The sequence below is a fragment of the Leptodactylus fuscus genome, chromosome 2 (assembly GCF_031893055.1).
Source record: "Leptodactylus fuscus isolate aLepFus1 chromosome 2, aLepFus1.hap2, whole genome shotgun sequence".
Classification (NCBI taxonomy): domain Eukaryota; kingdom Metazoa; phylum Chordata; class Amphibia; order Anura; family Leptodactylidae; genus Leptodactylus; species Leptodactylus fuscus.
In genome coordinates, this window is record NC_134266.1 from 264,386,570 (window position 1) to 264,458,658 (window position 72,089).

Here is a 72,089-nt window from a genome sequence, read left to right on the forward strand (position 1 = left end):
ATACACACAGTGATGTCACAGTACAGGGATAATACACACAGTGATGTCACAGTACAGGGATAATACACACAGTGATGTCACAGTACAGGATAATACACAGTGATGTCACAGTACAGGATAATACACACAGTGATGTCACAGTACAGGGATAATACACACAGTGATGTCACAGTACAGAAATAATACACACAGTGATGTCACAGTACAGAGATAATACACACAGTGATGTCACAGTACAGGGATAATACACACAGTGATGTCACAGTACAGGATAATACACACAGTGATGTCACAGTACAGAAATAATACACACAGTGATGTCACAGTACAGAGATAATACACAGTGATGTCACAGTACAGGGATAATACACACAGTGATGTCACAGTACAGGGATAATATACACAGTGATGTCACAGTACAGGATAATACACACAGTGATGTCACAGTACAGAGATAATAATAATAATAATAATAATAATAATAATAATAATAATAATAATAATACATTTTATTTATATAGCGCCAACATATTCCGCAGCGCTGTACAATTTATACACACAGTGATGTCACAGTACAGGGATAATACACACAGTGATGTCACAGTACAGAGATAATACACACAGTGATGTCACAGTACAGAAATAATACACACAGTGATGTCACAGTACAGAGATAATACACAGTGATGTCACAGTACAGGGATAATACACACAGTGATGTCACAGTACAGGGATAATACACACAGTGATGTCACAGTACAGGATAATACACACAGTGATGTCACAGTACAGAGATAATACACACAGTGATGTCACAGTACAGAAATAATACACACAGTGATGTCACAGTACAGAGATAATACACACAGTGATGTCACAGTACAGGGATAATACACACAGTGATGTCACAGTACAGAGATAATACACACAGTGATGTCACAGTACAGAAATAATACACACAGTGATGTCACAGTACAGGGATAATACACACAGTGATGTCACAGTACAGGATAATACACACAGTGATGTCACAGTACAGGGATAATACACACAGTGATGTCACAGTACAGGGATAATACACACAGTGATGTCACAGTACAGGGATAATACACACAGTGATGTCACAGTACAGGGATAATACACACAATGATGTCACAGTACAGGGATAATACACACAGTGATGTCACAGTACAGAGATAATACACACAGTGATGTCACAGTACAGAGATAATACGCAGTGATGTCACAGTACAGAGATAATACACACAGTGATGTCACAGTACAGAGATAATGCACACAGTGATGTCACAGTACAGGGATAATACACACAGTGATGTCACAGTACAGGGATAATACACATAGTGATGTCACAGTACAGAGATAATACACACAGTGATGTCACAGTACAGAGATAATACACACAGTGATGTCACAGTACAGAGATAATAATAATAATAATAATAATAATAATAATAATAATAATAATAATAATACATTTTATTTATATAGCGCCAACATATTCCGCAGCGCTGTACAATTTATACACACAGTGATGTTACAGTACAGGGATAATACACACAGTGATGTCACAGTACAGGATAATACACACAGTGATGTCACAGTACAGAAATAATACACACAGTGATGTCACAGTACAGGATAATACACACAGTGATGTCACAGTACAGAGATAATACACACAGCGATGTCACAGTACAGGATAATACACACAGTGATGTCACAGTACAGAGATAATACACAGTGATGTCACAGTACAGGGATAATACACACAGTGATGTCACAGTACAGGATAATACACACAGTGATGTCACAGTACAGAGATAATACACACAGTGATGTCACAGTACAGGATAATACACACAGTGATGTCACAGTACAGAGATAATACACAGTGATGTCACAGTACAGGGATAATACACACAGTGATGTCACAGTACAGGATAATACACACAGTGATGTCACAGTACAGAGATAATTCACACAGTGATGTCACAGTACAGGGATAATACACACAGTGATGTCACAGTACAGGGATAATACACACAGTGATGTCACAGTACAGGATAATACACACAGTGATGTCACAGTACAGAGAGAATACACACAGCGATGTCGCAGTACAGGGATAATACACACAGTGATGTCGCAGTACAGGGATAATACACACAGTGATGTCACAGTACAGGGATAATACACACAGTGATGTCACAGTACAGAGATAATACACATAGCGATGTCACAGTACAGAGATAATACACATAGCGATGTCACAGTACAGAGATAATACACACAGTGATGTCACAGTACAGGGATAATACACACAGTGATGTCACAGTACAGAGATAATACACACAGTGATGTCACAGTACAGAGATAATACACATAGCGATGTCACAGTACAGAGATAATACACACAGTGATGTCACAGTACAGGGATAATACACACAGTGATGTCACAGTACAGAGATAATACACACAGTGATGTCACAGTACAGAGATAATACACACAGTGATGTCACAGTACAGAGATAATACACACAGTGATGTCACAGTACAGAGATAATACACACAGTGATGTCACAGTACAGAGATAATACACACAGTGATGTCACAGTACAGAGATAATACACACAGTGATGTCACAGTACAGAGATAAAACACACAGTGATGTCACAGTACAGAGATAATACACACAGTGATGTCACAGTACAGGGATAATACACACAGTGATGTCACAGTACAGAGATAATACACACAGTGATGTCACAGTACAGGGATAATACACACAGTGATGTCACAGTACAGAGATAATATACACAGTGATGTCACAGTACAGGGATAATACACACAGTGATGTCACAGTACAGAGATAATACACACAGTGATGTCACAGTACAGGGATAATACACACAATGATGTCACAGTACAGGGATAATACACACAGTGATGTCACAGTACAGGGATAATACACACAGTGATGTCACAGTACAGGGATAATACACACAGTGATGTCACAGTACAGAGATAATATACACAGTGATGTCACAGTACAGGGATAATACACACAGTGATGTCACAATACAGGATAATACACACAGTGATGTCACAGTACAGAGAGAATACACACAGCGATGTCGCAGTACAGGGATAATACACACAGTGATGTCGCAGTACAGGGATAATACACACAGTGATGTCACAGTACAGGGATAATACACACAGTGATGTCACAGTACAGAGATAATACACATAGCGATGTCACAGTACAGAGATAATACACATAGCGATGTCACAGTACAGAGATAATACACACAGTGATGTCACAGTACAGAGATAATACACACAGTGATGTCACAGTACAGAGATAATAATAATAATAATAATAATAATAATAATAATAATAATAATAATAATAATAATAATAATACATTTTATTTATATAGCGCCAACATATTCCGCAGCGCTGTACAATTTATACACACAGTGATGTTACAGTACAGGGATAATACACACAGTGATGTCACAGTACAGGATAATACACACAGTGATGTCACAGTACAGAAATAATACACACAGTGATGTCACAGTACAGGATAATACACACAGTGATGTCACAGTACAGAGATAATACACACAGCGATGTCACAGTACAGGATAATACACACAGTGATGTCACAGTACAGAGATAATACACAGTGATGTCACAGTACAGGGATAATACACACAGTGATGTCACAGTACAGGATAATACACACAGTGATGTCACAGTACAGAGATAATACACACAGTGATGTCACAGTACAGGATAATACACACAGTGATGTCACAGTACAGAGATAATACACAGTGATGTCACAGTACAGGGATAATACACACAGTGATGTCACAGTACAGGATAATACACACAGTGATGTCACAGTACAGAGATAATTCACACAGTGATGTCACAGTACAGGGATAATACACACAGTGATGTCACAGTACAGGGATAATACACACAGTGATGTCACAGTACAGGATAATACACACAGTGATGTCACAGTACAGAGAGAATACACACAGCGATGTCGCAGTACAGGGATAATACACACAGTGATGTCGCAGTACAGGGATAATACACACAGTGATGTCACAGTACAGGGATAATACACACAGTGATGTCACAGTACAGAGATAATACACATAGCGATGTCACAGTACAGAGATAATACACATAGCGATGTCACAGTACAGAGATAATACACACAGTGATGTCACAGTACAGGGATAATACACACAGTGATGTCACAGTACAGAGATAATACACACAGTGATGTCACAGTACAGAGATAATACACATAGCGATGTCACAGTACAGAGATAATACACACAGTGATGTCACAGTACAGGGATAATACACACAGTGATGTCACAGTACAGAGATAATACACACAGTGATGTCACAGTACAGAGATAATACACACAGTGATGTCACAGTACAGAGATAATACACACAGTGATGTCACAGTACAGAGATAATACACACAGTGATGTCACAGTACAGAGATAATACACACAGTGATGTCACAGTACAGGGATAATACACACAGTGATGTCACAGTACAGGGATAATACACACACTGATGTCACAGTACAGAGATAATACACACAGTGATGTCACAGTACAGGGATAATACACATAGTGATGTCACAGTACAGGGATAATACACACAGTGATGTCACAGTACAGAGATAATACACACAGTGATGTCACAGTACAGGGATAATACACACAGTGATGTCACAGTACAGAGATAATACACATAGTGATGTCACAGTACAGAGATAATACACATAGTGATGTCACAGTACAGAGATAATACACACAGTGATGTCACAGTACAGGATAATACACACAGTGATGTCACAGTACAGAGATAATACACACAGTGATGTCACAGTACAGAGATAATACACACAGTGATGTCACAGTACAGAGATAAAACACACAGTGATGTCACAGTACAGAGATAATACACACAGTGATGTCACAGTACAGGGATAATACACACAGTGATGTCACAGTACAGAGATAATACACACAGTGATGTCACAGTACAGGGATAATACACACAGTGATGTCACAGTACAGAGATAATATACACAGTGATGTCACAGTACAGGGATAATACACACAGTGATGTCACAGTACAGAGATAATACACACAGTGATGTCACAGTACAGGGATAATACACACAATGATGTCACAGTACAGGGATAATACACACAGTGATGTCACAGTACAGGGATAATACACACAGTGATGTCACAGTACAGGGATAATACACACAGTGATGTCACAGTACAGAGATAATATACACAGTGATGTCATAGTACAGGGATAATACACACAGTGATGTCACAATACAGGATAATACACACAGTGATGTCACAGTACAGAGAGAATACACACAGCGATGTCGCAGTACAGGGATAATACACACAGTGATGTCGCAGTACAGGGATAATACACACAGTGATGTCACAGTACAGGGATAATACACACAGTGATGTCACAGTACAGAGATAATACACATAGCGATGTCACAGTACAGAGATAATACACATAGCGATGTCACAGTACAGAGATAATACACACAGTGATGTCACAGTACAGGGATAATACACACAGTGATGTCACAGTACAGAGATAATACACACAGTGATGTCACAGTACAGAGATAATACACACAGTGATGTCACAGTGTTGAGATAATACACACAGTGATGTCACAGTACAGAGATAATACACACAGTGATGTCACAGTACAGAGATAATACACACAGTGATGTCACAGTACAGAGATAATACACACAGTGATGTCACAGTACAGGGATAATACACACAGTGATGTCACAGTACAGGGATAATACACACACTGATGTCACAGTACAGAGATAATACACACAGTGATGTCACAGTACAGGGATAATACACATAGTGATGTCACAGTACAGGGATAATACACACAGTGATGTCACAGTACAGAGATAATACACACAGTGATGTCACAGTACAGGGATAATACACACAGTGATGTCACAGTACAGAGATAATACACACAGTGATGTCACAGTACAGAGATAATACACACAGTGATGTCACAGTACAGAGATAATACACATAGTGATGTCACAGTACAGAGATAATACACATAGTGATGTCACAGTACAGAGATAATACACACAGTGATGTCACAGTACAGGATAATACACACAGTGATGTCACAGTACAGAGATAATACACACAGTGATGTCACAGTACAGAGATAATACACACAGTGATGTCACAGTACAGAGATAAAACACACAGTGATGTCACAGTACAGAGATAATACACACAGTGATGTCACAGTACAGGGATAATACACACAGTGATGTCACAGTACAGAGATAATACACACAGTGATGTCACAGTACAGGGATAATACACACAGTGATGTCACAGTACAGAGATAATATACACAGTGATGTCACAGTACAGGGATAATACACACAGTGATGTCACAGTACAGAGATAATACACACAGTGATGTCACAGTACAGGGATAATACACACAGTGATGTCACAGTACAGGGATAATACACACAGTGATGTCACAGTACAGGATAATACACACAGTGATGTCACAGTACAGGATAATACACACAGTGATGTCACAGTACAGAGATAATATACACATAGTGATGTCACAGTACAGAGATAATACACATAGTGATGTCACAGTACAGAGATAATACACACAGTGATGTCACAGTACAGAGATAATACACACAGTGATGTCACAGTACAGAGATAATACATATAGTGATGTCACAGTACAGAGATAATACACATAGTGATGTCACAGTACAGAGATAATACACACAGTGATGTCACAGTACAGAGATAATACACACAGTGATGTCACAGTACAGGGATAATACACACAGTGATGTCACAGTACAGAGATAATATACACAGTGATGTCACAGTACAGGGATAATACACACAGTGATGTCACAGTACAGGGATAATACACACAGTGATGTCACAGTACAGAGATAATACACACAGTGATGTCACAGTACAGGGATAATACACACAGTGATGTCACAGTACAGAGATAATATACACAGTGATGTCACAGTACAGGGATAATACACACAGTGATGTCACAATACAGGATAATACACACAGTGATGTCACAGTACAGGGATAATTCACACAGTGATGTCACAGTACAGGATAATACACAGTGATGTCACAGTACAGAGATAATACACACAGTGATGTCACAGTACAGAGATAATACACACAGTGATGTCACAGTACAGGGATAATACACACAGTGATGTCACAGTACAGGGATAATACACACAGTGATGTCACAGTACAGAGATAATATACACAGTGATGTCACAGTACAGGGATAATACACACAGTGATGTCACAATACAGGATAATACACACAGTGATGTCACAGTACAGGGATAATTCACACAGTGATGTCACAGTACAGGATAATACACACAGTGATGTCACAGTACAGAGATAATACACACAGTGATGTCACAGTACAGGGATAATACACACAGTGATGTCACAATACAGGATAATACACACAGTGATGTCACAGTACAGGGATAATTCACACAGTGATGTCACAGTACAGGATAATACACACAGTGATGTCACAGTACAGGGATAATACACACAGTGATGTCACAGTACAGGATAATACACACAGTGATGTCACAGTACAGAGATAATACACAAAGTGATGTCTCAGTACAGGGATAATACACACAGTGATGTCACAGTACAGGGATAATACACACAGTGATGTCACAGTACAGAGGAAATACATAGTGATGTCACAGTACAATGATAATACACATAGTGATGTCACAGTACAGAGATAATACACACAGTGATGTCACAGTACAGGGATAATACACACAGTGATGTCACAGTACAGGGATAATACACACAGTGATGTCACAGTACAGAGGAAATACATAGTGATGTCACAACACGCTAATAATTCACTGAGGAACATGCTTGTGTGGTATAATGACCAGGGTTCCCACTCAGGTATTGGGGTCCATGTGTGACTGCTCCTTCTTCAGTCCTATACAGTAGTTCCCCTTCCCCTGTTTATATAACAATTGTATCATTAGCAGTAATGGCGTCTCACTATACATTACAAATCTTCCCCCCACGCTCTATTTTCTATTGTGCGCTCCTTTCTTACATTGTTAATGTGACCTGTCTGGCGCCGACAGTCTCCAGCTGTTATATTTTATATGGTATCTCTCACAGTAAGGAATATACATTATATCCACTGCAGGATAAACACAGTTTGCGGTTGGCTTCCGAATCTGTTCTGTAGCGAAATTACAGATAGTATTAAAAATACACAATCCTCATTACAACGACTTCATGAAAGTTACTACTGTATATTGTGGGTTTATAACACAGACCAATAGTCAGATATTTATAGGAATTTTTGTTAGGTTATTGGGGGAAGGAATTCCTCTGACGACTGTGTGTAGCTTTCGCTAGGTTGTCTAGACTTGATACAAAACCCTCAGCCAATTCTGAGATTTTTGGATGTAAATAAGAAGAGTCCAGTGGTGCTATTAAAGTCTTGTGGGCCCCGGTGCAATCTTTTGTTCGGGGCCCCCTACCTCATCCCTACAGCGAATTCTTGATAGTGATGGTTGCGGGTCGTAAGGAGTTTAATCCCCCATAGTGTGGTCAGGGTAATCTGTGGGTCTCCATGGTTTATGGGCCAGATGGAAGCTGCAATCTCAATACTGATGGCAGTGTTTATGGGCCCCCAAAGGCTCCTGGGCCCCGGTGTGACTCCACCCTCTGCACCCCCTCAAGTTACGCCCCTGGTCCCATTCACTGAGAGCAAACAGAGATCTTGAAAATGGTGAAGACATTAACCATCAAGTGTATTAGAACGTTGCAGGACCTTTTATTATGTCTTTGCCTGGGTCTACTTCCACCCCTTCATCTCCTTCCTACCCATGGGAGAAATTGTGGAGACAATGATGGAAGGATCAAATTAGTCCAACTCAATCAAATCTGCTATCGAATTCTATTTGGTCTGAAGAAACCTGGTCAACAAAAGTTCCCCGATGGCCCTCAATAGTTATGTCTGACACTCCAATGTCTCCAGGAACTGTATCCAACCTCTTTCAAGAAACCAGCTGGGTCTTCAGCTCAGGTCTTGCGATCCTTCTTCTCTTTCCTCCTCTGATCTGTAAAGTGGACAACTTTTTGAGCAATTTACTCGAGAAGAATCCAAAAAGTTTCAAGTTCAGCAAAACCTAAAGCTTCTGGGAAATGGGTAATACATTCGATTCATAACAAATTAATTCATGTATCTCTAATTGTAGCTAGATCGGGTTTTAGGATCAGATTTGAGGGTGGAGATGTATAAAGGGGGCCGTAAAGCCAAACAATGACGCTAAACATGGTATGATGCTGTGGTTGGTAAAGGAAGAGGCCATAATAATCAGTATTATAGTCCTGGATAAGTTTGGATTAGAGGGGTTCAAGGGTGCTGGAGGGGAGATCAGAGAGGAGGGGGTTGCAATAATCTAGGCAGGAGATGATGAGAATGTATTTTTGTTGTTGGAGACATAATATGTCTTACATAGACACAGGTAGGTTCTGTATATAGATGGAGGTGGGCCCTCATAATTATAATCTTGGTGTTCCCCAAGGATACAGGTAGGTCCTGTATAGATGGAGGTGGACCCTCAGAATTACGACCCTGGTGTGGCCCAAGGACACAGGTAGGTCCTGTATAGATGAAGGGTGGGCCCTCAGAATTATGATCTTGGTGTTCCCCAAGGACATAGGTAGGTCCTGTATAGATGGAGGTTGGACCCTCAGAAATATGATCCTGGTGTGCCACAGGACATAGGTAGGTCTTGTGTAGATGGAGGTGATCCCTCAGAATTATGATCCTGGTGTTCCCCAAGGACACAGGTAGGTCTTGTATAGATGGAGGTTGGAACCTCAGAATTACAATCCTGGTGTGCCCCAAGGGAGATAACTTTGGGGCCAGAGGTAAATTTGGGTGTTGTCAGTGTTCACGTCGATACTAAATATGGGCAGGGATCCCGGGGCAGAACTTTGAAAGACACCTCAACATGTGATGGAGCTTTTTCTTTATATCAACATGTGTGTTTTAGAACCATGAAAGTCAATTATTACATACATAGGTCTGTTTTTGTTTCTGAGTGTCAATAACGTCCGTAAAAATATAGGACATGTCTTATTTCTATCCTTTTTCCAGGCTATTCCATGGGTCCATTTTTAATGTCCATTTTATCAATTAATGTATCCGTATCGCAGCCATTAAAAATAGACAAGTGGGCCGGGTCCAAAAAATCCCCAAAACATTGAATCTGTTTTTTGTTTTTTTTTTAATGGACAGCTGTCAAATGGAGTTAAAAATGGACACATGCCCAAAAATGGATGAAAAATATGTGATGTTAATAATAGACCATTCATCCATCTTTAATGCCCCTTTTTTCCATTTGTCATGTGTAAGGCCTAAACGATACGAGAAGAGCAGGTGGTGGCGGAGTAGGAGATGGAGCAATGAATCCGAATGGCCTTATTATATTGGCGCATCAACTGTATCATTTTACCATACTGCCTATTTTTTGGGGTCACCGGTTCTATTCATTTGCTACGAAATTTCACAAAAGTTTTTATTTCGTCAATTTTTCCGAACCTAATGATTGATCGTACACCGGACGATCCTGCCTCGAAAATGATTACGCTCCAATTTTTTTTATATATATGATTATTTCCTATGGGAAAACATTACACATCAAACATCCACTCGGTTCAAACGGCACAAAAATAGTTTTTGATGTCTATTTTTTTTACCCTAAAATGACAAAACCACATGTGCGAGATGAAGCCCGTACATCGGAATACCTGATGTAAAAAATGGAGCCTAATTCTAGTAATTGGGGCCGTCTCTCCTCAATGAGAGGCTTATGAGAAGCGTTACGTCAGCACGGCAAACTCAACAATTTGGTTAATGAGATCCATAGAGAATATGGAGGATGTCGAGAGCGCTACTCGCAAGCCATTTATCTCCGGCACTATGTAAGGCAACCGACTCCGCACCAATCTTCACTCCATTTAGAAGTAAACAAGTCGCAAAAAAAAAGACAAAAATTTCAAAGAGAATTTCAGAATTTATTACGAGGATCTGGTAACCATTAAAACGGTACATGAAAAAAAAGAGGAAATTTCCATTATGGATTTGTATTTGACGCATATCAGCTAAAGCTGTATCAATGAAAAGACACATGGTCTGTATCAAAAGAGAATCAATCTGCACCGCGCGCCTCTTCCTGTTTTTGAGGATTTTTGTACCAAGTACAATCTATTGGCGACCTTTCAAGGTTCAATTCGTGTTTGGGTTCGGTGTTAGGTCCGAGACGGTTTGTTACAAAGTAGAAGTGCAATCGCTTTATAAAAGTTGTGTATGACACTTAAAAGGCTACACTAAAGAGATACACTAAAGACACTTATTGTCTCTCTGATTCATTCTCGCCTTGACTACTGTAACTCCTTACTAATCGGTCTTCCCCTCACTAAACTCTCTCCTCTACAATCTATCCTGAATGCAGCGGGCAGGCTCATCTATCAGGCGAGACGCTACAGCGATGCCTCTGGTCTGTGCCAGTCACTACATTGGCTGCCTATTCATTATAGAATAAAATATAAAGTTATCCCCCTCCTCCACAAGGCTCTCCATAATGCCGCACCTCCATACATTTCCTCCCTCATCTCTGTCTACCGCCCAACCCGTGTTCTCCGCTCACTCAATGACCTAACACTTACATCCTCTATTATCAGAACCTCCCACGCTCGTATACAAGACTTCTCCCGAGCTGCACCACTTCTCTGGAATGCTCTACCCCGGACAATCAGATTAACTCCCAATTTCTACAGCTTCAAGCGCAAACTAAAGACACATCTTATTAGAGGTCTATGTAGACCGCTAGCTTCCTTTTTTCCGTGAGTGAGCCGCTCTTTCTTCAGATGGCTGATTCAGCCTCGGCGTCCGCCTTGCAACAGCACCCTCCAGACTAGACCCATTCACTTGGGCCTACTCCAGAGCTGGAATCTGCGACTGTCGGATCAAAATCAGGACCAAAATATGCGGTCCCGTGCCCTGTGTGAACTAGCCCGTATGAACCAGGATGATTTTTGGGGGATAAAAATAGATTGTAATGCCACCTGTCAGTCGTCCTTTCTCTGCCTGTCACACTGCTCTGCCATGCCATGAGCCCTGTGCTTCAGGACGTACCTGCAGGCTGCTCTGTCACTTTAAGAAGTTGTAATCCTTGCAGTCTGGTTTCCTCCTCCTCTGCAGCCGTGGGCTATTTAAGGCAGCTTACTCCGCAGAGAAATGTCTGATCAACATGGATCTTAGCTTGCTAAACTCTGAGAAGGTGTTTTGCTTTACTACTGGTTATGGTTGCAGGACACCTTATATTGCTGATGTTGTATACAGTATATAGCTGTGATGGTGAACCTATGGCACGCAGAGCTTTCTCTGCTGGCCCGGGCATCGTCGCCTGGATCAGTCACGAACGGCGAATCCAGTACACGATTCCCCGTTTGTGAGCAATCGCTTCTTTTAGCAAGTGCACATACAGCTGAGCTGTCAGTATAGACCATAATCTGTGTGCCTACGGCCTACACTGACTGCAGAGTGTGACCTCTGCCCTGATGCAGGCACTATGACATAAGTCATCAGCGCCTGCAGTCAGAAGGGGGTTGCCCGGCGGCTCTTCATGGGACTTCAGTAAAGTATAATAGCGTGTTTGTGTGTGTGTGTTTGAAGTGAGGGTTTACTGTGGAGCATATACACTGTGGGGGACTATTGTGGAGTATATAATACTGTGTGTGTGGGGGGGCTATTGTGAAGCATATAATATTGTGGGGGGCTACTGTGGAGCGTATAGTACTGTGTGTGAGGGGCTACTGTGGAGCGTATAGTACTGTGTGTGAGGGGCTACTGTGGAGAATATCATACTGTGTGTGGGGGGCTTACTTTGGAGCATATAATACTGTCTGGGGGCCACTGTGGTGCATATAATACTTTGTAGGGCTACTGTGGAGCATATAGTACTGTGTATGTGGGCTACTATGGAGAATATAATACTGTGGGGGGGGGCTTACTTTGGAGCATATAATACTGTGTGTATGGGGGATTACTGTGGAGCATATACTACTGTGTGTGAGAAGGCTTACTGTGAAGCATATAATACTGTGTGTATGGGGGATTACTGTAGAGCATATACTACTGTGTGTGAAAAGGCTTACTGTGGAGCATATAATACTGTCTGGGGGCCACTGTGGAGCATATAATACTTTGTAGGGGTACTGTGGAGTGTATAATATTGTGTGTGTGGAGTTACTCTGGAGCATATAATACTGTGTGGGGGGCATACTGTGGAGCATATATTAGTTTGGGGGCCAAAGTGGAGCATATAACACTGTTGGGGGGCCTACTGTGGAGCATATAATACTGTCTAGGGGCCCAAAGTGGAGCAAATAATACTGTGTGTGGGGTCATTGTACAGCATATAATACTGTGTGAGAGCTACTGCGGGGCAGATAGTACTGTGTGAGGGCCCTTCACTATTTATATCACTTTGTATCTGTTTTATAGCAGACGTGATATTACATAACATTGCACGGTCACTATAAAACAAATCCTGTGCAATGTAAATGTGAACATTAATTCTTCAAAAGTACCAAATGCAGAGGCCTCTACTTCCAGTACAAAGTATTATTGAAAGCTCTGTAAAGCCCAATTTACACAACTGTATTTTGCGGGTCCATAACTGTCCAAAATTGTGGATCCGCACGGTATTAAGGTTAAATTGCCATGTTGAACTTTGCTATAATTTAGTGGGTTTTGGGTTGCAGTTTGGGCCCTCGGTCTCTAAAAGATTCGCCATTACTGGTATATAGGATGGTGTGGGCAGGAAGATGAGACATGTTAGTGATCCCATAGACTATTGGATCCGCTTTTTTCAAGCGGACCACACATGGCTAGAGAGGGACATTATATTGGGGGTAGACTTGCAGGGGGACATTATGTTGTGTGGGAAGATGGATGGGGACATTAAGCTGTGGGGATAGCTGGAGGGGGATAATATACTGTGGGTGCACTTGGAGGGGGATAATATACTGTGGGTGCACTTGGAGGGGGATAATATACTGTGGGTGCACTTGTAGGGGGATAATATACTGTGGGTGCACTTGTAGAGGGATAATATATTGTGGGTGCACTTGAAGGGGGATAATATAATGTGGGTGCACTTGAAGGGGGATAATATACGTGGGTGCACTTGGAGGGCGGATAATATACTGCGGGTGCACTTGGAGGGGGATAATATACTGTGGGTGCACTTGGAGGGGGATAATATACTGTAGGTGCATTTGTAGGGGGATAATATACTGCGGGTGCACTTGGAGGGGGTTAATATACTGTGGGAGCACTTGGAGGGGGATAATATACTGTGGGTGCACTTGAAGAGGGATAATATAATGTGGGTGCACTTGAAGGGGGATAATATACTGTGGGTACACTTGGAGGGCGGATAATATACTGTGGGTGCACTTGGAGGGGGATAATATACTGTGGGTGCACTTGGAGGGGGATAATATACTGTGGGTGCACTTGGAGGGGGATATTATATTGTGGGTGCACTTGGAGGGGGATAATATACTGTGGGTGCACTTGGAGGGGGATAATATACTGTGAGTGCACTTGTAGAGGGATAGTATACTGTGGGTGCACTTGTAGAGGGATAATATATTGTGGGTGCACTTGAAGGGGGATAATATAATGTGGGTGCACTTGAAGAGGGATAATATAATGTGGGTGCACTTGAAGAGGGATAATATAATGTGGGTGCACTTGAAGAGGGATAATATACTGTGGGTGCACTTGTAGGGGGATAATATACTGTGGGTGCACTTGGAGGGGGATAATATACTGTGGGTGCACTTGGAGGGGGATAATATACTGTGGGTGCACTTGTAGAGGGATAATATACTGTGGGTGCACTTGTAGAGGGATAATATATTGTGGGTGCACTTGAAGGGGGATAATATAATGTGGGTGCACTTGAAGAGGGATAATATAATGTGGGTGCACTTGAAGAGGGATAATATAATGTGGGTGCACTTGAAGAGGGATAATATAATGTGGGTGCACTTGAAGGGGGATAATATACTGTGGGTACACTTGGAGGGCGGATAATATACTGTGGGTGCACTTGGAGGGGGATAATATACTGTGGGTGCACTTGGAGGGGGATAATATACTGTGGGTGCACTTGGAGGGGGATATTATATTGTGGGTGCACTTGGAGGGGGATAATATACTGTGGGTGCACTTGGAGGGGGATAATATACTGCGGTTGCACTTGGAGGGGGATAATATACTGTGGGTGCACTTGGAGGGGGATAATATAATGTGGGTGCACTTGAAGAGGGATAATATACTGTGGGTGCACTTGTAGAGGGATAATATATTGTGGGTGCACTTGAAGAGGGATAATATAATGTTGGTGCACTTGAAGGGGGATAATATACTGTGGGTACACTTGGAGGGCGGATAATATACTGTGGGTGCACTTGGAGGGGGATAATATACTGTGGGTGCACTTGGAGGGGGATATTATATTGTGGGTGCACTTGGAGGGGGATAATATACTGTGGGTGCACTTGGAGGGGGATAATATACTGCGGTTGCACTTGGAGGGGGATAATATACTGTGGGTGCACTTGGAGGGGGATAATATACTGTGGGTGCACTTGGAGGGGGATAATATACTGTGGGTGCACTTGGAGGGGGATAATATACTGCGGTTGCACTTGGAGGGGGATAATATACTGTGGTGCACTTGGAGGGGGATATTATACTGTGGGTGCACTTGGGGGGGATAATATACTGTGGGTGCACTTGGAGGGGGATAATATACTGTGGGTGCACTTGTAGGGGGATAATATACTGTGGGTGCACTTGTAGAGGGATAATATATTGTGGGTGCACTTGAAGGGGGATAATATAATGTGGGTGCACTTGAAGGGGGATAATATACTGTGGGTGCACTTGGAGGGGGATAATATACTGTGGGTGCACTTGGAGGGGGATATTATATTGTGGGTGCACTTGGAGGGGGATAATATACTGTGGTGCACTTGGAGGGGGATATTATACTGTGGGTGCACTTGGGGGGGATAATATACTGTGGGTGCACTTGGAGGGGGATAATATACTGTGGGTGCACTTGTAGGGGGATAATATACTGTGGGTGCACTTGGAGGGGGATAATATACTGTGGGTGCACTTGGAGGGGGATAATATACTGTGGGTGCACTTGTAGAGGGATAATATACTGTGGGTGCACTTGTAGAGGGATAATATATTGTGGGTGCACTTGAAGGGGGATAATATAATGTGGGTGCACTTGAAGGGGGATAATATACTGTGGGTGCACTTGGAGGGGGATAATATACTGCGGGTGCACTTGGAGGGGGATAATATACTGTGGGTGCACTTGGAGGGGGATAATATACTGTGGGTGCACTTGGAGGGGGATAATATAATGTGGGTGCACATGGAGGGGGATAATATACTGTGGGAGCACTTGGAGGGGGATACTATACTGTGGGTGCACTTGGAGGGGGATAATATACTGTGGGTGCACTTGTAGAGGGATAATATATTGTGGGTGCACTTGAAGGGGGATAATATAATGTGGGTGCACTTGAAGGGGGATAATATACTGTGGGTGCACTTGGAGGGGGATAATATACTGCGGGTGCACTTGGAGGGGGATAATATACTGTGGGTGCACTTGGAGGGGGATAATATACTGTGGGTGCACTTGGAGGGGGATAATATAATGTGGGTGCACATGGAGGGGGATAATATACTGTGGGAGCACTTGGAGGGGGATACTATACTGTGGGTGCACTTGGAGGGGGATAATATACTGTGGGTGCACATGGAGGGGGATAATATACTGTGGGAGCACTTGGAGGGGGATAATATACTGTGGGTGCACTTGTAGGGGGATACTATACTGTGGGTGCACTTGGAGGGGGATAATATACTGTGGTTGCACATGGAGGCGGATAATACACTGTGGGTGCACTTGGAGGGGGATAATATACTGTGGGTGCACTTGGGGGGGGGGATAATATACTGTGGGTGCACTTGGAGGGGGATAATATAATGTGGGTGCACTTGGAGGGGGATAATATAATGTGGGTGCACTTGGAGGGGGATAATATAATGTGGGTGCACTTGGAGGGGGATAATATACTGTGGGTGCACTTGGAGGGGGATAATATCCTGTGGGTGCACTTGGAGGGGGATAATATAATGTGGGTGCACTTGGAGGGGGATAATATACTGTGGGTGCACTTGGAGGGGGATAATATCCTGTGGGTGCACTTGGAGGGGGATAATATAATGTGGGTGCACTTGGATGGTGATAATATACTGTGGGTGCACTTGGAGGGGGATAATATCCTGTGGGTGCACTTGGATGGTGATAATATACTGTGGGTGCACTTGGAGGGGGACATTATACTGTGGGGGTCATCATATTGTATGGAGCCAATAGAGAAGCATTATATGGGGATCCATGAAAATGGGATAAATAAAAAATGGATGTTTTTCATGGCCGTTTTGGTCATACTTTGGCTGCCCAGTTCTATTTATAGGGCATAACCCCTTTAAGGGGGTACATACTTTTGGCCGTGTAATATGGCCTCCTTATCATCTGCTTCTTCCCTCCTGTGGTTCTTGCCTCCCTTTCTTTTAAACTTTTTTTTTTACTTCTTACTTCTTCACCTTTGCTTTTTGGCAAGACGTATATCAAAACTTCTTGTGGTTTTACATTAGACGGAGCGGCGTGACTTGCGGTGTTGTATTTATATAAAGCTGTGAACTTTCCCTGCTGTGTGACAACTCTGAAATCATTTTAACTAACCTGGCAAACAGGAGAACGCCTGCTGTGCCCTAAACGCTAAAATCACATCAAATACTCCAGAAGGATTCGCAACGAAAGGCTTCTCATATACAAAGGTTATAATTATAATTAGAAGTATCCTCGTGTGTTCTACCTGCTTGGAGATGTTTATATATATTATACATACAGTGGACGATTCCTTTGATCTAACATCAATCGGATACGGCAATGCATGTGCGCTATGGGTCAGGGGGACAGCCTTAAAGGGGTTGGACTAGGTTTCAGTTCGGTGGAAGACCAATCAATGGGATCACCACCATTCACTAGAATGGACGTTGTCTGAATGGAGCAGCAGGTTAAGCAGGCTTGTTGCCCCTCCATTGAATGTCTATGGGACTCCAGGAGATACAGTAGCCGAGCTCTACACTTGGCTGTCTTAGGAGACCCATAGACAATGACCTGTTCTACCTGATGGAAGGAAGGAGACCAGTGGCTGGAGATGGACGTCTGTGCTCTCTGGTCCACAGATTGGAGTATCGACAAGTTGAATAAAATATATGACCTTTATTGGACAAAAACATACTTCACAACGCGTTTCGAGCTCCACAAGCTCTTCTTCAGATGCACAATTACTTTACAGGTGAGGTCGGATGTCCCTGTTCTAACTGATGTTCCATTTAGACTGGAACTCCACTGCTCAGATATCACCTTTTCTTGTCAATATACAAATTAGCACTTTGGAGCAATGAGGGGGTTGATACAGTTTTAGGCCCACTTGGGGACCCCCCGAATGCAAACCTAATGCGCATAAAAAAGTGCTTACCTAAGGAAACCCATGGACCCCATAGACTATAATTGTAATTTCCGTACGAAAAATGTGGAGAGAAAATTGTTGCTTGGAGAACTTTTCTCTCCGCATTTTTCATGCGGAGAGGGGAAGGGAACGCAGAACGCAGATGTGAAAGGGGCCTTATATAGATGACTGTAACCTATCAATCTGCGGGGCAAACACCAAAACAAAGTGCAATCACAAAATTGCCAACAAGAGTCATAGCTGCTAATATCTGAACCCCAATTCCCTAGACATGTTAGGGTGCACTTGACTCTGCTCAGAAATGCCCATAAAACTGCATTTTAGGCTGAAGCCCCACGTTGCGAAAACACAGTGTTTAGCAAAAAAAAAACCCTCAGTATTTCATAGTCCCTGCAAAGTGGATGTGGTGTAAAAGGTGTGTTTTCAAAAATACCCACGTTTTTGAAAATCGCAGCATATCAATTATACCTGCAGGAACATTGGCGTTTTCCTTATAGGGGCAGAAAACTCTACGAAATTGCAAGAAAAAGCAATGCTGCAGCAGTTTTTACTGCATGTGTGGCCTTAGCCTGAGACACATTTTTTAAAAAATTCCATCCCCTTGAGACCTGTTTCAGTGGAGAATCCCAGTCGGTCGGTGCATGGAACCTTACAGAGAGACAACTGCTGTATGCATGGGATAACATCTCTGCAAATGTTATGGGTGGGGTTGAGCCAATATTGACATTTCAGGATTATTTTTAAAACCCGATTTCCGATCATTTTCCATCTGAACCCGATCCTAATCCCATTTTCGATCCTAATGCAAGTCAATGGGATTTTTTAATGATCAAAGATTGGATTTTAAAAATGATCCTACTCACTAAACAGCGTGGAGTCCAAAAATTGAATGCTTCAATTTTTGAACTCCACACTGTGTAGTGATTAAAAAAATCCCCCGGCTACTTAGTCCCCCTGTAATCCACTTACCTGCACTTACCTGCACAGAAGCATTGCCGCTGCCGCTCCCCGTTCTTCTCACTCCTCTTCTCTCTCATTTAGATGTCTTCAGAGCGCCGTGCGCGCCCCCGCCTCCCAGGCTAGTGTTACTGATGCTGGGAGTAGGCAGGTCTTGTTATGGCTTAGGAGAGTGTGGGTGGGTACAGGGCGGGGAGACGTGAGTGCATCACTGACGTCTCCCCTCCCAGTACCCGCCCACACTTTCCTAAGCCACAAGCCCCGCCTTCTCCCAGCATCTATAACACTAGCCTGAGAGGCGGGGGCGCGCACGGCGCTCTGCAGGCATGTGAATTAGAGAGAAGAGGAGCAAGAATAACGAGGAGCGGCAGCGCTTCTGTGCAGGTAAGTTGAGCGATCAGGATCGGAATTCCGTTCCCATCTTTTTTAGGCGGGATCGGAACCCGATCGCGATTGTGAAATTTAGTCGATCACCGATCGGGATCCGATCTTTTCCGATCCCGATCGCTCAACCCTAGCTAAGGGAGAGCATATAAAGGGTTAAAGGGGGTTGTCCATAATACAAAAAAATTATACTTGCTCTCTTCCAAAAACAGCTCCACACTTATTCTAAGGTCATGTGTGGCATTGCAGCTCGGTCTCAATGACTAAAGTAAAGCAAATCCCAAACATAATGGGTTCTGTTTTTGTTTTGGACATGCCCTTTAAGGGAAAGGCAACATTGTCCCCTTTACTCTGTATAGCGAGGGAGTACCCCTCTTTCTCAAAAATAGTTGCTAGCACCAGCTCTTCATTTCCTAAGGTGGAACTAACTCTTTATATAGAAATAAAATTTGTTGGTGCAAGTTATTGCTCTAATCCAAAAACAATCCTCCGTTTTATGGGCCCTGACATGAGAAATTTTATATATTTTTGGTAATATAAATGGGTATAACTAGATGGATAAAATTCCACTTGACACGATCACCTTTGCACAGCTAGCATAACAGAAACAAAAACTTACGTCAGTCCTGGACCTGAATGGTGAGAATAGAACATATTATCAAGTCATTATGAAACCTGTTAACAAAAGAGCCTGCCTAGTAATTGTATCCTAGTGTAATACTACGGGCTATTGATTGACCCCCGGACCCTCCGCTGATTAAGAGGCAATCAACTTCAACATAGGAAATTACTTCCAGAAAGTCATATGATATATTAGTACCAAAAGAATAATTACCAAAAACTCCCACAGGGGAATCGGAGGCCGACAAGAATGAACTTTATTGCTCTAAACATTCTCATTCGTGTTATTCAAGGTCAGACTCATTATCTTTCGGTTAGAAGTGATCGGAACGTATAAAAGAGTTTTAGAGTTTGTCGGATTTTCACAGAGAGTTTAAGTTTGGTGGTGGGCCTTTTACAAAAAATTCATCTCACCCAGTTTTGGCAGGGGTACTCGACTACTGACCACTGGTCCACTGACCACGGGCTACCATCAGATGACGCTCTGAGCTGAACGTGTCCAGTGTTTACTTATATTAAGACAGACCTCTAACCCTTCCCAACCTTGACCATGAACATGACCAAGATCCATCCAACCACTGTTGCCTACTTCTCCCCTACAGTAACAGAATGGCTGGTCCAATGATGGTACATACCCACTGAGCGCTTAAGAGAAAGTTGGGACCCTCAATACTAATATCAGGTGCTTTCATACAGCAGTCCCTATCTTTTAGTAGTCTAAGGTTTTCTGGTTCCAAATCTTAATTGATGGTCTTAAAGGTTTTGGATAGGGTTGAGCGATCGTGTTCGGAAAAGATCGGATTCCGATCGGCGATCGAGAAAATTTCACGATCACGATCGGAATTCCGAACACGATCTTTCACAGTGGGATCGAGATCGGTACGATTTCCCACAATGCTTTGCTTAGCCTTCACACTGAGTATATAGTGTATACTCAGTATGAAGGCTCCGCTGCGGTTCCATAGGAATGAATGGAAGCAGCCAGCACACAGCCTTAACCCCCTGTGCGCCGGCTGCCTCCCTTCATTCTAATGGAAGACTAAACTAACATCTCTAGTAGCTACTTACCTCCAGAGATGGTTGCTCCGATGCTCCGGTGTTCTTCTTCGCCTCACTGCCCCCGCCTCCCAGGTTAGTGTTTAAAGAGCTAGGAAGGCGGGGCTTGTGGCTTAGGAGAGTGTGGGCGGGTACAGGGCGGGGAGATGTGACATCTCCCCTCCCAGTACCCACCCACACTCTCCTAACCTGGGAGGCAGGGGCAGCGAGGCACGAAGACTGCAGCGTGGAGCGGCAGCGAGGCGAAGAAGAACACCGGAGCAGCTGAGCAGCCATCTCTGCAGGTAACTGGACACCAGGGGGGACTAAGTAGCCAGAGGATTAAAAAAAATCCTCTGGCTACTTAGTGATTCACTACACAGCGTGGATTCTAATAATTAAAGCGTACAATTGTTAGAATCCATGCTGTATAGTGAATAGGATTGCTTTTAAAATCTGATCTCCGATTAATAAGAAAATCCCATTGACTTGCATTGGGATCGGAATTGGGATCAAGATCGGGTTCGAATGAAAAATGATCGGAAATCGGATTTTAAAATCGATCCTGAAAAGTCAAGATCGGCTCAACCCTAGTTTTGGACCTTGGTTTCACAATCTCTGTCTCAGTCCAAAGAATTGGTGGTTTTGGATCTGGATTCCTGGTTCCCTTTATTCAATGCCTCAGATGATGTAAGACCTAGTATGTTTTTAGTGGTCTAGTACCTCGGTTATCATTACCTAGTGGCTTCAGACCATGGTTTAAGTTGTTTCCACTCGTGGATTCTGGTCTTCAGTAATTCAATGCATTAATCCATGACGGGTTTAGTGGATTAGAATCGCGGTTCTGAATACGCAGTGATTATTTTGTCCAATAAATGGGTTCATTTGTTTCCAATCTTAACGCTCCCAGTGAGAACTCAGTCCATGTTTTCAGGGGTTATGGGTCTTGGATCCTGGCTCCCATCTTTTACATATACAAGACCATAGTTTCATTGGTTATAACGTTGATACTTGGCTTCCAACAATTTGATGCCTCAGTCCATGGTTTTGCTTATTCAGGATTTTGCTACGTGATTTCCAGTGATTTAATGCCTTAATCCACTGGTTTAGGTTCTTGGTTTTGGTTCCTGGTTCCCAGAGATTGATGCCTCAGTCCTTGGTTTCAGTGGTCTGCAACTCGGATACTTTGTTCCGAGTAATTTTATACTTCAGTACATGATTTCCTTATGTTTTGGTTACCAATAATTTGATGCAATAGCCTATGATCTTGGTGGTTTAGGATCTTGGTTCTTGGTTCCCAGAAGAGTAATGTTTTAGTCCATGGTTCCCTTGATGTACAACTTTGATACTTCCCAATGATTTGATATCTACTTCACAGTTTCTATGGTATAGGAATAATGTTTCTAGGTCCAATACACTTGATGCCTCAGACTAGCATTTCAATGGCTTAGAACTTTGGTCACAGATTTTAGGACTCAATCCATGGATTCACTGGTTTACGATCTCAGTTCCTGGTTCCCGCAGATTTTATGCTTCAGTCCATGGATTCACTGGTTTAAGATCTCAGTTCTTGGTTCCTACAGATTTGATGGTTCATTCATTCGAGGGCTCCATGATATTGGCTCTTGGTTCCCAGTGATTCCATGTTTCAGCCCATGGTTTCTGAGCTTTCCAATTCAATGCTTTAGAACCTTGATTATTTATGTATTTTGTATAGTGAAGCATATTCATGATTGTATTTTTCAGATCTTGTCATCACCTCAGTAGGACTTAGAATCCAAATCCCCCACCAGGATACAGGTGGATGAAACCAAAGTGCATGGAGGAAATCCATCAGACATGAGGGAACATAAAAACTCCACGCTGATATTGCCTTTGGTCAGATTAACTCTGGACCTCCGCTAACCACTGGGCCACCATGCTGCCTCAGTTCTTGGTTTCTATAGATTAAGTAGTTAAAAATCTTGGCTCCTTGTCTTGAATGTGTTGATGCCTGAACTCTATAATTTTAGTGGTTTACAACTCTGATATCTCCGTCTATGGTTTCATTGGCTAAGGACCTTGATTCCACGTTCCCAGTAAGACGATGCTTTAGTCCGTGGTTTCAATGGTTCGAAATATTGGTTCCCTGCTCCCAGTTATTTGATATCTCAGTCTATACTTTTAGTGGTTTAGAATCTTGGTTCCTTGTTCCCAGATGCCTTGGTCTACGGTTTCAGACTTTTGTTGCCAGCTTTACGATATCTCATTCTAGGTTTTCAGTGGTGAGGACCTTAAATTCTTAATTTTAGTGATATGGTACTTCTCTAAGTATCCACAACGCTGGGGGTTTGCAGAAAATTGGATAAAAAGTGGGTAGGAGCCCCAGTTTAAGTTTCAACATATCGATGGGCAGGCAACTGGGTCTGGCCATGGACCATTTTTTCCAAGAAATCTTTACCAATTCCAAAGAATTCAGTTAAGTATTGAGTTCCATCTTGAATCTTGGGACCAATGTGAACGTTTTTAGAGTGTCCTCTTTTACCAGACATCATTTGTAGTACGTATTTCCTAAAATGGGGTGCATAGGGATGTTTTGGAGCCCCATAAGCCCCAATGCTATAGTGCGACCTCCACCACTACACCCTTGTTCAATTTTCCTACTTTCCGTACTATTATAGTAGAAATTCCCAATGGCCATAGTTCTAAATGCAGATCGAGTCTTCCATCTCCAGTGACTTATAAATATCCGATTGTCCATTACAAATAATTGCACTACATGACTGCGATCTGACCAGGCGCCCCGTATTTATGACATTCGGCTCTAGGATTTGCCTCTAATGCAGGTCTTTTTCTTTAATTTTGCTGGTCACATCATATTTTTATAGAGTGCCCAGTCTGATTTACTGCAAAGTCTATGTGTAAGATTTTATTGCACTACTTGTACTTTACCGTAATTTATTTCGTCCATTTTTCACGTAATTGTTTTCTTCTCCCTCCGACTTGCATTAGAACCTACATTTAATCGAGAAATATGGACAACCAGAATTTGGCTTTTGAGGATTCATAAAGTTGTTGTAATATTGTATACAAAATTGTAGGCTATGGATGAAAGTAATGCAATAAATTATGTATGTCAATGGGAAGCCAAAAATGGTGCAAATTATAAGTCAATTTCAGGCCACACATTGTGGAAAAAGACGCGCAGCCATTTACAACACCGTTGTGGTTTTATACATCGCAGTATGTCAATTATACCTACGGAAACGCCGGCGGTTTCGCTATAGGTATAATATAAGACGAAAGTCGTGGAAGAACAGTGATGCACTCCCACCACCGTTATTCCTGCCACGCTTTTTTGCTATGGCCCTGGACAACAAGGAGGAGTGGTCAGCGCCTTTGGTACCAATTTCACAAGAAAGGGGAGTGGTGTCATAAAAAGAGGGCGTGGCCAGGCCAATAGGGGGTGTGGCTTTGCTTGGAAATTTTCGCTTTACGATGCAACCCATTACGATGAAGACCCAAGCCGAATATTAGCACATCAAGAACTCCCATGAATGATTTGTTTGGAGCATTAGAGCACCACTGATGCTTCACGCACCATATGACGTCACATGACCTGTTTGCAATTCAGCCCCATTCAAGTGAATGGGGCTGAGCGGTGATACCAATCATAGCTGTAGAAAAACTGGAGCAGTAGTGGTGCATCTTAGGTGCTGACTTGTACTCAGATGCACTGTATTAGTAGTTTTCCACAGTTCTTTCCATGGTTTAAGAGAGTGGGTGGAGCGGGATAGGGATCAAGGTAGGCCGAGTAAGGAATATTTACCAAAACTAGATTTGGGTGAACCCTACAAGATTCATTTCAATGAATATTTGTGAGGTACGTCAGACTGGGTTGTTTTAGGTTGAACATGTTAGTATATTATATTATTATATTCTGGGTTCTCTTCAAACCCAATAGTAAAATAAGTGAAGGCCCAGCCATACCTCGGCATCCTCTTCCACCAGCGGTCTCTTGGCATCCTCTTCCATCAATGGTCCCTCAGCACCCTCTTCCATCGGCGGTCCCTTGGCACCTTCTTCCACCGGCGGTCCCTCAGCACCCTCTTCCACCGGCAGTCCCTTGGCACCTTCTTCCACCGGCGGTCCCTCAGCACTCTCTTCCACCGGCGGTCCCTTGGCACCTTCTTCCACCGGCGGTCCCTCAGCACCCTCTTCCACCGGCGGTCCCTTGGCACCTTCTTCCATCAGCAGTCCCTCAGCACCCTCTTCCACCGGCAGTCCCTTGGCACCTTCTTCCACCAGTGGTCCCTCAGCACCCTCTTCCACCGGCGGTCCCTTGGCATTCTCTTCCACCGGCAGTCCCTCGGCACCTTCTTCTACCGGCGGTCCCTTGGCATTCTCTTCCACCGGCAGTCCCTCAGCACCTTCTTCTACCGGTGGTCCCTGGGCATCCTCTTCCACCAGTAGTCCCTCGGAATCCTTTTCCACCGGCGGTCCCTCGGCACCTTCTTCCACTGGCGGTCCCTTAGCATCCTCTTGCACTGGCGGTCCCTTGGTATCGTCTTCCACCAGCTGTCCCTCGGCATCCTCTCCTAGCTTCCAGTGATCCCACTGAGACCTATGATCGGGCCACAGTGGTCAAATACATTGTGCAAAAGTCATGTTGTTAAGTCACAAGAGGAGAACACCATTTGATTCAGGTGACCCTAACCCATCTAAGGGGCCAGGATGATATTCTGGGGTCTGCCAATTGACTCCTTTAATAATTCAGGCGCATCTATCGCCAGCAGGGGAATGGATTATGGGACACGCCAGTCTTAATAAATTCCCTCCAGTGTATATAGTATATCTGTAATCCTGTTGCCCATTTACACCTTTCTGTTCTTTGTGTTAGCTGTAGCGTATGATTTCATAATTCTGCATCAAAATCCAATGAAAACAGTATTATCTCTCCTGGACTCCCATATTGATATGGTATCCGCAGAATGTACCGCAGTGACATACAGCAGAGCACCGGCAGCCACCGGGAAGGAGCCGCACATTATTCTTGGCTCTCATATAAGACTCTTATCTAGGCTTCTGCCTTCTGTTTTTCTACTCCCATCATCCTATGGGGTTTCATTGAACCCAAAAATAGTACAAATGCCCTCTGTGTATTTGGATTTGTAGATCTGGCTTGGTAAATCTCCCTCTGTTCTCACATCTTTATGTATTCACTGCATGTGATCTGACCTGATGTGAGTGTAGGGGGATTGTTAGCAAAATGCTAAGTAGACTGCAATCTTCTGTGACGGTGCGAACCCTCGAGGGAAACTCTACAGCTCGGCATTGGCGCTAACGCTTCACGTAGTGCAAAGTCACATGGTCAAATTTGACCATTTGCAATTTTTTTCTTAAAATTTCCCTATTCCTTCCATACAGTCTTCTTCTAACTTATATTTAACAGTAAAGTTGTCAGGGCAAATTGATATCCCAATAAACTTTCAATAGCTGTCTCTCCTTGTCTCATTTGCACGTATCCTCTGGTGCAGTGGCGTAACTAGCAATGGCAGGGCCCCGTGGCAAACTTTTGCCTGCCCTCCCTCCCCCTGACCGATGCTGAAGACCCCGACCAACCCCTACCCCCCACCCCGCATTCTTGTGCGCTCTATTATGCCCCATAGTGGCCCCTGCACACAGTATTATGCCCCATAGTGTCCCCTGCACACAGTATTATGCCCCATAGTGGCCCCTGCACACAGTATTATGCCCCATAGTGGCCCCTGCACACAGTATTATGCCCCATAGAGGCCCCTGCACACAGTATTATACCCCATAGTGGCCCCTGCACACAGTATTATGCCCCATAGTGGCCCCTGCACACAGTATTATGCCCCATAGAGGCCCCTGCACACAGTATTATGCCCCATAGTGGCCCCTGCACACAGTATTATTCCCCATAGTGGCCCCTGCACACAGTATTATGCCCCATAGAGGCCCCTGCACACAGTATTATCCCCCATAGTGGCCCCTGCACACAGTATTATGCCCCATAGTGGCCCCTGCACACAGTATTATGCCCCATAGTGGCCCCTGCACACAGTATTATGCCCCATAGTGGCCCCTGCACACAGTATTACCCCCCCATAGTGGCCCCTGCACACAGTATTATACCCCATAGTGGCCCCTGCACACAGTATTATGCCCCATAGAGGCCCCTGCACACAGTATTATGCCCCATAGTGGCCCCTGCACACAGTATTACCCCCCCATAGTGGCCCCTGAACACAGTATTATGTCCCATAGTGGCCCCTGCACACAGTATTATGCCCCATAGTGACCCCTGCACACAGTATTATGCCCTATAGTGGCCCCTACATTCAGTATTATGCCCCATAGTGGCCCCTGTACACAGTATTATGCTCCATAGTGGTCCCTGCACATAGTATTATGTCCCATAGTGGCCCCTGCACACAGTATTATATTCCATAGTGGCCCCTGCACACAGTATTATCCCCCATAGTGGCCCCGGCACACAGTATTATATTCCATAGTGGCCCCTGCACACAGTATTATCCCCCATAGTGGCCCCGGCACACAGTATCATGCTCCATAGTGGTCCCTGCACACAGTATTATCCACCATAGTGGCCCCTGCACACAGTATTATGCTCCATAGTGGTCCCTGCACACAGTATTATGTCCCATAGTGGCCCCTGCACACAGTATTATGCCCTATAGTGGCCCCTGCACACAGTATTATGCTCCATAGTGGTCCCTGCACACAGTATTATGTCCCATAGTGGCCCCTGCACACAGTATTATCCCCCATAGTGGCCCCTGTACACAGTATTATCCCCCATAGTGGCCCCTGCACACAGTATTATCCCCCATAGTGGCCCCTGCACACAGTATTATCCACCATAGTGGCCCCGGCACACAGTATCATGCTCCATAGTGGTCCCTGCACACAGTATTATGCTCCATAGTGGCCCCTGCACACAGTATTATGCTCCATAGTGGCTCCTGCACACAGTATTATGCTCCATAGTGGTCCCTGCACACAGTATTATGTCCCATAGTGGCCCCTGCACACAGTATTATGCCCTATAGTGGCCCCTGCACACAGTATTATGCTCCATAGTGGCCCCTGCACACAGTATAATGTCCCATAGTGGCCCCTCCACACAGTATAATGTCCCATAGTGGTCCCTGCACACAGTATAATGTCCCATAGTGGCCCCTCCACACAGTATAATGTCCCATAGTGGCCCCTGCACACAGTATTATGCCCCATAGTGGCCCCTGCACACAGTATTATGCCCCATAGTGGCCCCTCCACACAGTATTATGCTCCATAGTGGCCCCTGCACACACACAGTATTATCCCCCATAGTGGCCCCTGCACACAGTATTATGTCCTATAGTGGCCCCTATACACAATATTATGCCCCATTGTGAACACCTATGAGCAATTATTATACTCTGGGGTCTTTTCAGACCCCAGAGTATAAAATTTGTAGACCGAGAGGGGATGCCAACATAAAAATCAATGTTACTTACCTATCCCTGGCTCTGCTGCAGTCCTCGATGGTGTCGGCCATCTTCAATGACGTTCGGGTTGTCACATGACCCGGGGCACAGGCCCGGGTCATGTAACGTCTGGAATGTCACAAAAGTAGGCACAAAGCCTGTCTTGAATCTGGAGAGATAAGTAACTATTTTTTATGTTCCCTTACCTCTTCTGGGCCTCCGATCATTATACTCGTGGGTCTGAAAAGGACCCCAAGTATAAGAATAGTGTTTGTGGGGCCGGCGGCGTCACTTACCAATTCCGTAATAAAAATTCCAGCGCCAAAAAGTAGATAAAACTTGACTTTTACTAAATCATATTAAAAACTTTACAAAAATAGATCCATATTGCAAGTACAGACACTGCTTACGCGTTTCGAGACAATAAGATATGTCCCTTACTCAAGTAAGTATGGATCTATTTTTGTAAAGTTTTTAATATGATTTAGTAAAAGTCAAGTTTTATCTACTTTTTGGCGCTGGAATTTTTATTACGGAACTTGTTTAAGACGTTTTCCTCTTCAGTCGTGGAACTTCTGAGCAGCCTGCAAAGATGTGGTATGACCATTCCTTTCTTTTTTAACGCTGGGGTTTGAACGGATTTATTGTATCTATTGTCACTTACCAATCCCGACTCCTGCCAGGATCGGTAAGTAAATAGGGCCCGATACGGGCTGGAGTAACTCCAGCTGGTAACGGCCTATTAACCCCTTCCCGACATGCGCCGTAATAGTACGGCGCGTGTCGGGTCTGTAACTATGGCGACCGCCCGTCATAGCCGCCGGGTGTCTACTGCTTTAAGCAGTAGACAACCGGCTCTAATGCCTCCGATCGGTCCCCGGACCGATCGGAGGCATTAACCCCTCCGGCGCTGCTGTCAAAGGCGCCGGAGGCGCCATTTTCCCGGCGGCGCATGGGCACCGCCATTTTGGCAAGGATCGCCGGCTCCTGGAGCATGCTCCAGGGCCGACGTCATGTTGCAGTGACAGCCGGGAGCCTTGTTAAAGGCTCCCAGGCTTGTCTGCAAATTCTCTCTTTTGCAGGCTGGTGTATACAGCCTGCAAAAGAGATGATGCTTTTTTGCAATGCATTGCAATGCATTAGCATTGTAATGCATTGCATTAGTGATCAGACCCCCTGGGGTTCAACACCCCTAGGGGGTCTAATAAATGCAAAAAAATAAATAAAAAAAAAAGTAAAAAAAATATAAAAAAATATAAAAAGTATTAAAAGTTCAAATCACCCCCCTTTCCCTAGAACAAATATAAAAGTAGTTAAAAACTGTGAAACATATACATGTTAGGTATCCCCGCGTCCGAAATCGCCCGCTTTACAAATCTATAAAAATATTTTTCCTGTTCGGTAAACGCCGTAGCAGGAAAAATAGTCAAAAGTGCCAAACCGCCGTTTTTTCACTGTTTTAATTCTAATAAAAATTTGAATAAAAAGTGATCAAAGCAATAACATTTCCCGAAAATGGTAGAACTAAAAAGTACACCCGGTCCCGCAAAAAAAGACGCCCTATACATCCCCGTACACGCAGGTATAAAAAAGTTACAGCCGTCGGAATATGGCGACTTTTAGAAAAAAAATTTTTTTAACACCGTTTTGGAATTTTTTTTAGGGGTCAAAATGTAAATAAAACCATATAAATTTGGTATCCCTGGAACCGTACCGAAACACAGAATATAGGGGACATGTCATTTTGGCTGCACAGTGAACGCCGTAAAACCAAAGCCCGTAAGAAAGTCGCAGAAATGCATTTTTTCTTCAAATCCACCCCATTCTGAATTTTTTTCCTGCTTCCCAGTACATTATATAGAATAATTAATGGTGGCATCATGAAGAAAAAATTGTCCCGCAAAAATTAAGACCTCATATGACTCTGGAAGTGGAGAAATAAAAAAGTTATGGGGTTTAGAAGGAGGGGAGTCAAAAACGAAAAACGAAAATCAAAAAATGCCATCGGCGGGAAGGGGTTAAGAAAAGAATGCACAGGGGTAGCGGCTGTCGCTGGGTCCCTAATGTCCCAGGCCTTGTGGCAGCCGCTATCCCTGCTACCCCGGTAGTTACGCTCCTGCTCTGGGGGTAACTTATCTCCTCTCAAGAAGTATCAGGCAAAGAGAGAGAGGAGGCCAAACAAACCTCGACCTTGCCAGTGTATAATATTAGGACTTCTGGTTCATGATGAACAACTTTTCCATGAGGTTCTCCCATCTCTAGTCATGAATTCAGTTGACTTTACCTTAGAAGGGTAGAGTATCGTCATAATTTCTACCTTCATAATTGGCCGTACTAATGGAGGAGGAGATGGCATATGAAGTCCCTAGAAGTCTGCTCAACCAAAGGTATTTTGGGTACAGAGGTACGGATGAATAGAAGTTGGCTCACAGACAGCGAAGAAATCAACCAAGGAGCTTCCCGTGAACCAAGACAGACTAGTTTGGAGAGGTCTACAAGACAGAGGTACCAAGGAAGTATACTCGCCTGTAGAGTTGTAGCAAGTACTTTCAGCTTGTTCTTATGTATATTTCTTCATTCCCCGTACCAAAAGTTTCTGCCAGTAAAACCATTGGTCATAACTGGTTGTCCATGTCTAGCAGGTCCTGTGTGTCATATCTTCAAATCTTGGTATCTTATAATATCTCGAGAACATTTGACTACTCCACAAACCATTGTTACATTGTAAAAACATTAAGCATGATGACAACCTTTCTACTCAAATTAACCTGCAAGAAATGAAGGAAGTAATGTAAACCAAGGCAAGTAACAAATCAGGAAATGGAAGTCAATATGAAGGTCAACCTGAAGGTCGAACACAGGTTTCACGTCTAAAGCCATAGAAATGTTACAATGAGAAATCAGTCAAAAATATTTAATATGAGGAAGGTCATTCAAGTTCAGATTGTCCTATAAAAAAAACACTTATACTCACCTTCCAACGCTCCCCCGCCGCTCTCTCCGCAGTGTCACTAACTGAGTTGTAGGTGCGATGTAACGTCATCACATTGCGCCTACACAGCCACTAGCCGGAGTGCCGTGGCAAAGCAAGGAGCTGAGCTGTGATAGCTCCTTGCTTTAGTCGCATATGTATTCAACTGTGTTGAAACCGGGACATACCTCCCGCCGACCGGGACCACGGGACAGGACACCAAAATCGTGAATGTCCCGAGGAAATCGGGACGGTTGGGAGGTATGCATTGTTTTAACAATTATCTACGATTGTCTGGGCTGCTACTATGGGGGGCAGGGGGTATAAAGGGCTCCTATGAACTTATGGTATGGGCAGACTATTCAGGCAGTAAGGGGTTAATGCATATAATCCAGCTTTATATAATAATCCCCGTGTTCAGGAAACCTTAACCCTACACATAATGACGCCATCCTTGGGACCTTGTATACAATGTCTCCATAGTGGGTTTTTTTCTTTAACCTGACTTCATCAGCTTGTTGGCAATTTGAGAGCGTTGCCGGCGTGCTTCCGGATCCATTGCTCATTCTGTGCGTGCCGTAGACTGCAGAGACTTATGAAAAGCTATCGCAGATTTTCATGAGATCATCACATTTTTTTTAAGTCAGATGGGAATGGAGTTGGTATTAGTGCGCACCCTGGGAGACTAATTTTTCTGGGGCTGACAAGAAATCATGACTCAATGTGGCGGTATGAAGGCGACGGAGATTCTAAGCTTCCATTTTAATTGCCATTTGATCCCCATGAACAGACTGTAAAGAATGACAAATCTGAGGGATATGCTATTCAGATGTAGGGCTCCTGTATCTCGCCCCTTTAACAAGCAGTCCGCAGGCTAGGCTTCCTGTATGTGGCATATGGATACATAAAAATAAACTATGGGATAACATATATTAGAAACCATACTGCAAATAGTAAATCATACAATACAGATGTGCACACAATATACCCTTACCTGCTCGAAATTGGTTACAGACTTCAGTTTCCAATGGGCCCCTCAAGTACTGGAAGCCCAGGAGCAACTCTTGATAGGCTGCAATGCTCAATACAACCACTGGGTGGCCACACAAACACATACAACAGACATCTTGTGACCGAGTATCACCAAATCATGTTGTTTTTAAAGCTGGTTATCTCACGTCACATGTCTAGGGATATGTTGAGCTACGGGCATCTGCGTTTGGGTTTCCATTCTTCAGGTCTGCTTGGGGACCTCAAAACGGAAGCCCAATCTGCTAAAAAAGAAGTTACTTGTGGAAAACCATGGACCTCATAAAGGGTTAAAGGGGTTGTCTGGGTTAAATTAATATTTTAACATTAAGTTCCCTCATAGCCCTGCCTCCAACTTTCTAGATAACATTTATTATATTTTTTTTTTAGTTTTACTGTAATATCTATATGTTTTGAAACTTTCTCTGTGTGATTATAACGATGACTAAAATATTGTAGTCAAAGCATAAGATGGCAACTGAAGGTGTTGTGGGTGGGCTATGGAAACAGGGAGGGAGGGGGAGTGAGTGAGAGAGGGAGGGGGACTATGTGAGAGAGGGAGGGGGAGTGAGTGAGAGAGGGAGGGGGAGTGAGTGAGAGAGGGAGGGGGACTATGTGAGAGAGGGAGGGGGAGTGAGTGAGAGAGGGAGGGGGAGTGAGTGAGAGAGGGAGGGGGACTATGTGAGAGAGGGAGGGGGAGTGAGTGAGAGAGGGAGGGGGAGTGAGTGAGAGAGGGAGGGGGACTATGTGAGAGAGGGACGGGGACTATGTGAGAGAGGGAGGGGGAGTGAGTGAGAGAGGGAGGGGGACTATGTGAGAGAGGGAAGGGGAGTGAGTGAGAGAGGGAGGTAGTGTGAGTCAGCTCTGAGTAAACCACAATGCATCATGAGAGTTGAAGGATAAAACAGGAAGAAGCTCCCCATGTAAACACATCCTCCCCTCCTGATAATACTTGTCTATAGACGAGCACTGTGAGCAGAGGGCGGGGGCGTTCCTCCCCGCTCACACTGTACAGCACTATAGGCGCTGCTGTGAGGAAGGGCATTCCTGACTGACTGTCAGGAACGAACGCCCTTCTGACTGTGAAGAGCTACGGTACTGGCGCCGATAGCTCTTCACTGGGGACACAGAACGGGAAAGCCGACAATGCACTAAATTCAGCGCACTGTCTGCTTTCCAGAGGTATATAAAACCGCATGCGCCCCAACTCATGAATGGTCCTCTTTAAAGGCTATTTAGGCATATGCTTTCCTCAAAATCACTTTTCTAAATGATGGAATCCCTTTAAGTCTAGTGCAGTGAAGACTCCCTGGTAGTCTAAGCCCAGATCTTCTGTGGATGTAGGTCTACTCCAATCCTTCTGTGTCTCTATGTCCTCTCAGACAGACTGGATGATGATGAGATCAGGGCTATATCTGTGGCGGCCATATCATCACTTCTAGGACTCCTCCTCCAACGGGTAAAGGTTACCCAAATACGGCTCTGAGACTACCTGCACTGTACTTGTACAATGGATTGGCAACAGTGAAAAAGATAGAAGTGTCTGCTCAATGTCAAGGACAGATGTGCGTTAGTTCTGGCGAAAAGTAATCTTGAAGACGTGATATTCTGTTGAAGTGATGTCAACTTTTTGAACCTATAAGGGCTTCAATATGAGTTGTATCATGAAGGACATTGACAAATACATTACTGCATAAAGGCAACGATTTGCTTTCAATAAAATATTCATTTTTGGAATTTCCAACATGAGCGCTGTAAGATTCTGCTTTAATGTATAGTGGTTGGGTCAAGTCTACATGATCTTTGCATTAATTTGTATCATCAGATTTACGGCCGGATGAGATTAGTTCATGAACTGGTAGTCAGAGACTTACTGTAAATCCAGAGAAATCTGCACTTCTTGACTATCAGATGTTCTCAGTCTTATCCAAAGACAATGGAAATGGAGGCTTTCCATTGGACGGGCTCACTACTGCGATCACTAGAACATCGTGGCAACTGTGATAGGGTAATGCAGAGGGTCCACCACCAGTCCACAGATCTTGACCACCAGGCAAGTGATGCAAAAGGGGCAGAAAAGAGCAAAAAATATTCTGCTTTAAATTCCATGTCAAATTCTGCATCAAAATCAGCTTCAAATTCCTGAAGCTGAGGGCCTAATAATGAATCATACCATACCATTAGGCAACAGTAAGGCTTTGTTCACTGGGAGGAATTTTCTCCAGATTTGGGGATGGATTTTGTCCCAAAATCCGGAGCAGATTCCTCTTAGAATCTGCCTCCTATTGTTTTCAATGGGAGGCGAAGATCGCACCAAGACTGAGGAAAAAAAAGTGCCCATGCTCGATCTTGACATGTATTCCATGGTTGGTTCACCCGCGGTGTCCGCGGCTCGAGACTGCCTGCTGATTAGGTCCATTCATCCGATGCCATGATGGAGTGCCTAAACACTGCATCGGCATCCCGTCGCGGCTAGACCGAGGTGAAAATGCGGTCGGTGGAAAACGAAGAGGAATTCTTCTTCATTTTCCACCATGTTCCTGCCACCTGGAACAGTGGGATAGTACCTGAAATGCTGGACTGTCCCGCTCACTACGGGCCAGCTGAGAGGACCCCCACCACCATATGATGCAGATGCCTCCTCATTTTCCGCCATGTGAACATACCCATAGAGTTAAAAACAGTTCCTGCCACCTGGAACAGTGGGACAGTACCTGAAATGCTGGACTGTCCCGCTGACTTCGGGCCAGTTGAGAGGACCCGCACCACCATATGATGCCGATGCCTCTTCATTCTCTGCCATGTGAACATACCCATAGAGTTAAAAATGCTTCCTGCCAACCGGAACAGTGGGACAGCAATGGACTGAAATGGTGGACTGTCCCACTCACTTTGGGCCAGTTGAGAAGACCTCATCACCATATGATGCAGAGGCCAATGGTTAAAGTGGCCCTGGTTGAAGCCTGTGATTTGGCTTCAGTGGTCCTCGATGATGTTTAATACAAGGATCATGACATCAACGCACTGAGGCCCAATCCCAATCTTCAAGGGTGACCATGGGCCACTGACTCCCTCCAGGACCAAGAAGACTGGAAGATACCAGGCAAAGTCTCAAGCATATCAATAAACCCACAATATCCTTTCTGCCGCCAAAAAGTTATGGTCGGAGGTCCACTTTACATTCATAAATGCGTCCTACACATTCCAGGTGTTAGTTTTATCTCTTCACAGTTCCTTGAAGTGAATTCACACCGTTCTCCTTGTTTAATTCTCATCAAGAAACAATAAAACGCGAAGCTTCGGGGATTTTTCTTCATTTAACCGAGAAATCGTCCGACCTGATGAGAAAAACATGAGGTCTTCACTTCAATTACCTTTTTGAGGATTTCATTTTATAACTCTACGGGGACCACTTTGTTTGGTCTTACAATATGCCATCAGTACACGGGGAGAAGCCAAGGAGCGGCGGCCATCGCACAGGCATGTAATAGTTTCATTTGTCACAGCGTGCAGAACCTTACAAGAGATTTATATTGATTATATTATTAGGGAAAAAATTCAATTTTTTCGACTCTTTCAAATATTCCAGCGCATATTTTTCCATTATAGTCAGTAAGTGTAGCCGAGAGTAAATCTCTCTATCCTGCCTCGCGGAAGCCGCGCCGTCCAATAGAGAAGCTTAAATGCAATGTCCTCTTTTTATCATCCTGTCGGTTTTAAGTCCAAAAATTTGCGCTGATTTATTTCTTAATATATTTTTATAGCAGATGGAGCGCCATTTTTTTTTTCATACGGAGTTCCATATACACGGCTCAGGCACGCACACGGAAGCTTAGGCATAGGATTTATGGGGTTTTCTGGGATTGGGATCAATGGGGGTCTAACATCCTTCACCCCTGTGATGGGGTCACAGTCACCTTGGTCTATCGATCACTGTTACACTATATTCACACTAGCGTTCCGGTTTCCAGTTTGGTTCCACTTGGAAACCAGAAAAACGCAATCCCTATCTGCTTAAAAAGCAATTATCCACACAGGGGTGAATCATGGGTTTCTGCCGCCTGAGGCGGATGTCAGAAACACCTCCCCCACCCCCCAAGGACGGGGCATAGCGCAGGGGGCGGAGCCGAGCGGAAGGGGGCGGGGTGGGGCCGCGTGGAGGGGGCAGGGCCGAGCGGAGCGATCGTCTTTAGCAGGCAGAGAGCAGGCAGGGAGAGGACCTGCTCTCTGCCTGAGCATGAGGGGCAGCCGCTGGAGCAGCACTGCATCCACAGGGCCCCCCAATCCACTGCTCAGTGACAGTGACCCTAAGCCAGTCCAGGACAACTTGTCCTGGACTGGCTTAGGTCAGCAAAAATGCCGCCCTCCCCGGGGCCCTGGCACAGCGCCGCCTGAAGCGGTCGCTTCAGGTCACCTCATGGGAGGTGCGGCGCTGTATCCACAGACCCTGTAGACCGTCACCTGAGCGGCGGTCTCACCCTGAGCATTTCGGTCTTTTGTTTATACATATCTGTTCAGCCGTTCCAAAGATAGAAGCCCTTTTAATATTTGAGAAAATTAAGATATGATAGACAAGTGGGCGGTGACAGTTGTGGGTTTTTGTGTACTGTATGTCATGCATTGTTCCCACCCACTTGACTAGTTGACCGTCATTTGCATCAAACTAAAAAAAAGGCTTATAACTTTGTAATAGCTGAACAGATTTGGATAAACAAAACAGCGACAGTGCCAATCAGATATTGTATGTCGTTGGGTTTTTCCAATCTGGTGACCGGTCTTCTTTAAAGGGGTCTTCTGGTCCAGATGTGATTTTTTTTTTCATACTGGTAACCCATGCATAGGATAAGTTATCAGCTTTGGAATGGTGGAAGTCCAAGACAGTTTTACGTCACGCTGGGGTGGGAAACACTCTTTATAATAATAGTTTTCCCGCAACGTTCGGGAGTCCAGTCTAGAATTTTTTTCTATGTGAAGAGTCCAAGGTAGTCCAGTCTGGAAAAAAGAGGCTAGAACCCTTGGAGATGTTGGAACTATTTCCTGGACTGCCATATTCACATCCATATTTTGCTGATGTCCATCACGACCAGCAATCCAATCTTCTTACTTGCAAGTCATGTGGTGTCTCTGGTTCATTGTGAAAAAATGGATGATATTAGGATGATAGTTGTTTTCACTGACCCATAGATTAACATTGATGTGATTAGTCCTGCCTTAACCATAGGACCAACGGTATACTTGCACCAGGGCCTATGATAGCCGGAGCCCCCTTGGGATAGCGAGATAGTCCAGGGGCATTGGATTGTATGATGGGCCACTGAATGATATTGCATATATCGTACGGAACCCTTAGGGGACATTATAATTTGTGCGGGTCAGTGGTAATGAAGGGTGGGGGCCCACATAGGAAACCCTTGCACTGGGCTCACCAATGGGGACATTATACTGTGGGGAAGTTGAAGGTGTGTGTGTGTGGGTGGGGGGCATTATATGATGGGCACACCAGAAAAGGGACTTTATAATGTGAAGGCAATGGGGGCAGCTGGAGGGAGGCATTATAAAGTGGGTGCATACTATGTTAGGGTGACTGTCAGTGCATCATAGTGTGTGGAGACACAAAGAGAAGTTGATAGGAATGGACAAAGTGAAACCTTCTGGGCTGGGCCGAGCAGCAGTTAGCAGCAGCAGATAGTAGAGCCCATTGATGGAGCAGATAGTGGAGCCCATTGATGGAGAAGATAGTGGAGCCCATTGATGGAGCAGATAGTGGAGCCCATTGATGGAGAAGATAGTGGAGCCCATTGATGGAGCAGATAGTGGAGCCCATTGATAGAGCAGATAGTGGAGCCTATTGATGGAGCAGATAGTGGAGCCCATTGATGGAGCAGATAGTAGAGCCCATTGATAGAGCAGATAGTGGAGCCCATTGATAGAGCAGATAGTGGAGCCCATTGATGGAGCAGATAGTGGAGCCCATTGGTGGAGCAGATAGTGGAGCCCATTGATAGAGCAGATAGTGGAGCCTATTGATGGAGCAGATAGTAGAGCCCATTGATAGAGCAGATAGTGGAGCCCATTGATAGAGCAGATAGTGGAGCCCATTGATGGAGCAGATAGTGGAGCCCATTGGTGGAGCAGATAGTGGAGCCCATTGATAGAGCAGATAGTGGAGCCTATTGATGGACCAGATAGTGGAGCCCATTGATGGAGCAGATAGTGGAGCCCATTGATGGAGCAGATAGTGGAGCCCATTGGTGGGGCAGATAGTGGAGCCCATTGATGGAGCAGATAGTGGAGCCCATTGGTGGGGCAGATAGTGGAGCCCATTGATAGAGCAGATAGTGGAGCCTATTGATTGAGCAGATAGTGGAGACTATTGATTGAGCAGATAGTGGAGCCCATTGGTGGAGCAGATAGTGGAGCCCATTGATGGAGCAGATAGTGGAGCCCATTGATGGAGCAGATAGTGGAGCCCATTGATGGAGCAGACAATGGAGCCCATTGATGGAGCAGATAGTGGAGCCCATTGATAGAGCAGATAGTGGAGCCCATTGATGGAGCAGATAGTGGAGCCCATTGATGGAGCAGATAGTGGAGCCCATTGATGGAGCAGATAATGGAGCCCATTGATGGAGCAGATAGTGGAGCCCATTGATAGAGCAGATAGTGGAGCCCATTGATGGAGCAGATAGTGGAGCCCATTGATGGAAGGCCACACCTCTAAAGTCATTGTCTGCTCATTAAAAGGACAATATTTGGAGCAGCGGTCCTGAATACGAAATACATTATTGGAAACTGTTCTGGCAGCCCTACAAGGTGCTGTAATTAGTTTATATCTCAATTTTGTGCTGACAGACTCCCTTTAAGAAGAACGTTCCACATTATTAAACAGGCCATTGGTTTCAAGCAATATGGGGAAGAAAGATGATCTCTCTGTTGCCAAAAAGTAGCAAATAATGTAATGTCAAAAACTGATGCGTGATCAGAGATTTGTGGCTGACTGAGAGCACAGATGGGTTCGTGCAGATAAAGGCATAATGAGGAAGGTTTCTTCCAGACAAATCCACGGCACCCATTTTAGTTCATCCGCGACAAGTCCCCAATTTCGGAAATTCGGAACGAATTCCTTCGCCCTTCACTAGTAATGACAGTAGTGCGAACATAGCTTTCGTTTCAGTAGAGAACTCCTTATAAATGGTGAACCAAATAACAAACTCATCCCTGCTACATCTTGACATCGATAATAGGAAATACCACACAAAGTAACATATTTGGAGGATTTTCCTCAGAGTCACGTCTACCGTGCAGCAGAATAAATAGGACATGTTGCAATGACATCGACGCGGTATAAAAGTCGCCTTCAAACGCCGGTAGCCGGGCGGCGCTGGCCTTGATCGTGTGTGTGGCTTGAAATCAGCGATTTATTAAATTTCTCGGAATTATTTATTTGCCATGACTTTCTCTATAAGCCGGCGTGATTGCATCATGAAATGCACAGCGGGGCGCCGGGGCCCTGCGCGCTTAAAAGAGAATAATTAGCATTACGTCTTAAAACCTGACTGCTTCTCAGCGGTTGGCATCTGTTGAAGTTGGCAAAAATAATTCCCAATGCCTGGCAGTTTCCTGCTGAATCAGCATGTATAAAAGTGTGATCTAAATCTCCCGAGGTGTCTTGTAGAGGGAGAACGCGTCGCATCTCACCACGTGCCGGGCTGAGGCTCTTTCATCTACGCGCTTCACAATTATCTGAGATTGTAAATTATTTTATGTCGCGGCTGCACATGACCAAGCCGATCTGTATCTGCACATGGGCACGAAACTGGTAGGAAAGCTAAATTTTGCATCTTCATTGTTTACGGGTATAGCGCCACACTTATATTGTGGTTGTGCCTGGTATTACAGGTAGTCATATTCAAGTGAATTCCTGGGCTACGTGTCCATGTAACAGTCTCAGGTCTGCGGCCTGTACAAGGACTGTTCTGACTTCCATTACAGCCCTATTTGATCTTTTCCCCGTTACACGTTACTCCGTTCTTCGCCTCTCCGCCTCCCCCCTTAGAGTTCTGTGCGGCCTTTTATCTGACAGCGCTCCCTATGATTTATTAATGAATATTAATTTCCAGGTTCGGTATAGGGAGGACGGAATCGCCGGCTTTCACTTTCTTGATTTATTCCTAATAAATTAGGTCAAAAAGTTTTATTTTTAGTAAATTGATTCACAAACATGTTATTACTGTTTAGAGAAAAACACATACGGTGTAAAACATGAAAGCGAGTTTGCAGCGATTTACTGGAGACTTGGTGCAGCGAGCGGCCCCGGGCGGATGTGTGAATATGCTGAAAACTAGATTTCATATAAAAGTGGCAGATTTTACTGGAATGTGACCTACATTATAATAAATGGAAACCCTACGGAGAAGAGATTGTATGGCGGCCTCCGAGGGGGCTGAGGGTGGTCTTGTGTATGTGCGACTATACAAGGACTATCTATCTATCTATCTATCTATCTATCTATCTATCTATCTATCTATCTATCTATCTATCCCATATCTATCTATCTATCTATCTATCTATCTATCTATCTATCTATCTATCTATCTATCCCATATCTATCTATCTATCTATCTATCTATCTATCTCCTATCTATCTATCTATCTATCTATCTATCTATCTCCTATCTATCTATCTATCTATCTATCTATCTATCTATCTATCTATCATCTATCTATCTATCTATCTATCTATCTATCTATCTCCTATCGATCTCCTATCTATCTATCTATCTATCTATCTATCTATCTATCTATCTATCTATCATCTATCCATCTCTATCTACAGTATCTATCTCCTATCTATCTATCTATCTATCTATCTATCTATCTATCTATATCCTATCTTTCTATCTATCTATCTATCTATCTATCTCCTATCTATCTATCTATCTATCTATCTATCTATCTATCCATATCTATCTATCTATCTATCTATCTATCTATCTCCTATCTATCTATCTATCTATCTATCTATCTATCTATCTATCTATCTATCTATCCATCTCTATCTACAGTATCTATCTCCTATCTATCTATCTATCTATCTATCCATCTCTATCTACAGTATCTATCTCCTATCTATCTATCTATCTATCTATCTATCTATCTATCTATATCCTATCTATCTATCTATCTATCTATCTATCTATCTATCTATCTATCTATCTTCATATCTATCTATCTATCTATCTATCTATCTATCTATCTATCTATCTATCTATCTCCTATCTATCTATCTATCTATCTATCTATCTATCTATCTATCTATCTTCTATCTATCTATCTATCTATCTATCTATCTATCTATCTATCTATCCATCTCTATCTACAGTATCTATCTCCTATCTATCTATCTATCTATCTATCTATCTATCTATATCCTATCTTTCTATCTATCTATCTATCTATCTATCTATCTATCTATCTATCTATCTATCTATATATCTTCATATCTATCTATCTATCTATCTATCTATCTATCCATCTCTATCTACAGTATCTATCTCCTATCTATCTATCTATCTATCTATCTATCTATCTATCTATCTATCCATCTCTATCTACAGTATCTATCTCCTATCTATCTATCTATCTATCTATCTATCTATCTATCTATCTATATCCTATCTTTCTATCTATCTATCTATCTATCTATCTATCTATCTATCTATCTATATATCTTCATATCTATCTATCTATCTATCTATCTATCTATCTATCTTCTATCTATCTATCTATCTATCTATCTATCTATCTATCTATCTCCTATCTATCTATCTATCTATCTATCTATCTATCTATCTATCTATCTATCATCTATCTATCTATCTATCTATCTATCTATCTATCTATCTATCTATCTACCTATCTGACCCTGCTCCATGTTTCCATCCCCTTTGCAGAGCTCCGGTACCCTCTTCCTCCGTTCTCTCGCCCCTCAGTACTATTTATGGTCGGGGTCTCTGCTGTTTTTACTGCAGATTTATAGAAATTGTTTCCTAGTTGTTCTTATTTCTGATTCTGATATAAATATAATAACATACATGTAATAAACGTCTCCCAATGTGAGGACTATGGATCTCCCTATTGTGAGCCCTCTCTTAGGTTTCTCCTAGTAATCCAGTGAATTATGTATCGGTGTTTTATCATTTATTCCATGTAGTGTATGACATAGACTTCTATCTGTACATGGCCGGTCCATTCACTCCACTGCAGAGGGGACAGGGGAAGGACCAGAAGGTGATAGAAGGCTGTGGGGGAGGGGAAGGGTAGGGTCCGATTTTTGGTTGGCTCCATCAGTGATGTGAACCTATTTGCTGCATGTACCTCAATAAACCAGAGGAAGGGGAACACAACTCCATTATATTCTATGCCATAAGAATTCGAATATACCAATAAACCCTGCCTAGGAAGGGGCCATGTTTGACGGTGGGATCACTGGGGGCACTTTTTGAGGGACATCCTTAATATTTAATTAAAATTAGGAATCACAAGTCACAGCATAGCCTTGTAATGAATAAATATAGAGTGGAATATGGGGGTACTATAATTTCTGTAGTCAAGAAGTGAAGCACTACAAGTCCCAGAAGGCGACACCATAATTCTCACCATAGTCTCATAACATTGGAGCGCTGAGGGAATACAAGTCCCAGCATAACCTAGAGGACGTGATGTCTGGTGTCAGGGTCGGCTGTCCTGGGGCGCAGACTTCAAGATTCCTCAGCACCGGACACGCAGTCCAGGTTATTGCCTATGAGCGGCCATTTCTGCTTTCCTCTGCAGACGTTCCTACCTTGTGCTGACATTGCAGAGAGAGGAGAAAAGCAAACGAGTTGTTCTAAAAATAATGAGCTTGTCTTATATTAGATAAATTATTGGTTTTTTCTCCCAGAAATAGGGTCGCTCTTAAAGCATACTTAGACTTAGTAACGACTTTTTGATTTCCGGGCCGTCTTTGTTCCATTAATACATATTGTAATATACTTTGTTACTTTGTTAACACATTTTGGCCCCTTTCTGCAATATTCCGCTCTTCTTATTCTTTCCTTTGTTCCTCTATTGAGAACTGGGATCTGTATACTGCTTTCACTGGGAATACAGGTGTACCGGCTCTTGTATAATGTATATAATATACCTAGGGCATTAAAAAACCTAGAACTGTACTTCTGGTGTCATATGAAGATGATATTCTCTGCTGTATACTGCTTTCACTGGCAGGATGGGTATATAGGTTCTTATGTAATGTAGGGAAGCTGAGACTGGGGGGATCACTTCAAACAAATATAACTTGGCATTGTAAAACCTAGAACAGTACTTCTGGTGTCATATGAAAGATGTGATTCTCAGCTGTACACTGCTTTCAATGGAAAGATGAGTATCCAGGCTCTTATGTAATGTAGGGAAGCTGAGGCTGTGGGGGTCACTTGTAACAAACACAACTGGGCATTGTAAAACTTAGAACAGTGCTTCTGGTGTCATATGAAAGATGTGATTCTCAGCTGTACACTGCTTTCACTGGAATGAAGAGTATCTAGGCTCGTATGTAATGTAGGGAAACTGAGGCTGGGGGGATCACTTCAAACAAATATAACTTGGCATTGTAAAGCCTAGAACTGTACTTCTGGTGTCATATGAAGATGATATTCTCTGCTGTATACTGCTTTCACTGGGAGGTTGGGTATAATAATCTTATGTAATGTAGGGAAACTGAGGCTGGGGGGATCACTTTAAACAAATACAACTGGGCATTGTAAAACCTTGAACAGTGCTTCTGGTGTCATATGAAAGATGTGATTCTTGTTATGTCAGTCCAGGTAGCTGCAACGAGGCTAAGGAATAGCAGTAGGAAATCTCGCCCTGCACTACTCCCACTAGCTAACCCGGTCCCTGCCTCACGGGTGTGGGTCGGCTGTTCTCAGGCTAAGCCTGACCCCGACAGCTCCTCTCTCACTGATACCGTAGGCCTAGAGGGAAGTGGGAGAAGGAATGCCCTATAAGATCTCTAGGGACTGGAGACTAAAGGGGTCACCCCTAACGAACAAGTGAAGCTGCTACTGACAGGGACTGACAAGGGTGTGCGCTGACTAACAACACAAGCAGCACACAGGAAACATGTGGGAAAGGATTCCCCCAAACCAATATGGGAAGGAACTTTACACTAGGAAACAAACACAGGGAAACTGAGTAGAAATCAAAGGATAAGGCAATTCACTCACACAGTCAATTACACACAGAGGGAGGATTGGTGAACACAGAAGGGAAAACACACAAACCAACTCGTTCACCCAAACCTCCCAAAAATCAACTACGGAACTTCCTCTATCCCAGAACACCACCTACTCCTCCTGCTAAGGCCTAGCTCTGTAAAAGCGACACTCAGCACAGAACCATGGGAGGCATGGGTTTAAATACAGAGTAGAGACCACTCCTCCCAGGTGCAAATGGGAGGACAGACTAATCAACCAGGAGATAAAGCTGCCTACCAGCAGTGCGCGCATGCAAGTCAGAAGGTGTGCACCAATACTCACGACAGGACAACCCCGCAGCGCCAGGATGCCACCCCAGACACTGCGCAGCCAAAAACTCCCCAGGTAAGAAAAATAGAAAGCAATGAACCTAAATACTCCTAACAATTCTCACCTGTACACTGCTTTCACTGGGAGAATGGGTATAATAATCTTATGTAATGCAGGGAAACTGAAGCTGGGGGGGTCACTTCAAACTGTTATATCTTGGGTATTATAAACCATAGAACAGTGTGTTTAGTGTCATATGAAAGATGAGAATTCTATCGGTATTATTTCCAGAGGAATCACCAAATGAAAACACAGTGGCAAATTTATAAGCCGTTCCAAATGCCATCTGCGTTTTCAACTGGTGATAGCCTTGGAAATAATCATGATGTAATGTGACTCCTGATGTGATAGAGGTGGACCTGGTGTTATATGGAGGATGAGACTCTCTTCTTTCATATGCCAACAGAAGGAGTGGTCTAAGGTTTGTAATGCCCATGATATAGTGACCCGTAAACTCATGCTCCTAGTTAAAACAATGTATAAATTTCAGATCTAAATAGAGAAGCAAGGAGAAGAGTAGAGAAATGCAGGATTTCACAGGATTTCCTCCTTCTCTCACCTCCTTTAAGCCTCCTGACAGTGTCCATTATCTCCTGGTGACAGGGTCACCTGTGATTGGGCCACAGTGGTCACATGGGCGCGCCAAGCATCATGACCTCTTTTGAGCTTTTGCACATCTCTATATTTGGTGCAGGTCAACCTCATTCAAATAAATAGGTACTGGGCTGCAATACCAGAATCATCCTGCAGAATAAAGTGGTGCTATTTCTGGATAATACGGATGATAAAGCAGACTTTGTTTTCCAATCTCACGCAGTACAACCACTTTAAGTACATACAGAAGACACAAAACACATCTAATACATAAAAGATGTCTAATATCTCATAATGTTAATCCTCCCAGGTCCACGCTGAGCAGGATGTATCGGCCTCATAAACCGGTAACAATGATCTGAATTCCAAGTCGTAGAGCAGCGCGTATCCAATCTACATCTATCTAGCAAGGAACAATAGAAGCGTCCACAATCCACTGATCATTTACCTGTCCAATTACACCTCTGCCTCTACCGCGGCTAGTGATGAACTGTAATGACTCCTATCGGCCGCTACTTATCCTCCGAGACTTAACGGAATGACTTTTCTTCCTTTTGAATACATATGTGCAGATTTTTTCCCCCTTTGATCAGGACTGTTTCATTTCCTTGCCTCGCTAATAACGGATCCCACAGTGGTTTATGATTTAATGCTTGTTACAGAATTATTTTGCTGCGGTTCAGAGGAGAAAATATGGAACGCTTAGTCAGGGGGTTGGTAAATTTGGAAATAGGTTGAAGGGATAGAATTGAGAAAAATGTCCTGACTAGGGTTGAGCGATCGGGATCGGGAAAGATCAGATCCCAATCGGCGATCGAGCAAATTTCTCAATCGGGACCCTAAACCATAACACCCATCCCTAACACTTACATATAACTGACCTGAACAAATTATAATGCCCCCTCAGTGGCCCCTAGATAATATAATGCCCCCTCGGTGGCCCCTACATAATATAATGGCACCTTAGCTACCTCCACAGAATATAATGCCCCTGCAGTGGTATAACACATTAATCTGCCCCCTCCAGTGGCCCCTCAGACATTATATTATAATGCCCCCCTCCAGGTTGCCCTCTCACTCTGACATCATCATCTCTCTCCAGATAACCCCACCTCTCACTCTGACATCATCATCTCTCTCCAGATAACCCCTCCCCTCACTCTGATATCACCAATACTCTCCAGATAACCTTGCCTCTCATTATGACATCACAGGTCCTCACTGTGACATCACTAACTTTCCTGCAATAATCACAAGCCTTCCACAAAATAACCCTCTACCCTCACTATGACATCACTAACAGTTCTCAGATAATCCCACCCCTCACTGTTATATCACTCACACATTCCATATAACCCCACCTGGTAACATCACTAGTTATCTCCTAGACAAAAATAATGCTGACAGTGACATGATGAGATCCCCTCCAATAAAGCAAGATATTCATTATTACATTACTGGCCTTACCAAGGTAACCCCTCCCCTGCTCAGTGACATCACTAGTTCTCCCTAGAGGACTCCTTTATCTCACTGTGACATCACTAGTTTACTCAGGTAACCCCTCCCCTTCACAGTAACATCACTAGTTCTCCCCAGATGACTCCTTTGTCTCACTATGACATCACTGCTTTACCCAAGTAACTCCACCCCTCACAGTGACATCACTAGTTCTCCTTAGATTACTCCTTTGTCTCACTGTGACATCACTGGCCTTACCCAGGTAATCCCTCCCCTTCTCAGTGACATCACTATTTCTACCCATATGACTCCTTTGTCTTACTGTGACATCACTAGCTTTACCCAGGTAACCCCGCCCCTCACTGTGACATCACTAGCGTTACCCAGGTAACCCCACCCTTTCACAGTGACATCACTAGTTCTCCCTAGATGACTCCTTTATCCATACGCGCGCCGTGGCAAATTTAGCCCCGCCCACTTTTGTGTTGACTCTGCCCACTCGTTAATTTTTCATGTGCCCGCACACAGTATAATCCTCCTACAGTCACCCATAAATTATATGTCCCCCCTCTATCTCTCCCCCTGTTTCATATACACCCTTCATCTGCCCCCAGTTTCATGTCCCCCTTCCATCTCTGCCCCCAGATTCATGTCCCCACATCTCTGCCCCCAAATTCATGTCCCTCCATCTCTGCCCCCAGATTCATGTCCCTCCATCTCTGCCCCCAGATTCATGTCCCTCCATCTCTTCCCCCAGATTCATGTCCCCACATCTCTGCCCCCAGATTCATGTCCCTCCATCTCTTCCCCCAGATTCATGTCCCCACATCTCTGCCCCCAAATTCATGTCCCTCCATCTCTGCCCCCAGATTCATGTCCCTCCATCTCTGCCCCCAGATTCATGTCCCTCCATCTCTGCCCCCAAATTCATGTCCCACATCTCTGCCCCCAGATTCATGTCCCCACATCTCTGCCCCCAGATTCATGTCCCTCCATCTCTGCCCCCAGATTCATGTCCCTCCATCTCTGCCCCCAGATTCATGTCCCCCCAGATTTATGTCCCCCCTCCATCTCTGCCCCCAGATTCATGTCCCTCCATCTCTGCCCCCAGATTCATGTCCCCCCAGATTTATGTCCCCCCTCCATCTCTGCCCCCAGATTCATGTCCCTCCATCTCTGCCCCCAGATTCATGTCCCTCCATCTCTGCCCCCAGATTCATGTCCCCCCAGATTTATGTCCCCCCTCCATCTCTGCCCCCAGATTCATGTCCCCCCATCTCTGCCCCCAGATTCATGTCCCCCATCTCTGCCCCCAGATTCATGTCCCCCATCTCTGCCCCCAGATTCATGTCCCCCATCTCTGCCCCCAGATTCATGTCCCCCCATCTCTGCCCCCAGATTCATGTCCCCCATCTCTGCCCCCAGATTCATGTCCCCCCATCTCTGCCCCCAGATTCATGTCCCTCCATCTCTGCCACCAGATTCATGTCCCTCCTTCTCTGCCCCCAGATTCATGTCCCCCATTTCTGCCCCCAGATTCATTTCCCCCCATCTCTGCCCCCAGATTCATGTCCCTCCTTCTCTGACCCCAGATTCATGTCCCCCATTTCTGCCCCCAGATTCATGTCCCCCCATCTCTGCCCCCAGTGTCATGCCATCCTCTCCATCTCTGCCCCCAGTGTCATGCCGTCCTCTCCTTCATCTGCCCCCAGTTTCACGTTCCACCTCCACATTAAACTTACCTTCTCCTCCGCTCCCTCGCCGCTCTCTGCGCGCCTCTCTCTGACACATATGCGGCTGAAGCGAGGAGCTGACACAGATGTGTCAGCTCCTTCCTTCAGCCGCATGTGTCAGAGAGAGGCGTGCAGCGGCGAAGCGAGGAGCTGACACACGTCAGCCCCTTGCTTCAGCCGCATATGAGTTCAACTGAGATCTGCGTCCTCTGGACGCAGATCTGAGTTGAAATCGGGACATACCTCCCTCCAACCGGGACCGCAGGATATGTCACCCAAATCGTGAATGTCCCACGGAAATCGGGACGGTTGGGAGGTATGCTTTATCTCACTGTGACATCCCTAGCTTTACCCAGGTAACCCCTCCCCTTCACAGTGACATCACTAGTTCTCTCCAGATAACCCCTTTGTCTCACTCTGACATCACCAGCTTTTCCCAGATAATCCAGCCCATCACTATGACATCATCAATACACCTCAGATAACATCACCCTTTCCTGATCACATAGCGTTCATGACTAGTCCTCCCCACCTCTCTGTTTACTATCTGTGGCCTCATCAGTGGCAATTGTCTACAGTAGAGAGCCCCTTTAATTACGACAATTTTGCGTATTTCTGTATGGCGCAGCGATTTCCATACATCGTACACTATGGAAGTTTTACATCAAAATCCTAATTAAATTACAATTTTTTTCTACTCACGGTAGGACCATAAATTATTAATTAATGTTAAGCATTTTTGACACCTACTTACATTCCCTTGAGCTGTTTTTAAAGAATTCAAAAACTCTCTATTTGCTGTACTTTACCCGGACAGAATGCAAACTTCAGCAGTTCTCGGCGCAGTGTATAAATAACGTTAATGCAGTCCATGCTTAAGGTGAGGAGTCAGGCAATTTACCGTCTCCTTGTCTTACTATCCAAAAATACTATGTTATTCTAGTTATCTAAAAATAGAGGGAAATATTTCTTCCAGAGCTGCAGTTGCTTTATTGGCTTCCCTGACCATCATTTATTTCCTCCTAATATACATACACGGCTGGATGACAACAGATGTACAAAAGTTATCCAGTCCGGGCCTATGGAAGCGCCGTAGTGGTAGAGTCTGCTGCTTAGGAGCTTCCTCTATGGGCCAGGACACAGTTTTTGAAAAGTGTGATTCCTGATCACAGACGGGCGGCCAATTCGTCACCAATGGGGCTCAACCCGAATATTCCAAATTGTTCAGCTTTTATCTAAACCTAACAAATGCCGATTTGTTCCCATAATGGGATCATTTTTAGTAATTTGCTACTACACTATGTTTTATAGATAGGTTCCTAGGAGCCCTGACAGTGTTATACACTATGTTTTATAGATAGGTTCCTAGGATCCCTGACAGTGTTCTACACTATGTTTTATAGATAGGTTCCTAGGAGCCCTGACAGTGTTATACACTATGTATTATAGATAGGTTCCTAGGAGCCCTGACAGTGTTATACACTATGTTTTATAGATAGGTTCCTAGGAGCCCTGGCAGTGTCATACACTATGTTTTATAGATAGGTTCCTAGGAGCCCTGACAGTGTTCTACACTATGTTTTATAGATAGGTTCCTAGGAGCCCTGACAGTGTTATACACTATGTTTTATAGATAGGTTCCTAGGAGTCCTGACAGGGTTATACACTATGTATTATAGATAGGTTCCTAGGAGTCCTGACAGTGTTATACACTATGTTTTATAGATAGGTTCCTAGGAGCCCTGACAGTGTTATACAGTATGTTTTATAGATAGTTTCCTAGGAGCCCTGACAGTGTTATACACTATGTTTTATAGATAGTTTCCTAGGAGCCCTGACAGTGTTATACACTATGTTTTATAGATAGGTTCCTAGGAGTCCTGACAGTGTTATACACTATGTATTATAGATAGGTTCCTAGGAGCCCTGACAGTGTTCTACACTATGTTTTATAGATAGGTTCCTAGGAGCCCTGACAGTGTTATACACTATGTTTTATAGATAGGTTCCTAGGAGTCCTGACAGTGTCATACACTATGTATTATAGATAGGTTCCTAGGAGCCCTGACAGTGTTATACACTATGTATTATAGATAGGTTCCTAGGAGTCCTGACAGTGTTATACACTATGTTTTATAGATAGGTTCCTAGGAGCCCTGACAGTGTTATACACTATGTTTTATAGATAGGTTCCTAGTAGAGATGAGCGAACAGTGTTCTATCGAACACATGTTCGATCGGATATCAGGGTGTTCGCCATGTTCGAATCGAATCGAACACCGCGTGGTAAAGTGCGCCAAAATTCGATTCCCCTCCCACCTTCCCTGGCGCCTTTTTTGCACCAATAACAGCGCAGGGGAGGTGGGACAGGAACTACGACACCGGGGGCATTGAAAAAAATTGGAAAAAGTCATTGGCTGCCGAAATCAGGTGACCTCCATTTTAGACGAATAGTGGATTTCAAATCCGGGTCATATGAGAATGTGAACTTTGTGACTATGAGACAGGGATAGCTGTACAGGCAGGGATAGCTAGGGATAACCTTTATTTAGGGGGGAATGTTATTAAAAATAACTTTTTGGGGCTCTATCGGGTGTGTAATTGTGATTTTTGTGAGATAAACTTTTTCCCATAGGGATGCATTGGCCAGCGCTGATTGGCCGAATTCCGTACTTTGGCCAATCAGCGCTGGCTCTGCTGGAGGAGGCGGAGTCTAAGATCGCTCCACACCAGTCTCCATTCTGGTCCGACCTTAGACTCCGCCTCCTCCAGCAGAGCCAGCGCTGATTGGCCGAATTCCGTACTCTGGCCAATCAGTGCTGGCCAATGCATTCTATTGGCATGATGAAGCAGTGCTGAATGTGTGTGTTTAGCTCAACTACATCGGTCATTCTATTAGCTTGATGAATCAGAGTGTGCACAAGGTTTCAAGCGCACCCTTGGCTCTGATGTAGCAGAGCCGAGGCTGCGCAAGGGTTCAAGCGCACCCTCAGCTCTGATGTAGCTGAGCCGAGGGTGCGCTTGAACCCTTGTGCACACTCTGCTTCATCAAGCTAATAGAATGCATTGGCCAGCGCTGATTGAAGCAGAGCTGAATCTGTGTGCTTAGCTCAACTACTCCACCGGTGTAGTTGAGCTAAACACACACATTCAGCACTGCTTCATCACGCCAATACAATGCATTAGCCAGTGCTGATTGGCCAGAGTACGGAATTCGGCCAATCAGCGCTGGCTCGGCTGGAGGAGGCGGAGTCTAAGGTCGGACCAGAATGGAGACTGGTGTGGAGCAATCTTAGACTCCGCCTCCTCCAGCAGAGCCAGCGCTGATTGGCCGAATTCCGTACTCTGGCCAATGCATTTCTATGGGGAAAAGTTAGTTGCGAAAATCGCAAACTGACAGGGATTTCCATGAAATAAAGTGACTTTTATGCCCCCAGACATGCTTACCCTGCTGTCCCAGTGTCATTCCAGGGTGTTGGTATCATTTCCTGGGGTGTCATAGTGGACTTGGTGACCCTCCAGACATGGATTTGGGTTTCCCCCTTAACGAGTATATGTTCCCCATAGACTATAATGGGGTTCGAAACCAGTTCGAACACTCGAACAGTGAGCGGCTGTTCGAATCGAATTTCGAACCTCGAACATTTTAGTGTTCGCTCATCTCTAGTTCCTAGGAGTCCTGACAGTGTGATACACTATCTTTTATAGATAGGTTCCTAGGAGCCCTGAAAGTGTTCACACCTCACTATAACATCATGTGGGTGTCTAAACACTGGAGACTACAATAGATCAGATGTTTGAAGTGGCAGCAGTTCTCCCTGATCACGGCTTTTGGTTCTCGGGTCATGTGATGTCATGTTCATTAGTCAAATGGCCTGATCATAGCTTAGTCTCATTCAAGTGATGGGCTGAGCTGCTATACCAAGCACAGCTGCTGTACAAATGTACAGTTTTGTATTGGGAAGAAGTGAAGAGCTGTAGCGCTCACCTGAACACTGTAACCTCTATAAACAGCTGATTGGCCAAGGGCTAGGTGTTGGACCCTGACAATCTATAACCTCTGGGGCAGTGCTGCAGTACCTAAAGCTACCAGTACAGTTTGAAGAGCCAGTGAGCAGTGCACCTTCTGGCATATACACTTTATTAGTAGAGATGAGCGAATGGCGTTCGATATACGGCCGTTCGAGGTGTTCGATTCCAATCGAACACAAAGTGGCAAACTCACAAAAAATTTGATTCCCCTTCCACCTTCCCTGGCGCGTTTCTTTGCTCCAATAACAGCACAGGGGAGGTGGGACAGGAACTACGACAATGTAGGCAGTGAAAAAAAATCTGAAAAAGGAATTGGCAGCCGGAAACAGAGAACCTCCAATTTAGACGAATGGTGGATTTACCATTCGACTAATATGGGACTGTGAACTATATGAATGTAAGACAGGGACAGATGTACAGGCAGGGTTAGCTAGGGATTACCTTTATTTAGGGGGGAATGTCACTCACCTAGCTCTTTGGGGCTGACTTTTTCCCATATGAATGCATTGGCCAGTGTTGATTGGCCAAATGCCCGTACACTGGCCAATCAATGCTGGTGAATGCATTTCTATAGTGAGATATAGCAGAGCCCGTGCGGTTAGCTCCAGCTACTCCTCCTGTACTAACACGACTAGCACAGCTTGGCTATTCCTTGGTGTAATAGCCCAGCTGAGCGTGTTAGTCTTAAAAATCCCACCCCCAACCCCCCCATGTCCACTTACCTGCAGCTCCTTGTTCTTGGTCCACTTCGGTCCATGGTCCGGACCTAAGCCCTGCCCATCTCCCAACTAGTTTTATAGAGGAGGCGGGGTTAGGAGAGTGTGGGCGAGGAGTCGCCCCGTCCAGTACCCGCCCACACTCTCCTAAGCTCCACCTTCTCTATAATACTAGTCGGGGAGAGGGGGGCAGGGCGCTCTGAAACCCGGACCGTGGACCAAGAACAGGGAGCTGCAGGTAAGCGGACACCGTGGGGTTTGGGGGGGGGGGGTTGGGGTTTGTAGTACTAACACACTCAGCTTAGCTATTCCTTAGTACTACTAACACACTCAGCTGGGCTATTACACTAAGGAATAGCCAAGCTGAGCGTGTTAGTAGTACTAAGGAATAGCCAAGCTGAGCTAGTCGTGTTAGTGCAGGAGGAGTAGCTGGAGGGATGGTTGGGTGTAGTGCAGAGCTCTTTCATCTATCCGGAGTAGCCGGGCTAACCACATGGCCAGCTCTGCTATATCTCGCTATAGAAATGCATTGACCAGCATTGATTGGCCAGTCTATGGGATTCGGGAAATCAACACTGATTCTGCCTGAGGAGGCAGAGTCTAAAATCGGACCAGAATGGAAACTACTGTGGACCGATTTTAGACTCCGCCTCCTCAGGCAGAACCAGCGTTGATTGGCCGAATCCCGTAGACTGGCCAATCAACGCTGGTCAATGCATTCCTATGTGAAAAAGTCAGCTCCAGCATATCGCAAGCTGACAGGGGAATCCCAACATAATAAAGGTACTTGATGCCCCCAGACATGCCTCCCCTGCTGTCCCAGTTGCTTTCCAGGGTGTTGGCAGCATTTCCTGGGGTGTCATAATGGACTTGGTGACTCTCCTGAGTCGAATGGTGGGATTCCCTGTAGCAAAGCATTTTCTCCCATAGACTATAATGGGGTTCGATATTCGATCGAATAGTCGAATACTGAGCGGCTATTTAAAATGAATATCGAATCTCGAACATTTTACTGTTCGCTCATCTCTAGTTATTAGGAGCAGCGCTGCCCCATAGTCTCAGACTCATATCTTTACTTGTTGGCAGCTCAAGTTTTAGGCAGTAGGAACAATCTGGATGTTTCTGAAATCCCTGATTATTGAGGTTGACAAGTTAGAGAAGAAGCTGGAATTTTGGCAAGGCAGTTATTGCATATTATGAAATATACTAAGTGGATCCCAATTTTGGGATCATCTCAGATTACATGAATTATTCAAGTTTCAGGATTTGTTGAGTGGAGGGATAAGGGTAATGTTTACCTACATGAGATCTTTGAGGCAGGGAAGCTTATAGCCAGAGACAAGCTGATTGGGGAGTATATAGACTTTTGCGGACTGTAGACTGTGAAGGCCGAGTGGTAAAGCTCAAGGCCTAGGTCCTGGTGGGATTACCAATGATTGGACTAGATTAGATTAGATTATCCTAAGGCAAGCAAAAGCCCTATGTAATATATGTCGTCTGATTGAGTCTGATGGCGGGATTTGTCAGAGGATATAAAGAGAAGGTGACTGGTAGACTTAGGGTTGGACTTCATTTCGGAAAATTTGTGGTGTATAATTTTGAGGCCAATTAGAGGTATATCTATATTGTGTGTAGAGAGTTTTTATAGTACATAGAGTTTGCTGTATGCCTTACAAATTAGATAGGATTCACTTGTGGGATACAGATCCATGTCCTAAATTGGCAGCATGAAGTTCATTCATCTCCTATGGGATTGACCTAAATTGAGGCGATATCGAACCCATTGGTAAGGGTAGGCGACAACCCAGGGCGATACCAGATTTATATGGGTTTTTATTAGGTGTTGGCTATATCTATACTTTTTCACATCTTCCCTTCATGTCAATTTTTGTATAATTTTCCCCTTAACCCCCTGCGTGCCGGCTGCGTCCATTCATTCTAATTCAGACTCAATAACTAACATCTCTAGTAGCTACTTACCTGCAGAGATGGCTGGTCCGGTGCCCGGTGTTCTCGTTCTTCACCTCGATGCCCCGCCTCCCAGGTTAGTGTTAAAGAGCTAGGAAGAAGGCGGGGCTTGTAGCTTAGGAGAGTGTGGGCAGGTACAGGGCGGGGAGACGTGATGTCTCCCCTCCCAGTACCCGCCCACACTCTCCTAACCCACCCACAATAATCTCCTAATCTGGGAGGCAGGGTCAGCGAGGCGAAGAAGAACGAGAACACCGGGCACCGGAGCAGCCATCTCTGCAGGTAAGTGGACACCAGGGGGGACTAAGTAACCAGAGGAATAAAAAAAATCCTCTGGCTACTTAGTGATTAAAAAAAAATCACTACACAGCGTGGATTCTAACAATTAAAGCATTCAATTGTTAGATTCCATGCTGTATAGTGAATAGGATTGTTTTTAAAATCCCATCTCCGATTAGTAAAAAAATCCCACTGACTGGCATTGGGATCAGAATTGGGATCGAGATCGGGTTCAAATAAAAAATGATCAGAAATCGAATTTCAAAATCGATCCTGAAAAGTCAAGATCTGCTCAACCCTAATCCCTTTGTAGTTTTAAACCTATTTATAACAGACTTTCAAAAATTTGTCTCACTTTTTGATGCATCAAAATTCTGTCTTTTATTCCAATACGCCAAAAAGTAAATTTTTCCAAAAAAAATCCAAAAATTCCAAAACTTACGCCACTGTTAGCTAGGTATATTTAGAAATTTTACTTCTTACACTAGTTTACATTACTGTTGGGATTTTCGTCCTTCAGGTCTGCTTGGAGACCCAAAAGACGGAAACCCTATTTGCTTAAAAAGTGGTTACATGCAGAAATGGTAGACTAAGGCTGAGTTCAGATGGAGTTTTTTGGTCCGGAATTTGACGTGGAGGCCGCCTCAGATTCCGGACCAAAAAATGGGTAACCAAAACTGCTGCACTGGTATCTAGTAGCAGCACTCTGCTCCGGATTAGGCCCAAATGAATGGGCCTAGTCGGGAAGAAGTGTCTTCAGGTGGACGTCCACAGCTGAATCCGCCTGAAGAAAGGGCTCCCACTGATTTCAATGGGAGGTGTTTTTTCCGGCAGGATTTTGACGTGGGTTCCGCATCAAAGTCCTGACCAAAAACTCAGCTTAGACTATAACAACATCTGCCAGGTTTTAGCCCGGTGACCACATGGGTTCCTACTTATAGGGATTTCTGATACGGAGACTCAGATGGTTGTGTGACCCTAACGTTACTTTTGTGTTTCACGTAAAATTCTACGCGTCCATATTGGTTCACATTTTTCACTAGTGTCGACCAATTTGTACTTTCTGGTGCACACCGATCAATACATCCTAAATACCGCGCACCATAAATTTGGGCGTAAATGTAGATACAAAAGTCCCCGACTTCTGTTGATAAACATGCCCCACCTCCTTGACAGTAGCTTTTCCGTGAGAAAAACAAGTCAAATATGAGTTAGCGCCTTGCGTCGATGGAAATTGCAGGTTATATTAATCTATATGCAAACTATTTTCTAGAACAAATGAGAATACATTTCCGTAAGTAAAAGGTTTCGCAAGTTCTCCATCTAATCAAAATGGGCACGGCGAGGCCCCCGGCGACCTTATTTAGAAATCATCGAGTTCTCTAAATAAGAAGGAAAGTGTTGAATCCCTGTTTGCTTCTAATTTACATGTCAGGTTTTATTATGTTTATAGTAACCGCTCTCTCTCACGCCGAGATGCCATCAATAAATAATGACTCTGCCTTGGAAACCACGAATACAAGGTTATGGGGATTTTAATAACTAAAAATAAAACTATAAAATAAGTGAGAGAGAGAAGAAAATGAATCACGGAAGATATGTAATGTCCCCATAATCAAAAGGTTTCCTAAAGAAAAGTGACATTTCATTATCTTCAGGTTACTTACTACCGTGTAAGCCTCGCATTGCTGATTGAATGAAGTCACCAGCTATACAATAAAAGAAAAGCATAATAAAGCGGGCCAAGGTGACGGCCACTCAAACAACACACAAAACGAAGGCATTGAAATCGCAAAGTTGGAGGCCGCACAACAAACCGGATGAATGCCATAAGTGGTCTTTGGAGGCGCGTTCATTGGATCTGTTCTTCTGGTCCATCATAGGGAATGAACATTGGTCCATGTAAAGACAGATCAAAATGGATTCCAAGGGAAACCGCCATCGACTACAATGAGAACATCAATGAAAAGGTTGGGTTGGAAGAATTTTTTTTGCCATGATTTGAGATGGACTAAACCCTGGACAGACAGACCACAAGGATTCCAAGGGACGCCATCGACTAAGATAAGAACACCAATGAAAAAGTTGGGTTGGAAGAATTTTTTTGCCATGATTTGAGATGGACTAAACCCTGGACAGACAGACCACAATGGATTCCAAGGGACACCATTGACTATGATGTTCATCGTAGGGAATGTACATTACCAATGGTCCATGTAATGACAGACCACAATGGATTCCAAGGGATTTCATTGACTATAATGAGAACACCAATGAAAAAGTTGGGTTGGAAGAACTTCTTTGCCATGATTTGAGATGGACTAAACCCTGGACAGACAGACCACATTTGATTCCAAGGGACACCATTGACTAAGATGAGAACACCAATGAAAAAGTTGGGTTGGAAGAACTTTTTTGTCCACAATTTGAGATGGACTAAACTCTGGACAGACAGACCACAAGGATTCCAAGGGAAGCCATCGACTAAGATGAGAACACCAATGAAAAAATTGGGTTGGAAGAACTTCTTTGCCATGATTTGAGATGGACTAAACCCTGGACAGACAGACCACATTGGATTCCAAGGGACACAATTGACTAAGATAAGAACACCAATGAAAAAGTTGGGTTGGAAGAATATTTTTGCCATCATTTGAGATGGACTAAACCCTGGACAGACAGACCACAATGGATTGCAAGGGACACCTTTGACTATGATGTTCATCGTAGGGAATGTACATTACCAATGGTCCATGTAATGACAGACCACAATGGATTCCAAGGGATGTCATTGACTATAATGAGAACACCAATGAAAAAGTTGGATTAGAAGAACTTTTTTGTCCACAATTTGAGATGAACTAAACCCTGGACAGACAGACCACATTGGATTCCAAGGGAAACCATCGACTACGATGAGAACACCAATGAAAAAGTTGGGTTGTAAGAATTTTTTTGACGTGATTTGAGATGGACTAAACCCTGGACAGACAGACCACAATGGATTGCAAGGGACACCATTGACTATGATGTTCATTGTAGGGAATGTACATTACCAATGGTCCATGTAATGACAGACCACAATGGATTCCAAGGGATTTCATTGACTATAATGAGAACACCAATGAAAAAGTTGGGTTGGAAGAACTTCTCTGCCATGATTTGAGATGGACTAAACCCTGGACAGACAGACCACATTGGATTCAAGGGACACCATTGACTAAGATGAGAACACCAAAGAAAAAGTTGGGTTGGAAGAACTTTTTTGTCCACAATTTGAGATGGACTAAACCCTGGACAGACAGACCACAAGGATTCCAAGGGACGCCATTGACTATGATGAGAACACCAATGAAAAAGTTGGGTTGGAAGAACTTTTTTGTCCACAATTTGAGATGGACTAAACCCTGGACAGACATCGATGCCAATGTGAATGTAGTCTTTGTGGTTATATTTGCCCAAGTCTACCGAATTTATGAAAATCAGCCATAATACACCAGACAAACAGGTATTGTCATCTTGGCATGTGATACCACCACCAGCTTTGGGGGGATATGGCTGCCTCCATCTTGTCTGTGTACTCCTTCCAAGTATCAAGGGCTATAGAATAAAAACATCAGCGTACTGTATGAACTTCTTGGCTATACTTTCCTATATACTACTGTATTAGAATAATGTACTCTCCTGTAGTCAGAGGATGGATTCTTCTCCCCCAGAGCAGCGCTTCATAAATCTTCCTCAGACAAGGTAGAGGCAGCCGCGTGATATCCTCATAAATATTCAGCATTCTGATTTGTTGTTTTTGGAGTAAATAGAAATACAGGATGTGTTTTTTTTTATGGAAAGAGTAATGAGAGGATAATGTGGAGGCTGTTATCGTGACGCTCGGGTGTTTTCAAAAAAAAAAATACAAAAACACATTTTATAAAATAAACTACATGAAAAAATAGAATTAAGGTAAAGTGTAGCCCAGGAAGAGGAAGGCGGTGTTATTCCATCTCATTTGTGATGCACATAGAAGAGGAAGAGTCAAAATGAGACTCATCATGGTGAAGAGTTTTACCACCCAGAATGGACAACTGCTTCTAGTCATGAGCATAACTACTGGGGGCTGCTATGGGGAGAAACTAAGGGAGACCTTCTCCACTGAGACCCAGGGGGCAATTCATGATGAAGGGGATGTGGGAAACTGAATGTGCCTACATTACTTTACTGGGACATCATAATGACACTGTGACATCACTGTGTGTATTATCTCTATACTGTGACATCACTGTGTGTATTATCTCTGTACTGTGACATCACTGTGTGTATTATCTCTATACTGTGACATCACTGTGTATTATCCCTGTACTGTGACATCACTGTGTGTATTATCTCTGTACTGTGACATCACTGTGTGTATTATCTCTGTACTGTGACATCACTGTGTGTATTATCCCTGTACTGTGACATCACTGTGTGTATTATCTCTGTACTGTGACATCACTGTGTGTATTATCTCTGTACTGTGACATCACTGTGTGTATTATCTCTGTACTGTGACATCACTGTGTGTATTATCTCTGTACTGTGACATCACTGTGTGTATTATCTCTGTACTGTGACATCACTGTGTGAATTATCTCTGTACTGTGACATCACTGTGTGTATTATCCCTGTACTGTCACATTGCTGTGTGTATTATCCCTGTACTGTGACATCACTGTGTGTATTATCCTGTACTGTGACATCACTGTGTGTATTATCCCTGTACTGTGACATCGCTGTGTGTATTATCCCTGTACTGTGACATCGCTGTGTGTATTATCCTGTACTGTGACATCACTGTGTGTATTATCCTGTACTGTGACATCACTGTGTGTATTATCCCTGTACTGTGACATCACTGTGTGTATTATCCCTGTACTGTGACATCACTGTGTGTATTATCCCTGTACTGTGACATATCTGTGTGTATTATCCCTGTACTGTGACATCACTGTGTGTATTATCCTGTACTGTGACATCACTGTGTGTATTATCCTGTACTGTGACATCACTGTGTGTATTATCCCTGTACTGTGACATCGCTGTGTGTATTATCCCTGTACTGTCACATTGCTGTGTGGATTATCCCTGTACTGTGACATCACTGTGTGTATTATCCCTGTACTGTGACATCACTGTGTGTATTATCCTGTACTGTGACATCACTGTGTGTATTATCCCTGTACTGTGACATCGCTGTGTGTATTATCCCTGTACTGTCACATTGCTGTGTGGATTATCCCTGTACTGTGACATCACTGTGTGTATTATCCCTGTACTGTGACATCGCTGTGTGTATTATCCCTGTACTGTGACATCGCTGTGTGAATTATCCTGTACTGTGACATCGCTGTGTGTATTATCCTGTACTGTGACATCACTGTGTGTATTTTCCCTGTACTGTGACATCACTGTGTGTATTATCCTGTACTGTGACATCACTGTGTGTATTATCCCTGTACTGTGACATCACTGTGTGTATTATCTCTGTACTGTGACATCACTGTGTGTATTATCCCTGTACTGTGACATCGCTGTGTGTATTATCCTGTACTGTGACATCGCTGTGTGTATTATCCCTGTACTGTCACATTGCTGTGTGGATTATCCCTGTACTGTGACATCGCTGTGTGTATTATCCCTGTACTGTGACATCGCTGTGTGTATTATCCTGTACTGTGACATCGCTGTGTGTATTATCCTGTACTGTGACATCACTGTGTGTATTATCCCTGTACTGTGACATCACTGTGTGTATTATCCCTGTACTGTGAAATCACTGTGTATATTATCCTGTACTGTGACATCGCTGTGTGTATTATCCTGTACTGTGACATCACTGTGTGTATTATCCCTGTACTGTGACATCACTGTGTATATTATCCTGTACTGTGACATCACTGTGTGTATTATCCCTGTACTGTGACATCACTGTGTGTATTATCTCTGTACTGTGACATCACTGTGTGTATTATCCCTGTACTGTGACATCACTGTGTGTATTATTCCTGTACTGTGACATCACTGTGTGTATTATCTCTGTACTGTGACATCACTGTGTGTATTATCCCTGTACTGTGACATCACTGTGTGTATTTTCCCTGTACTGTGACATCACTGTGTGTATTATCCTGTACTGTGACATCACTGTGTGTATTATCTCTATACTGTGACATCACTGTGTATTATCCCTGTACTGTGACATCACTGTGTGTATTATCTCTGTACTGTGACATCACTGTGTGTATTATCTCTGTACTGTGACATCACTGTGTGTATTATCCCTGTACTGTGACATCACTGTGTGTATTATCTCTGTACTGTGACATCACTGTGTGTATTATCTCTGTACTGTGACATCACTGTGTGTATTATCTCTGTACTGTGACATCACTGTGTGTATTATCTCTGTACTGTGACATCACTGTGTGTATTATCTCTGTACTGTGACATCACTGTGTGAATTATCTCTGTACTGTGACATCACTGTGTGTATTATCCCTGTACTGTCACATTGCTGTGTGTATTATCCCTGTACTGTGACATCACTGTGTGTATTATCCTGTACTGTGACATCACTGTGTGTATTATCCCTGTACTGTGACATCGCTGTGTGTATTATCCCTGTACTGTGACATCGCTGTGTGTATTATCCTGTACTGTGACATCACTGTGTGTATTATCCTGTACTGTGACATCACTGTGTGTATTATCCCTGTACTGTGACATCACTGTGTGTATTATCCCTGTACTGTGACATCACTGTGTGTATTATCCCTGTACTGTGACATATCTGTGTGTATTATCCCTGTACTGTGACATCACTGTGTGTATTATCCTGTACTGTGACATCACTGTGTGTATTATCCTGTACTGTGACATCACTGTGTGTATTATCCCTGTACTGTGACATCGCTGTGTGTATTATCCCTGTACTGTCACATTGCTGTGTGGATTATCCCTGTACTGTGACATCACTGTGTGTATTATCCCTGTACTGTGACATCACTGTGTGTATTATCCTGTACTGTGACATCACTGTGTGTATTATCCCTGTACTGTGACATCGCTGTGTGTATTATCCCTGTACTGTCACATTGCTGTGTGGATTATCCCTGTACTGTGACATCACTGTGTGTATTATCCCTGTACTGTGACATCGCTGTGTGTATTATCCCTGTACTGTGACATCGCTGTGTGAATTATCCTGTACTGTGACATCGCTGTGTGTATTATCCTGTACTGTGACATCACTGTGTGTATTTTCCCTGTACTGTGACATCACTGTGTGTATTATCCTGTACTGTGACATCACTGTGTGTATTATCCCTGTACTGTGACATCACTGTGTGTATTATCTCTGTACTGTGACATCACTGTGTGTATTATCCCTGTACTGTGACATCGCTGTGTGTATTATCCTGTACTGTGACATCGCTGTGTGTATTATCCCTGTACTGTCACATTGCTGTGTGGATTATCCCTGTACTGTGACATCGCTGTGTGTATTATCCCTGTACTGTGACATCGCTGTGTGTATTATCCTGTACTGTGACATCGCTGTGTGTATTATCCTGTACTGTGACATCACTGTGTGTATTATCCCTGTACTGTGACATCACTGTGTGTATTATCCCTGTACTGTGAAATCACTGTGTATATTATCCTGTACTGTGACATCGCTGTGTGTATTATCCTGTACTGTGACATCACTGTGTGTATTATCCCTGTACTGTGACATCACTGTGTATATTATCCTGTACTGTGACATCACTGTGTGTATTATCCCTGTACTGTGACATCACTGTGTGTATTATCTCTGTACTGTGACATCACTGTGTGTATTATCCCTGTACTGTGACATCACTGTGTGTATTATTCCTGTACTGTGACATCACTGTGTGTATTATCTCTGTACTGTGACATCACTGTGTGTATTATCCCTGTACTGTGACATCACTGTGTGTATTTTCCCTGTACTGTGACATCACTGTGTGTATTATCCTGTACTGTGACATCACTGTGTGTATTATCCCTGTACTGTGACATCACTGTGTGTATTATCTCTGTACTGTGACATCACTGTGTGTATTATCCCTGTACTGTGACATCACTGTGTGTATTATTCCTGTACTGTGACATCACTGTGTGTATTATCTCTGTACTGTGACATCACTGTGTGTATTATCCCTGTACTGTGACATCACTGTGTGTATTATCCTGTACTGTGACATCACTGTGTGTATTATTCCTGTACTGTGACATCACTGTGTGTATTATCTCTGTACTGTGACATCATTGTGTGTATTATCCCTGTACTGTGACATCACTGTGTGTATTATCCCTGTACTGTGACATCACTGTGTGTATTATCCCTGTACTGTGACATCACTGTGTGTATTATCCCTGTACTGTGACATCACTGTGTGTATTATCCTGTACTGTGACATCACTGTGTATTATCCTGAACTGTGACATCACTGTGTGTATTATCCTGTACTGTGACATCACTGTGTGTGTTATCCTGTACTGTGACATCTCTGTGTGTATTATCTCTGTACTGTGACATCACTGTGTGTATTATCCCTGTACTGTGACATCACTGTGTGTATTATCTCTGTACTGTGACATCACTGTGTGTATTATCTCTGTACTGTGACATCACTGTGTGTATTATCCTGTACTGTGACATCACTGTGTGTATTATCTCTGTACTGTGACATCACTGTGTGTATTATCCCTGTACTGTGACATCACTGTGTGTATTATCCCTGTACTGTGACATCACTGTGTGTATTATCTCTATACTGTGACATCACTGTGTGTATTATCCCTGTACTGTGACATCACTGTGTGTATTATCCCTGTACTGTGACATCACTGTGTGTATTATCCCTGTACTGTGACATCACTGTGTGTATTATCCCTGTACTGTGACATCACTGTGTATTATTCCTGTACTGTGACATCACTGTGTGTATTATCCCTGTACTGTGACATCACTGTGTGTATTATCTCTGTACTGTGACATCACTGTGTGTATTATCCTGTACTGTGACATCACTGTGTGTATTATCCTGTACTGTGACATCACTGTGTGTATTATCCTGTACTGTGACATCACTGTGTGTATTATCCCTGTACTGTGACATCACTGTGTGTATTATCTCTGTACTGTGACATCACTGTGTGTATTATCTCTGTACTGTGACATCACTGTGTGTATTATCCTGTACTGTGACATCACTGTGTGTATTATCTCTATACTGTGACATCACTGTGTGTATTATCTCTGTACTGTGACATCACTGTGTGTATAATCCCTGTACTGTGACATCACTGTGTGTATTATCCATGTACTGTGACATCACTGTGTGTATTATCCCTGTACTGTGACATCACTGTGTGTATTATTCCTGTACTGTGACATCACTGTGTGTATTATCCCTGTACTGTGACATCACTGTGTGTATTATCTCTGTACTGTGACATCACTGTGTGTATTATCCTGTACTGTGACATCTCTGTGTGTATTATCCTGTACTGTGACATCACTGTGTGTATTATCCTGTACTGTGACATCACTGTGTGTATTATCTCTGTACTGTGACATCACTGTGTGTATTATCTCTGTACTGTGACATCACTGTGTGTATTATCCTGTACTGTGACATCACTGTGTGTATGATCCTGTACTGTGACATCACTGTGTGTATTATCCTGTACTGTGACATCACTGTGTGTATTATCCTGTACTGTGACATCACTGTGTGTATTATCTCTGTACTGTGACATCACTGTGTGTATTATCTCTGTACTGTGACATCACTGTGTGTATTATCCTGTACTGTGACATCACTGTGTGTATTACCCCTGAACTGTGACATCACTGTGTGTATTATCCTGTACTGTGACATCACTGTGTGTATTATCCTGTACTGTGACATCACTGTGTGTATTATCCTGTACTGTGACATCACTGTGTGTATTATCTCTGTACTGTGACATCACTGTGTGTATTATCCCTGTACTGTGATATCACTGTGTGTATTATCTCTGTACTGTGACATCACTGTGTGTATTTTTCCTGTACTGCGACATCACTGTGTGTATTATCCCTGTACTGCGACATCACTGTGTGTATTATCCCTGTACTGTCACATCACTGTGTATTATCCCTGTACTGTGACATCACTGTGTGTATTATTCCTGTACTGTGACATCACTGTGTGTATTATTCCTGTACTGTGACATCACTGTGTGTATTATTCCTGTACTGTGACATCACTGTGTGTATTATCCCTGTACTGTGACATCACTGTGTGTATTATCTCTGTACTGTGACATCACTGTGTGTATTATTACTGTACTGTGACATCACTGTGTGTATTATCCATGTACTGTGACATCACTGTGTATTATCCCTGTACTGTGACATCACTGTGTGTATTATCCCTGTACTGTGACATCACTGTGTGTATTATCTCTGTACTGTGACATCACTGTGTGTATTATCCTGTACTGTGACATCACTGTGTGTATTATCCCTGTACTGTGACATCACTGTGTGTATTATCTCTGTACTGTGACATCACTGTGTGTATTATCCCTGTACTGTGACATCACTGTGTGTATTATCCCTGTACTGTGACATCACTGTGTGTATTATCTCTGTACTGTGACATCACTGTGTGTATTATCTCTGTACTGTGACATCACTGTGTGTATTATCTCTGTACTGTGACATCACTGTGTGTATTATACCTGTACTGTGACATCACTGTGTGTATTATCCCTGTACTGCGACATCACTGTGTGTATTATCTCTGTACTGCGACATCACTGTGTGTATTATCCCTGTACTGTGACATCACTGTGTGTATTATCCCTGTACTGTGACATCACTGTATGTATTATCTCTGTACTGTGACATCACTGTGTGTATTATCCTGTACTGTGACATCACTGTGTGTATTATCCTGTACTGTGACATCACTGTGTGTATTATCCCTGCACTGTGACATCACTGTGTGTATTATCTCTGTACTGTGACATCACTGTGTGTATTATCTCTGTACTGTGACATCACTGTGTGTATTATCCTGTACTGTGACATCACTGTGTGTATTATCTCTATACTGTGACATCACTGTGTGTATTATCCCTGTACTGTGACATCACTGTGTGTATAATCCCTGTACTGTGACATCACTGTGTGTATTATCCATGTACTGTGACATCACTGTGTGTATTATCCCTGTACTGTGACATCACTGTGTGTATTATTCCTGTACTGTGACATCACTGTGTGTATTATCCCTGTACTGTGACATCACTGTGTGTATTATCTCTGTACTGTGACATCACTGTGTGTATTATCCTGTACTGTGACATCTCTGTGTGTATTATCCTGTACTGTGACATCACTGTGTGTATTATCCTGTACTGTGACATCACTGTGTGTATTATCTCTGTACTGTGACATCACTGTGTGTATTATCTCTGTACTGTGACATCACTGTGTGTATTATCCTGTACTGTGACATCACTGTGTGTATGATCCTGTACTGTGACATCACTGTGTGTATTATCCTGTACTGTGACATCACTGTGTGTATTATCCTGTACTGTGACATCACTGTGTGTATTATCCTGTACTGTGACATCACTGTGTGTATTATCTCTGTACTGTGACATCACTGTGTGTATTATCTCTGTACTGTGACATCACTGTGTGTATTATCCTGTACTGTGACATCACTGTGTGTATTACCCCTGAACTGTGACATCACTGTGTGTATTATCCTGTACTGTGACATCACTGTGTGTATTATCTCTGTACTGTGACATCACTGTGTGTATTATCCCTGTACTGTGACATCACTGTGTGTATTATCCTGTACTGTGACATCACTGTGTGTATTATCTCTGTACTGTGACATCACTGTGTGTATTATCCCTGTACTGTGACATCACTGTGTGTATTATCTCTGTACTGTGACATCACTGTGTGTATTTTTCCTGTACTGCGACATCACTGTGTGAATTATCCCTGTACTGCGACATCACTGTGTGTATTATCCCTGTACTGTCACATCACTGTGTATTATCCCTGTACTGTGACATCACTGTGTGTATTATTCCTGTACTGTGACATCACTGTGTGTATTATTCCTGTACTGTGACATCACTGTGTGTATTATTCCTGTACTGTGACATCACTGTGTGTATTATCCCTGTACTGTGACATCACTGTGTGTATTATCTCTGTACTGTGACATCACTGTGTGTATTATCCCTGTACTGTGACATCACTGTGTGTATTATCCATGTACTGTGACATCACTGTGTATTATCCCTGTACTGTGACATCACTGTGTGTATTATCCCTGTACTGTGACATCACTGTGTGTATTATCTCTGTACTGTGACATCACTGTGTGTATTATCCTGTACTGTGACATCACTGTGTGTATTATCCCTGTACTGTGACATCACTGTGTGTATTATCTCTGTACTGTGACATCACTGTGTGTATTATCCCTGTACTGTAACATCACTGTGTGTATTATCCCTGTACTGTGACATCACTGTGTGTATTATCTCTGTACTGTGACATCACTGTGTGTATTATCTCTGTACTGTGACATCACTGTGTGTATTATCTCTGTACTGTGACATCACTGTGTGTATTATACCTGTACTGTGACATCACTGTGTGTATTATCCCTGTACTGCGACATCACTGTGTGTATTATCTCTGTACTGCGACATCACTGTGTGTATTATCCCTGTACTGTGACATCACTGTGTGTATTATCCCTGTACTGTGACATCACTGTATGTATTATCTCTGTACTGTGACATCACTGTGTGTATTATCCTGTACTGTGACATCACTGTGTGTATTATCCTGTACTGTGACATCACTGTGTGTATTATCCCTGTACTGTGACATCACTGTGTGTATTATCTCTGTACTGTGACATCACTGTGTGTATTATCTCTGTACTGTGACATCACTGTGTGTATTATCCTGTACTGTGACATCACTGTGTGTATTATCTCTATACTGTGACATCACTGTGTGTATTATCCCTGTACTGTGACATCACTGTGTGTATAATCCCTGTACTGTGACATCACTGTGTGTATTATCCATGTACTGTGACATCACTGTGTGTATTATCCCTGTACTGTGACATCACTGTGTGTATTATTCCTGTACTGTGACATCACTGTGTGTATTATCCCTGTACTGTGACATCACTGTGTGTATTATCTCTGTACTGTGACATCACTGTGTGTATTATCCTGTACTGTGACATCTCTGTGTGTATTATCCTGTACTGTGACATCACTGTGTGTATTATCCTGTACTGTGACATCACTGTGTGTATTATCTCTGTACTGTGACATCACTGTGTGTATTATCTCTGTACTGTGACATCACTGTGTGTATTATCCTGTACTGTGACATCACTGTGTGTATGATCCTGTACTGTGACATCACTGTGTGTATTATCCTGTACTGTGACATCACTGTGTGTATTATCCTGTACTGTGACATCACTGTGTGTATTATCTCTGTACTGTGACATCACTGTGTGTATTATCTCTGTACTGTGACATCACTGTGTGTATTATCCTGTACTGTGACATCACTGTGTGTATTACCCCTGAACTGTGACATCACTGTGTGTATTATCCTGTACTGTGACATCACTGTGTGTATTATCCTGTACTGTGACATCACTGTGTGTATTATCCCTGTACTGTGACATCACTGTGTGTATTATCCTGTACTGTGACATCACTGTGTGTATTATCTCTGTACTGTGACATCACTGTGTGTATTATCCCTGTACTGTGACATCACTGTGTGTATTATCTCTGTACTGTGACATCACTGTGTGTATTTTTCCTGTACTGTGACATCACTGTGTGTATTATCCCTGTACTGCGACATCACTGTGTGTATTATCCCTGTACTGTCACATCACTGTGTATTATCCCTGTACTGTGACATCACTGTGTGTATTATTCCTGTACTGTGACATCACTGTGTGTATTATTCCTGTACTGTGACATCACTGTGTGTATTATCTCTGTACTGTGACATCACTGTGTGTATTATCCTGTACTGTGACATCACTGTGTGTATTACCCCTGAACTGTGACATCACTGTGTGTATTATCCTGTACTGTGACATCACTGTGTGTATTATCCTGTACTGTGACATCACTGTGTGTATTATCCCTGTACTGTGACATCACTGTGTGTATTATCCTGTACTGTGACATCACTGTGTGTATTATCTCTGTACTGTGACATCACTGTGTGTATTATCCCTGTACTGTGACATCACTGTGTGTATTATCTCTGTACTGTGACATCACTGTGTGTATTTTTCCTGTACTGTGACATCACTGTGTGAATTATCCCTGTACTGCGACATCACTGTGTGTATTATCCCTGTACTGTCACATCACTGTGTATTATCCCTGTACTGTGACATCACTGTGTGTATTATTCCTGTACTGTGACATCACTGTGTGTATTATTCCTGTACTATGACATCACTGTGTGTATTATTCCTGTACTGTGACATCACTGTGTGTATTATCTCTGTACTGTGACATCACTGTGTGTATTATCCCTGTACTGTGACATCACTGTGTGTATTATCCATGTACTGTGACATCACTGTGTATTATCCCTGTACTGTGACATCACTGTGTGTATTATCCCTGTACTGTGACATCACTGTGTGTATTATCCCTGTACTGTGACATCACTGTGTGTATTATCTCTGTACTGTGACATCACTGTGTGTATTATCTCTGTACTGTGACATCACTGTGTGTATTATCTCTGTACTGTGACATCACTGTGTGTATTATCTCTGTACTGTGACATCACTGTGTGTATTATACCTGTACTGTGACATCACTGTGTGTATTATCCCTGTACTGTGACATCACTGTGTGTATTATCCTGTACTGTGACATCACTGTGTGTATTATCCTGTACTGTGACATCACTGTGTGTATTATCCCTGTACTGTGACATCACTGTGTGTATTATCTCTGTACTGTGACATCACTGTGTGTATTATCTCTGTACTGTGACATCACTGTGTGTATTATCCTGTACTGTGACATCACTGTGTGTATTATCTCTATACTGTGACATCACTGTGTGTATTATCCCTGTACTGTGACATCACTGTGTGTATAATCCCT